This window comes from Rhipicephalus microplus, chromosome 9 (genome assembly GCF_043290135.1).
Source record: "Rhipicephalus microplus isolate Deutch F79 chromosome 9, USDA_Rmic, whole genome shotgun sequence".
Classification (NCBI taxonomy): domain Eukaryota; kingdom Metazoa; phylum Arthropoda; class Arachnida; order Ixodida; family Ixodidae; genus Rhipicephalus; species Rhipicephalus microplus.
Window position 1 is genome coordinate 71,002,097 of NC_134708.1, and position 55,389 is coordinate 71,057,485.

General features: G+C 47.9%; 1 protein-coding gene across 1 annotated transcript; it reads right to left on the bottom strand.

Annotated features, from left to right (window-relative positions):
- Positions 1–9,193: 9,193 nt before the first annotated feature.
- Positions 9,194–39,571, bottom strand: LOC119163268 (acyl-coenzyme A thioesterase 13). Its single transcript, XM_037415229.2, has 3 exons — positions 39,336–39,571; positions 35,821–36,011; positions 9,194–9,585 (listed from the first exon to the last, which is right to left on the bottom strand). Exons 1-3 carry the CDS (start codon positions 39,405–39,407, stop codon positions 9,408–9,410), a joined length of 441 nt encoding a protein of 146 aa, XP_037271126.1. The 5' UTR covers positions 39,408–39,571; the 3' UTR covers positions 9,194–9,407.
- Between the last annotated feature and the right edge of the window lie 15,818 nt (positions 39,572–55,389).

The window sequence follows — 55,389 nt, forward strand, 5'->3', positions numbered from 1 at the left end:
ATGGAATCTCCATTATCAAGGCTCTATGGCCTGCGCAATATCGCCATGCGCCACGAGAGAGGAATGCTCGAGCGGTGACTGAAAGTTCGGTTGTGGTGCGACCTCTCTTTCCGTTCGTTATTGCTTCTTTTCGGAACACATTCTGTTCCTAGATACCCTTTGCTAACAGATTCTGTGAAGTTTAAATGCGATTAGCCGGGGAAATAAACAGCAAGTAAAAACAGCGCAGATCGTGCACTTTTTTTTTTCAGACTTCCGTGCACTCAATTACTTTCCTCTTACATGTTCTGGTCCGTCAATTCACTTCCGTTTTTTTGCTTCCAGCCTTTTGAGTCTCTTCAGGTTTTCACTTCCGACATGTTATCTTTCAATTTCTACTACCTTGAAGAAGACAGGCAGATTGGGCGAGTACGTTGGCGGATTACTATTAACAAAATATAAAACAGTGCTTAAGACGCAGACCTAAGAGGTCAGTTCAGTAGAATCAGCAAGGAAGAAACCGGACAGGGTAATGGCTTGCGAATTTCGCAAAGCTAGAATCACCGGCTACATACAACATGTTTTGTCGAAGCATGAAACTTCATTACATCTCTCTCTGCGCAGCGGATTTTTTTTTATTCTGCACGAAGATTCTCCGTATTTCAATTCCCAGCAATAAGGTACGGGTATAGTTCAGTGTCTTCGTCTACCTTCATATAACCTTCTCGTTCGCAGCGCTGTTTGATCCCGTCTTAATCTATTTCCGTAATCATGAATCACAGAACTTCCCGGCACCTTGAAAAAAAAAAGTCAAAGTTTGGCTAGAAGGTGAAAGCAATAAATGTGATAGAAACGAATTCGAATGCAAGGTTGGCTGCTGACTGCACAAAATACACAAAGAAAATCAGCAGTCTGGAGACCGCAGCGGTTTTTGTGCATTTTGGCGCTTATAGACGCTCAAAAGCACCACACATACAAGGGTATGAGCTGTCGGCTAATCTCAGCTGAGATATTGCGTGCTGACCTCGGTGTTTTGATCAAAGTTCGAAGTTGCTGCCAGAGCGATGCACCCCATCCCCTGTAACACGCCGTCATGCTCTTCGATCCGGCTAAGCCGGCTGCCGCGTTTAATCACTGCTTGAGCCACGCCCGTCTGAAGCCTTCGCAAGCTTTCCCAAGTTCGCACGTTTTGTGTACAGCCTTCGCTCGTGCAGAGGACATATCAGACGTAGGGCGATGTTATCGATTATGACTTCACATGAAACATTACGGTGACGATGGCCAATGATCTTTCGCTCTAAACCACATGGGCGAAGTCGTAAGAATGACGGCCAGCTCCGAAACGCGGTTATACACCGTGCATATGTGAATCAAAACGGGAAATTTCTCCGACGTCACGTTCTTTAAGCCCGATATGCAACCATGTACGCCTCGGTGGAACAGTGACTACGATGCTCGCCTACTGATACGAAGGTTCGATCCCGGTCGGGGCGGTCGCATTTCGATGGAGGCGAAGTGGTGGAGCCTGGTGTACTGTACCATGTCAGTGCATGTTAAAAAACACCAGACGATCGAATTTCCGGAACCCTCCACTATGCGACGTCTGTCATGATGATATCGTGGTTTTGGAGAACAGATAATATCATTATTAGAATTACATCCATGTTTCTTTGAATCTGGTTCGAGAATTCCCGCAGTATGGGTAAGAACTTTCATTCTGTAGATCATGCAGAGCTGCCGACAATAAACATTGCCGCAGTGCGTTTGCGCCAAATTTTTTCGTAAACACTTCACTCCTGGAGGCACGCCCCTGTATTATTATTTTGATGACTCGTTGAATAATACAACGGAGACTCGCGCCTCGATTGCACAAGATCCTGTGTTGCTGTTGCGCACTTGTACGACATGCATCAAACACCCAGAACACCCTAATCAAGGTCACGCAGCGCGCCACCCGTGTGCTCAGATTTGGGTGAGTGGTAAAGAAACCAAGGTGGTCAAAATTTCCGGAGCTCTCCACTACGGCGTTTCTTTCCCATATTCATATGGTGGTTTTGGGAGGTTAAACCTCACCAATTATTCAATCAATCAATTAATCAATCAATCACACAGCGCGCTGCTAGCACGGCGTTTATCACCAAAGGGACGTCCTGCAAAGAATACGTTCGAGGATCGCTACAAAAACTCGATGAATGTTTCGGAGTTTCGCAGCAGTTATAACGAAACTAGGGAGAGTTGCAGGCGTGGCTGCCGTACCCAGAGCACCCTCCTCCTCCCTCCATATATCAAGGGCAGATACAGAGGGGGGGGGGGGGGGAGGCGCTAGTCACCACACTACTTCCTCTGAGCCTGTATCAGCACTCCCCCCTCTCTCTCTGAAATACTTGATGTCCAGATCTTATCACCAATTCCCTGCTTCCGCTTTCCCCTTACTTTGTGAATAGCGTTCGCACGTTATTGCCCCGTTTCAGGGGTCTATAGGGGCTAAAGTACTCGGCTGCTAACCCGCAGGTTGCGGGATCGAATCGCAGCTGCGCCGGCTGCATTTCCGATGGAGTCGGAAATGTTGTAGGCCCGTGTGCTCAGATTTGGGTGCACGTTGAAGAAGCCCAGGTGGTCAAAATTTCCGGAGCACTCCACCATGGCGTCTCTCATATCTATATGATGGTTTTGGGACGTTAAACCCACCGTATCGATCAATCGCGCATTATCATATCTTACTTACGCCCGCCCTCAATTGCCCTATGGTCACTACATCAAGGTCCACATGGTCACTACATCAAGATTACCTTGTCCGTATGTTGTATGCATGGCGCCACAAAGATGATCTATCAGATACTTCCATAAGCTGACTCTCCCCACCTCTCCACTCACCTACCGTTCTTTGCGAGAAATCATGTGCCTATAGGGAGCTTGCATCAAGGGCGGCGACGCTATGCACTCTGGGTAGGCAGCCATTTTTTGTCAGAGGCGGCCGGGGAGTGCAGCAGCGCGGTCGTGTTTCCAAGCGTTGGCGTAGCTTGCAAGCGTGATCGAGTGAGAGCGCGACGCAAATTTAACTCCAGGAAGTGTCGAGCACGATGTCAGCCTCGCCGGAAGACTACACCGCAGTGCTACGCCAGAAAGACCTTGAGTGGCACGAAGAAGACACGAGAATTCGCTCCAAGTGTATTCACGCTTCGTGCGGGCGACTGTGTAAGTGACGTGTAGTTGTGGCCACGCATCGACAGCTCCGATATTCATGAATTTCTCGTTCCGAGGAAGAGTTTCAAAACTCGGGGGCATATGAAATCCAGAAAGGCCCTCGAGGGTCGCAACGTTTTGAAGAGTGGCTGGTTGTGGGAGCCGTGGGTGAATGAATTCTTCACCGACACCATGATCGTCATCACTCAAGTAAGAGGTAAATGTTAAAAAAAAATTTGAGAACGCTCTTCTCGTGCACGTGTGTCGTACTCCACGTAGAATAACAACGCAGTGAAATGCGAGCAGGCTTCGCTGTTCCCGGCCATGCATGTGCAGTGCCGGGGGCCTTGTGAACACACTGAGAATTTAATCGGAACAGAAACAAACATTAGCATTTATGGCAAAATCAAGTAATTTAACACGTCTTCAAGAAGATCGCTGTACCAAAGATGTCTTTGCATAAAAACTTACTCTTATCTTTTCGTGCACGCTCAAAAAAAACAACAATGCTACGATAACTTGTGGCAATAAACCTGAACGCGTTTTGAAGGAAAGCTACAGCGAAAAAAAAAACAATTTTCACCGTGTTGTAAAGTACAATATCGAATCTCACTATTGCAAGCACCATTCTTACCGCGGTAAGACATGTGTTAGGCGAGAAAACAAGCGGAAAGAAAGTACAGCTGCTGATGCCTTTTAACGTTTCCGCACCAGCTCCCCATGACGTCACAGATTTTGACGGCGTTTGCTCGAGCCTCCAACGGTCTGGCGCGAAAAATAAATTGCGTGGTGGTCTAAGGGGTGCTAAAGCATTAACCATCAACTTATTACCATAGCAAGCTTCAAAAAATTTTATTCAAGCAATGCGCCCAAAGTACACAGATTTTTAAATATGCGACGTCACACTTACGTTGACGAGTCGAAGTTTGAGCGTGAAAGTCTGACAAGAAATTTGGACTTAACTTGTCTGTATGGTCGTTGTCTATCAGGCCTTCGCATGGCAACAAATATTTCACAAATTTTCAAATATTCGTTTAAGAGAATCCCTGTGTAATTTGGTAAGATGACTTCTAAAACATAACTGAGGTACATAATATTTATTTCAATACACCTTATCATTTTTTTCTTGCATCTTACGTGTCATCAACCGAATGGCTTAGAACCTTTGATTCGCGTGAATTTCGGAGGTTATCGGGTGATAGGTGCTGGGAAGAGTTTGCACCGGTATATATACGTATGAGCGACCATCCCCTTAGTTAGCTACAACCGAGCTTCTTCACTCCTCTCGGCGCAAGGAGTGAAGTCAGACCAATCACTTTTGCTGAGGTTCGAAAGGATACTCGCCATATACAGAAATAAATGAATAACACATGAAATACAATCCTTGCCAGCGCCGGCACAGTTGTACCGACGGTGCGAAGTAAATATAAAAATACAAGACTTTGTGTGCGAAACTACAGAGTTTTGTGACAGTACATTAAATACCCTCTGCATGGACACGACGCTGAGTAAGCACACATTATTGTATGCGTCAACGAAAACTTTCAGTTGAAATTTTTAATGGCAAACTCTGATTATGTTAACCCTGCTGACGCGGCTGTTAGAGGAGCTTACTAACGCGCACTGCTACGAATCCTACAAGAACGGTTGAGCACAACGCTAGTCCTTGTACCTACTGTGGTGGTGACGCTGTTTAGCGGAAGTACGGCACAAGCCTCATAGAGGCGCCTATCCCGCACTCCAGAAAATACGGCTCAATGTGTGGAATTGCCTAGATCAGCAGCTGGAAACATACGGGGTAGAGGCTTTCCTTCGATGATGGCACAAACGTTTCTTGAAAGTTATAGAGGGACAGCGGAAGTTTCCATGGTGGTTCCGCACTACCCATGCGCCCACTCTAGTACAAATGCATAAGTGTTATCTGTAGAATGTGATTAACTTGATTCATTTTAATTTTCCTTTGACTTGTAACATTTTGGGCACCCAGTGATCAATTAGATTTTGGTGCTAATTTGTAAGATGTATACACTGTATTTACTTGTTTTCGATGTTTCGTTTGTGTATGTACAAGTTAAGTGTAGAATAAACTTCCCTTACTTACTCGGTGACAACTTTTCTTGGCATTGGCAGTGAAGGCTACGGAGCCAAATCGCGTGCATACTACCGCCAGTGAATGTAGTTCCCCAATATCGCCTGGGTTTTCAACGTGAAACATAAAAGGCCCTCCTCTATTTTCTCCGTGAAGCTATTTGAGACAGGACGCTGCTCAGACCATTGAGATATTCGTATTTCCAGTATTCTATTCGTGGTGGCTTCGCGTTTTTGAACCCGCGACAAAGTCCCGCCTTCTTACGTGTACCTCAAACGCTAAGCGACGACTGCGTCTACACGAAACGCGGATGCTGCGCCCCCTACACTTTCCACAGCGTTACTATAGTGCCTAGAATATACCTACGTTCCAGGCACCATATAGCGTTACGAGACGCGCGCCAAATCGTACTACGTCGCGTTGTGCTACATGTGCAGAAGTTCTACCCCTGTAGCTTTTCGTTCAGTGCCAATAAATGTTGTCGCCGAGTATAGTCTGCAGTGTCCTGTATTTTTGTCGATGTGGTCTCGTCAAATGTTAGTCTCGCGGGACGGCTTTTCGCTCTCCCAGGTATACTCTAAATTGTTAGCATCTTTTTTTGAACACACTATGAAAGCATTATTGCAAGCCGGCAAAGCTCACGGCGTAATTTTTGTCAACAGGGCCTCATCAAGCGTGAAGCCCACGGGATGGCTTCCGTAGTAGACTACTTAGTACTATACTCTACCCCCTCTTTTGAACCAACATTTAGGGGACGGCTTTATGCTCTAGTACTCTAGTACTGCTCTAGTACTCTGCTAGTATGCTCTGGTACTCCAGTGCCTACTAATCTAAATCATGAACAATTTTTTGTGACCACATTATCCACAGACAGTGTATTGGTGCTTGACCACCGTGGCACTGGGACAATTTAATGCTCTCCCTCGGTAGTGTTCTGCATACTGTCATTCGTGGAATATATGTTCTTAGCACGGCCACGAAACGGTTCGAGTGGCCATACTTGACTAAGCCACAATGGCGACTGAAGCATACTTTTTACGCCGTTCGAGCCGTTTATGTCTCCTTGACATCCGGTTTCGTTCTGCTACGCAAGGATTCTCAAACACCTGGTCCGCCCATGACTGTCTCCCCCCAACATTTCTTTAAAATTTTCTAACGAAGTTAGTTCGTAAGCTACAGATGTCTGACTAGTTTAGGCGTTGTCTCCGTGAGCTTTCCCGTGTGTTACCTTGTCTTGAAAGATAACTACGGAAAAAGAACGATGTTTGACTATCGCCATCCTCTTTTGACTCGTTTTGCGGATGGCCTTCGACTTGTGTGAATCGTGGCACCGAATTTCTTTGGGTAATGGCTGGCAGGGCAACATTTTGCTTTTAAAATGCAGCATTTGCTTGCGTTTTCCGCCCCCCCCCCCCTTGCCTGCGCGCTCAAGCCTCTTTCCATGCCCCGGCCTTTGTGAGAATAAAATGCGTCACTGTGGCTCTCTGGCTGAGGGCAGCTTGAGACCCACGGTCTATGCCAACGCTTTCATGTTACGATTTACGAAGGTCGTCGATGACTGCGTAGCTCGAGCACACCAGTATAAAGGGCGCACGGTGTATCTAGAACGCGCTCAAATGCTTTGCAAGGATAACGCTGCCACGCGATCATGCCATTGGTTTCACCAAATCGTTCCCAACACCCGGAACTAACTTATATACGCTAAGAACTCAACTGGCAAGGTATGACTTCTTGTTGGTCATTTCTCGATTCCTAGACTAAGAGTTTTTTTTTCTTTTGGCGTGTGACTTCACTACGCCATTTTCTCATAATAATTAATATTGTCGCAGCTCGAGCAATGTTCCATATGTAGTGCCAACTACTTACTGCCCAGACCAGTGAATTCAGTTAACGCACATATGCAAGACAACTGTTTCCCGCTAATCAAGGCACCGCTGTTGCATCCCCTGAATAACCTCCACGGGTGCAGAGAATATTGAGGACTTTGTTAAGCAATATATCGTGGTTCTGGTACTTCAGTTATTATTATTATTATTATTAATATTATTATTATTATTATTATTATTATTATTGTTGTTGTTGTTGTTGTTGTTGTTGTTGTTGTTGTTGTTGTTGTTGTTGTTGTTGTTGTTGTTGTTCATATTGGAATCCAATTAAAGAAATAATTCTCATAATCCTTGACTTGTATGTCGAGTAGTGGCTAGTGGTGAAAAACTGTCGATAGCACTATAGGTACTATCCATAGTTGAGTCACTATTGAACTGTCTATGAGAGGAAAGAGCGACAAGAAGCACCCCTCATACTCTACAATTAATGATTTGTCGAGCTCAACTCTGTTTCAAAACAGGCCTTCGATGAGGCAGCCGTTCTCAGTTCGCCTGAAGTGTCTAGCTGAAGAAACTGAAGTGTCACTTGAACACAGTTTAATGGCTCCTGTAGCATACCCGCCACCATGGCAGTGGCAGACTATAGACTGCGATGTGTCTTTCCTAGAGGTTACAAAACATGCACCTATTGCCCATATCCAAACATACTTTCTGGAACTTCAACACAAATACACATAACCTGAGTTCTTCACAGATGCCTCCAAGACTAACTCCTCTGTGTCCTACGCTGCTGTCGGCCCATCCTTTTCGGATGCTGGCCCTCTACATCCACGCACAAGTATCTTCACAGCGGAAGCTTACGCGATACTGGTGGCAGCTAAACACATCAAACAATTACAAATACAAAAAGCAGTAATTTATACAGACTCCCTCAGTGTGGTAACTGCTCTGCACAGTCTTAAAAAACAAAAAAACCCAGTCCTTGTCTCACTTTACTCCATTTTGTGCACTCTATACTCGCACAAACAACATGTTGTAGTGTGCTGGGTGCCAGGGCACCGTGAGATCCAAGGCAACGTGAGGGCGGATCAGCTCGCTGCATCCGTCCATGAGAGCACCGCCATTACATCCATATCAATCCCGGCCCTTGATCTTAAGCCGTCTCTCAAACTAAACCTCAGGGACTACTGGCAGAGCAAGTGGGATACACACACACAAAACAAACTACACGTTATCAAGTCACACCTTGGCCATTGGCCACCAGTATCAAAATCACGTCTAACAGAGGTAACACTAACAAGACTCAGGATAGGGCACACATACACGACACACACACATCTTTTATCCGGTGGTGACCCACCATTGTGTGACAAATGTGGTGAGGCTTTAACAGTTCTTCACATTTTAATTGAGTGCAAACAATTGGACACTGCAAGAAAACAACACTTTCCATTACCCTACCGACAACATATACCTTTACACCCTGCAATGTTCGTCGGTAGGGAACCGCTTTTTAGTCACAAATCATTGTTAGCGTTTTTTAAACAAATTCATAGTTTTCACATCATACACCCGGGCATCCTGTAGCATGACCTCTCCAGAGAGGTTTTTGCTACGGTGGTTACACAAGAAAGCACTTGCCTCACGGCCCTTGGACGCAAGGGTATGAACGAGTGAGGCACTTGTGCTAATGCCATAAATATCCACCATCGTCTTTTATTATCACCAACTTTTGTCATCTATTCACACCGCACACACCTTTCACGACATGGTCATGATTTTATTACTTGTATGTTTTTACCCGCCTTACCGCGAGGAATTTTATGGCCCTTATACAGCCGCTTATCACAATCATTGTCCATGTTTTTAGTAAGATGAATTGGCGCTCTTTGGCCGTGAAATGGCCCTTGCGCCATAAAACATCAAACATCATCATCATCATCAGAGGAAAGAGCTATCGATAGTACTACCGATAGCAAATTTGTTAGTGCTATAGATGGTAAAAAATCAGAACGCGTCAACTAATTGCAGCTGAGACTAAGCTAATCGAGTGCGTCGTATGTGGTGGAGCCGGGAGCCAAGGATGGGTGATGAGAAAGTCGACATACTTGTGTTTCTTGCAATTTATTTATCAGAAAAAAAAGGGCCGCGTCCAAGAAAATTGCCGTTCGCGAGTGAATTTTTCTCAACGACAGGCCGAATGCAATAATCGTCTGTATAGCGTTATAACTGTATGACGTATTTTCTTACAGACTAGCTGCAGCCAGGGACATTTCACTGAAATTTTTGAGTGTCGACCGAGTTCTTACTCTACTCGGCAGATGTTACTCTTAACCTTCGCGATGTGTAGGTTTTGACAAAATATGAACTATGTGTGATCCTTGAACCAACAGGCGCTTCGTAGCTTTATCGAGAATGTCGAGCTCGGCGTAGACGACCCTTCGTCCCGCGTGGACGATGCGTGAGTCCAAGAGGATGACGTCACCAAGTTTTGCCGGAGAGAGAAACCTGGGAACGGAATTGAAAAAACGTTTATTACAGAGGGAAAAAAATGAAATAAGGTTTCGAAGCAGGTGGGTGGGGCCCCTAGTCCAGGGCTCCACTGACCTCAGCAGCCCGGGCGCCTGGTCTAGAAGCGCCACTGGAATCTCCTTTTTCTCGCTGGCGAGCAAGTTCTCCCAATGCTACATAGTGAATTTTTTTCGCCGGAATCTGAGGCGTATTAATTTTGGCTGGGCTTAACTCATATTCCCATAATGTGAGCCGGTGTTTGCTGTCCTTCACACCACGTGCAAGAACTGGCGTATGCGGTTGGGTGCATCACATGTTTCAAACGCAGGTTCGGATAAGTAGTTGTCTGCAGGGGGTGCCACTCATGTGCTTCTTTCACACTCAGCCGAAAATGGGGCGGGGAGTATCGCCGTTGTTGTCTACGCTGGTGTTATCTCGAGGAGTCTGGGGAGTGCCTGCCTGGAGTAGCAGACGGGTATCTGGACGAGGGACAAGACACGTATGGTCAGGTTTTCGTTTCCTCGCATTGTTTCATTGCATGGTTCCCGTCATCATCATCAACATCTGCCTGACCACGCCCACTGCAGGGCTTTCCCATGATCCGCCAGTCAACCCGGTCTTGTGCTTTTTGCTGCCACCTTATACCTACGAACTTTTTAATCTCATCGACCCACCTAACTTTCTGTCTCCCCCTCGTGCATTCGCCTTCCTTGGGAATCCACTGAATTACCCTTTATGAACAGTGGTTATCCTGCCTACACGCTACGTGCCCGCCCTATGTCCATTTCTTCTTCTTATTCTTGGTTTCAACTATGAAATCTTTAGCAGTAGTTTGTTCCCTGACCCATTCTGCTCTTTTCTTGTCTCTTAAGGTTACACTGATAAATTTCCTTTTCATAGCTTGATCGCTCATCGGCAATTTAAGCTGAGCCCTCTTGGTAAGCCTCCAGTTTTCCGCTCCGTAGTTAAGTACCGGCAACATGCAGATGTTATATACCTTCATGATGTGGGTTAGCGGCAGATTACCAGTCATGATTTGAGAATGCTTGAAGAATGGGATTTACCCCATCCTCATTATTTTAGTTACTTCACTCTCATGCTTCGGCTCTGCGGTTACTACCTGTCCTGAATAGACACATTCCTTACAACGTTCATTGTCTCTGCACCTATCACAAACTGCTGTTTTCTTGCCGAGAATGTTACGCCTGACTTTAGTTTCATGGATATTAATTTCTAGATCTACTGTTTAGCTTTCCGTGCACAGTTCAGTAATCATGCGCTGTAATTTGTATCATCAGTTATTAGTCAACGCAAAGTCATTAGTGAATCACTGGTTACTAAGATACTGTCCAGTAACTGCTATCCTTAACTCTTCCCAATTGAGGGCCCTGAAATCTTCCTGTAAACACACCATGAATAGCATTGGAGAGATGCGTCTGCATGCTTCACACCTTTTTTTTAGGGGGGGGGGAGCGGATTCTGTCACTTTCTTTATAAAGAACTATGGTGGCTGTGAATCCACTGTATATTTCTTCCAGTATGTTTACGTACGGTTCGTTGATGCCTTGATTCCGTAGTACCTGCATCATTGCTGATGTTTCCACTGAGTCAAATGACTTCTCGTAATTTATTAAGGCTATTTATAGGGTTGTTTGGAAATGAGAGCGCACTACTTAGACGGAGGGCGTTGCGAGCGCTCGATGGTGACGGACGCACTCCACATCGCCTCCGTAGATTTTGTGCTATTTCTGCGGACATCCACCTTGGTACCCCTGAAACATGGATTTATCGTCACCGCCAAATTCTCCGCTTCGCCTAGACAACACCTTCGTCCAGGTGGGTCCAGTTTTGACAACTTGAGGGACGTTTTTCACTCCCGGCTACAACGCCGCCTCGCTAAGGGCTCTCAGCCCGGTGATGGCGGCCGCTAACGTGGTTACGGGCTATGATCCTACCTCAAGCCAAATGCTGTCCATGGAGATTTCATCCTCCGTAAACACTATGCCATCAGAAGATGAATACCTCGACGACATGGTGAGACTGTGGCAACGCACGCAAGCGAAATCGAAGTCTGCGTCTCAACAACAACGAGACGCCACAGCGGGCCACCATTCCTCAGCCTTGCGAGGAACTCCGGCGCGCCATCCCTCCGGTGGTGTGCCTACCTCTGCTACGTCCTCGCAGCCAGCGAAGCAACGCAAGTGGCGTCCGCGTCAAACTCCTCGCCTCTCTCGCGACGACTACATCGTAGTAGTGAAACCTCGCGTTCCCTGCGAGCTACGCACATTTGTCCCGGCCGATCGTGCGGGTGACGCCATCCGCAGCTACCTCGGTGACCAGACTACCACGCAAATTCAAGTGTGGCCAATCTGGGAACAGAACATCTTGGTCTGTAGCACCACCATTTTGCCTATGGCACAGCGACTCCTCGGGGACTTCCAGCTGCAAGTGGGGGATCAGCAGCTGCCCGTTCGAGGCCACGCCAAGGCACCAGGGGATACATGCAAGGGCGTCATCAACGTAAACCCTGCTGAAAGCCCGGAGAAGATAAAGTCTGAACTGTATTGGCCTCGAGGTACTATCCTTGCGGTCCGCAAACTCGGAGATTCCGCGGCGGCGGTGGTGACTTTCGAGGGCACGAAGTTACCCCACTTCCTCTTCTACCACTGCGTGGCGACGTATATCCGCGCCTACGAGAAAACGGTCCCTGTATGCACCAAGTGCGGTACCATCGGTCATCGACCACCTCAGTGTCCTCACGCCGCTCCAACCCAGTGTGCCAAATGTGGAACCCCCGCACCTGCAGGTCTCAATGCCCACGACTGCCACCCCAAGTGCCTCCTCTGCCACGGCGCCCATGAGACTGGGACCAGTGGCTGCACGGCAAAATATCGAAAATATCGGAAACGCAAGCAGCCCTCAACATCTCCTCGAGGGACCACCTCATGTTCATCACAGCCAGACAGCAGCACCAACCTGCATCATTCGGCTCCACCACTCCACACCGACACTCAAGCATTCCTACCGCTCGAAGCACCAGCGGCGGTACCTCAGGTGAGCAGTTGGGCCGGGAAAGCTGCTTCTGGGCCTCTCTCACCCCCTTCTGTCGATCCTCCTTCTCCCGAACTTGCGGCCCTTCGCCAGCAAGTTGCGGCACTTCAAAAACAAAATTCTCTCTTAACTAAACAACTTGAACTCTTAAATAAGCGACTTCAACCCCAACAACAGTGTACTGCAAGGCCATCCGGTATTGCCTCCTCTGTCCAGGCGGCTACGCCAGCTACGTCCAAGCTTAGTCCTCGCGCTAAGTCCACTCCCATCAAACCGCCGGTTCAAGCAGCCATGTGTACTCCAGCACTCGGAACCGGTGCCACATCTACTCCAGAAGCTCTTGAGGCTCCTGGGGCACCTCAGGTTCTCTTGCCCGCTAACCAAACTCTCCCTAGCGAAGAGCGCACCCCGCGCGTAGAGGAACGCTTCACGCGCGTCGAAGCTTCAATTAATCACCACCTCACCAGCTTCTCGGTCCATCGCATAGTAGTAGAGGTTACCCAGGCTATTCAAGCCTGGGAAATCACCCAGTTTCAACCCAAGGCATCGCGTTCCCGCTCCTGCTCGGTGAGCAGTGAGGGTACAGCTCCACGGCGTCGTCGTAAGGTGGCTACCAGCACCCCGCCGTCGGACAATCCGGCCTCCGTGCCCCTCCCTGCCTCTGAGAATTCCGAGCGGGACATGGAGGACCAAATATAAAACCTAAGTCAGTCACGATGGCTACCAATCGTACGTCCCGTTCAAACATTGCGTCTAAATTCGAGATCATACAGTGGAACCATGGAGGCTTCGGGAACAGGCGAAAGCGTTCACATCTTTCCCTTTTCCTAAGCTCACTTGGCTCTCAGCCGGCCGTCTTGGCGCTCCAAGAATCTGGCCCTGCTCCATCCCTTTCTGGATACTGCTCCTATGTAGGCGGCACCACCACATGCCTCCTCGTGCATAAAGCTTACACGGTGATACAGATTGACCTCGATCTGGATCTTCCTTACGACTACTGCATGATATCAGTGCTGTCTCAGCGGAGGGGCCAACCATCAATACATATCTTAAACGTGTACTGTCCCCCTCGCCTTGCGAGGGCTTCGTTTGCGCATCTCTTCCATCGGGCGCTGCGTATAGCGGCTCGACAACCACTGGTGATTGTCGGGGACTTTAATGCCCCCAGCCCTCACTGGGGTTACCACTACGAGAAGGCCCAGGGCAGAGAGCTCAAGGAGCTCATTTCCTCGCTGAGCCTGACGCTTCTTACCGATCCGGCACAACCCACACGTTCCGGCAACTCGGTCACGTGAGACACATGCCCCGACCTCTCCCTCACCCGTCGCATCCGCGATGCTACATGGGAAAATTTAGGCGAAACCCTAGGCAGCGATCACTTTTTACTCCGCATTTCGTTCACACCGCGGCAGAAAATGCGCCAACACTGGGGCCAAGCCCGTCTCACCGATTGGACTCAGTTCAGAATGCAACCATTCCCCGCCGGCCTCTCCTCGACCGAATATGCAGCGTGGGCATCATACGCTCTTCCTGTGAAACAAGCAAACACTCGCACCCTTGCAACCTCTAATTTGGCTCCTGCAATCGATCTACACCTCCTACATCTTTGGCACGCTCGCCGCGGGCTTATAAGGCGCTGGAAACGCAACAAACTTAATCGGAAACTTCGCGCTCGCATTGAGGCGCTCACTGCAGAGGCGGCCGCATACTCCGCACAACTTTCCGATGCTAACTGGGCAGACACCTGTTCGAAGGCTGCAAACCGGATGAGCTCTAAGAGTGCGTGGCGACTCTTTAGAAGCCTTCTCGATCCCTCCACCACCAGGGGAGAAACGCAACGCCAGCTCCACCGTGCACATGTTCTGCATGTCTTTCAGGGCACTACGGATGAACTCGCGCGAGAACTTTGTGACCGCTACATCTGCCGCACAATTGATCCCGCAGGCCCAGCATATACGTATTCCGGCGCCCCTAACACCGACCTCGACGCCCCATACACGCTTTCTGATTTACGACTTGCAATCACGAAAATGCGACGGGGCACGGCCCCTGGACGCGACGGAATCACAGTATCGCTCCTGGCAAATCTTCCCGACCAAGCACACCTCTCGCTACTCCAGCTTATAAACTCGATATGGGACGGTTCTCCGCTTCCAACGGAATGGACCACATCGGTCGTGACATTCATTCCCAAATCGGCAAAGTCCGTTAGTATTGAGGCACTGAGACCCATCTCACTTACGTCTTGTGCAGGCAAACTCATGGAAACCATGGTTCGCGAACGCCTTTCCGCCTACTTGGAGGCCAGGAGGACCTTTGCCGACACGATGTTTGGCTTTCGCCCGCATCTGTCGGCACAGGACGTCCTGCTCCAGCTTAAACACGATATCATAGAGCCGACTACTATGCGCCATAACGATAAAGCCGTGCTCGCTCTTGATCTCCGCGGGGCGTTCGACAACGTCAAATACAGCACTATACTCACTAACCTGTCTACCACAAACTGCGGGAAGAAGACTTCCAACTACATTCGCGCCTTTCTATCACATCGCACCACCTTCATTCGCCTTAATTCTACCGAACACGGCCCGTACTTATTAGGCATGCGGGGTACATCTCAAGGGGCAGTCCTGTCTCCTCTGCTTTTTAACCTGGCGATGATGAACCTCCCCTCTCTTCTAAGCGAGGTCGAGGGAATACAACACGCACTATATGCGGACGATATCACAATCTGGACCAACACCGGCTCCTTAGCGCAAATCAAAGAACGCCTGCAAAAGGCTGCCCTTCTGGTGGACACCTACGCAGGTTCATGCGGCCTGGAGTGCTCTCCAGCTATATCGGCTCTTCTTTCAGTCTCTCCGCTACCGCCGCCTCAAATTTTTCTTCCGTCCGGGCCCGTCCCGTCAGTGCAAAATATTCGGGTTCTTGGCTTTCACCTTACATCGTCCTTGGATCCAAAGGGCACAATAGCAGGCCTCAGACGCACCAGCGAACAGGTGAGCCGCATGATACGGCGAGTTTCTACCAAGCGCGGTGGCCTCCGCGGGTCTCAGTCCCTCCGATTGGCCCACGCGTTTGTGACCAGTCGCGTCCTCTACGCCTTGCCTTACCTTCGCCTTCGTCGTTGACACGAGCACCAGCTGGACGTCCTTCTTCGTTCAGTATACAAACGCACTCTGGACCTACCTATTGCAACTTCCGACAGCCGATTCACGGCTCTGGGGGTGCACAACACCTTTGCAGAGATGCGCGAAGCTCATCGCGTTAACCAAATCAATCGACTGTCGCAGACGCCTTCAGGGCGCCGTCTTCTACACAGACTTGGCCTTAACCCGATATCTGACCAAGACCCTCTGCAGCCGGTACCAGAGCTCTGGCGTCAAAAGCTATGGGTGGAACCTCTACCCCGTTATATGAACCCCGACCTCCATCCTGGCCGTAGACTAGCACGCGCCGCGGCCCTTCATACGCGACACTCCGATCGTCCTGGTGTTTTCTACGTGGACGTCTCGGGTCCCTCCCCTTCGGGTCACTTCACGGCTGCCATGATTACAGAGGGCAAACACGTAGATGGCCTCTCCTTTCGAGCAGACACAGTAACGCACGCTGAAGAGGTTGCCATAGCTTTGGCCGCCTCTCACCCTGCCTCACGCACCATCCTGACGGACTCGCGCTCGGCCTGTTCTCAGTACCTTCAGGGTTCCATTGCCCCGCTGGCGGCTAGCCTACTACAGGCGGCCTCTTGGCGCTTTAACCCTCATCCCATTCGTATAGTCTGGACCCCAGGCCACTCAGGTCTGCCCGGCAACGAGGCGGCAAATGCCGCTGCCCGTGCTTCTCCTGTCCGGGCCGTTGCCCCTCCATGTCCCGAGACGGAATCTGGCAATACCAACCTGACGCGCTTTCGCGAAACTTTGGCTCATTACCGGGCTTCGCGCCGCCTCTACCCGGACCCCGCACGCGGTTTGGAGAAAGCGGACGAACGACTGCTACGCCGCCTGCAGACTAACACCTTTATCAGTCCGGCGGTCGCCAGGCCCTTTTTGCCGGAACTCAATGGCACTTGCTCGACCTGTCATGTCCTCGCTGACACATATCACGTCGTAGCATCGTGCCCAGTTAATCCCGTCCCTTTCTCATCCCCTTTTCCTATCCCAACTAGAGAGGCTTGGGAGGAGCACCTGCTCGGCTGCTCTACCTTGGCTGCACAACGCTCCTTGGTGGAGTGCGCACGGGCAGATTCCAGCTCCACTGGCGTCCCGGAATAGGGTCTTGCCACTCTAGCAGACCGGTGGGCCACGTCGGCACTCTCTAGAAGACTTTTTCTGAAATAAATGTTTTTTACCACCTACCACTACTTAGACGTGGACAGAAAGACAGGGGCATGCGCTTACGGATGCACGCTCGGACGGACGGACATACAGACAGACGAACGAAGCGACGGACGGAAGAAAGGACGGACGCATGGTATGAATGGACGCACCGACGGTCACACGGATGAACAGACAGACGGACGGACGCGTGGACGGACACATGAACGGATACAAGCAAGAAATGATGGACGGACGGAAGCGCGGATGGACTGACGAACGCTTCGCCCCCCAAATCATCATTCACTCCGTGGATATGTTGTGATTCTTTTTTACACCATGCAGCCAATCGCACCGTTCGCCGCTCGTGGCATTTTTCTGTCGCGAGAAACGCGGTGTGCCTTCCCAGCTCTAGTAGCTAGCGTGCACGGTGAAAACATACTTGAGGTGAACAAAACAAACAGCGTTCTCTGCTCGGCGTTGGCGTTTCACAGTGGCATCTCTAGCACACATTTCCAGTTGTTTTTGAGAGGCGCTTAGCCAGTGGAACTGTCGAAAGTGAAGTGCGAATGAACGAGAAAGTGGGGCCAGGGAGGAGAGATGGCGAACAGCAAGAGAAGGATCGGCGAAGCGCTGCACCTACCCTTTCCTACACTCTCTCGCACCCCATGCTCCGGTTGCTAGGGGCAAGGATAAGCGCGCGCGCCCGCAGCTATGGGTGAGAGAGTTAGAGCGGAGAGTGAGAGCGGCGCCACGGACGCCGTAGACAACGCCTGATGCCTGACATATACTGATTAAGAAACTTACTCGCATTCAACAGAAACTGAATTCTGCACATATGTTTGCACAGTACCTTCTAGAAAAGTGAAAGTATTGCTGTGGCCTTATCACGGAAAAGGTGTAATGAGAAGAGTGGTATAGATGTTGTAAATCGTTCAGTGCTTATACCCATGACACACGCGCAAAAGTAAAGTACTTTGAAGTAAACCCCTTTTGTCGCCTAAGGGGACCATTTGCAGAAAGGAGTGGCGCTGATGACACACGGAACCGGACTACTGATTTAGGCGGTGCCTCAGAAGAACGATGCAGAAAAAATGGCGGTGTTTGTGGAAGCAGCAAGATTGGAAATATTAAAAAAGAATCTGCGCATGTACATCACATTCAGCGACGCCGGAGCATAAACCGTTTTTTTATTGTCTGGTGGCTTATAATGCGCATACCTGTAATTTTATTTCGCTTTTTTACGTTTTAAGCAGCATCTTAAGTTCGTCTGGCAACTATGAATAGTCGGTGTTTGCTGTTTTTGTTTTTTGTAGTGCTTTTTACATGACTGCATCCAGCTGGGTCAGTGACGGCGTGCCGCGTTTCATCGTGGTCCTGCGATTTCTCAGCGCAGAGACAGAGATAAAGCAACAGTTGAGGTGGGCCTGACTCTTGTCACCCTCGGCTCCATCAAAGATGAGCTAAACGCTGTGAAGGCAAGAGTGATGAGCCTCAAACAAAGACTCGTCATGAACAGCTTCATTTTGACTGCTTCCGCACTGTCCACCCGAGCCATTAACCGCGAAAGTTGGACCTATGTGCGCAACGAACGCTGGTTCGAAGACACATTGCCGTTATTAGGCGACGGCCACTTTAAGCAGTGTTTTCGAGTGAGCCCGACACAGCAACTGCCGCTGCCAACCCTAACATGATCGCGCTAGTGACGTAATGCAGGCATTTGAGAGTATGGACAGACTATAGGCCTTCACTTTTGAACAAACCGCACTGCTGCTGAAAATGAAAACATTTTCTCAGCGCAAAAAAATACTGACAGGGCACCGCAGTGTTGCGACACGTTTTCTTCTATTGATAAATTATGCACACTGTATGCGAGAGTACTCCCTTCCTGCCAGAAAAGTAGATGCGGGATCTGCTTTTGCGAAAAGGATCTTTGCCGGAAAGGAGTTACTCCTCTGTCGTGTGTCACTGTGCCCGAACGCCTTTCCGAAAGATGTCCCCTTGTCTAAAGGACTTCAGGGTGCCCATGTGTCAGGGGCATTACATAAACAGCATTTATAAAATTTGATGTTATGGCATTGACGAAATTCATTCATTACACAGAGGCAATGCATTTCGCAATTAAGAAAACTTTATGGAACTACAGTGCCTGCCTGCAACGCGCTGCACTTCACAGCACCTACATATAGTGCATACGCATATAGTCTGAGCGTCTGGCAGAAAGCCAAGAGAACCTAACAAACTTGTGAGCTTTACAGGGGCAGCAGGATATGTTTTTGTCACAATTGTATAAAGATCGTCATCCTCTATCGCTGAACAAAAAGATTGCCACTCCAATCCACAAAAGTTGACTTCAGGTAGAAGCTAAGTAATTCTAGAAAACTGTATACAGAAGTTCCACACTTCAGGCTGAAAGACAATTCATCATTATCCTGCGCGATGCACCTTTGAACGCTTGCCATCAGCTCATCTTGAGGTATCGAATAGTACAAGTCCTCAATGTCTATACTGAAAGCGCTACATTCGCTAGAACTATCGGTGTTCAGAAACTGTACCACCTCTTCGGAATTACTAACACGATAAGGATCCGGGATAGCAAGAGTTTCTAAACAGCTTTGCAGGTACCTCGAAACAACATTTTGTCACGTGTCTCTTTCGGACACAATCGCTCTGAAAGGCATTTCTGGCTTGTGTGTTTTGACCGTAAAAAATATATCAAGTATTCAGATACTTGATATATATATATATATATATATATATATATATATATATATATATATATATATATATATATATATATATACCAAAAACAAAAGTGATGCTGGGTCCGGGAAATATTATTCGTATTGAAAAGAAGACGCACGTATGAAGTGATTTTATTGACGTTTCGGCCGTGGGTCCGGCCTTCATCAGAAACATGATGAAGGCCGATGATGAAGGCCGATGATGAAGGCCGGACTGATGGGCCGGACTGATGAGGCCGGTTCTGATGAAGGCTGGACCCACGGCCGAAACGTCCATAAAATCACTTCGTACGTGCGTCTTCTTTCCTATACGAATATATATATATATATATATATATATATATATATATATATATATATATATATATATATATATATATATATATATATATATATATATATATATATTGTCGCGGTACAACGCGAATAAAACACAGATACACCCTGGGACGACGAAAGGCAGCGTGTCCTGAACAGCTCAGTCACAAGATCGTCTTCTTCAGCCTCGAGAGAAGCTAGAGGCCCACTACCTCGTGCCCACTAAATGCCCCATCATCGTTATCGTCCACATGTAGACACGCGTCATTTGCCTCTCTCCCAAAGAGCATCGCCCCGATGCGCAGTCTGTTATGCAGTTTTTTTTTCTAAATTAAAGTATCATGCAATCACTCGCTGACGTAGGTTTTCATGCGGACTACGTGAACGAGTTCAGGATGGTGCTGGCGACGCCTTGTACTATACGAACAGTCGGGAACAACTTCGTAAGTGACATCGCTCAGTCGTCGCACAACTAGGTACGGTCCAAAGTATCTTCTTAAAAGTTTTTCGGAAAGTCCTCGTTTTTGTATGGGCGTCCAAACCCATACTTTGTCGCCAGTTTGGTAGACGACTGTTCTGCGGTGAGCATTGTAGCGGCCTGCATCGTAGTCTCGCTGCTGGCTGATCCGTAAACGTGCAAGTTGCCTAGCTTCTTCTGCGCGTTCCGTAAACGTGTCGGCGTCCGGGACGATGTCGTCGCCTTCGTGCGGTAACATTGCATCTAACATGGTTCGTACTTCCCGTCCATGAACGAGGCTGAAAGGTGTCATGCGGGTCGTTTCTTGCTTGACCGTGTTGTATGCAAACGTTATGTAAGGCAAGATTGTATCCCAGTTTTTGTGTTCGACGTCAACGTACATCGAAAGCATGTCTTCAATGGTTTTGTTTAGACGCTCTGTCAGCCCGTTTGTTTGTGGGTGGTATGCGGTGGTCTTACGATGCGTTGTTCCACTCAGCATCAAAACATGGTCCAAAAAGAGCTGCTGTAAATGCGGTTCCTCTGTCTGTGATTACGACGGTTGGTGCACCATGCCTCAGTACAATATTCTCGATAAAAATCTTGCCACCTCCGCTGCTGTACCTCTCTGGATAGCCTTTGTCTCGGCATAACGGGTCAAATAATCCGTCGCGACGATAACCCATCGGTTGCCTGCAGTAGAAGTAGGGAGTGGGTCCAAAATGTCCATGCCGATCTGGTGGAATGGAGTCATTGGGACCTGTACGGGTTGCAGGAGGCCAGCTGGTTTAGTTGGCGGTGACTTGCGTCGCTGGCAGTCGAGACAGGTACGGACGTGGTGCTTCACGGCTGTGGTTAGTCTTGGCCAGTAATACCTTTGCTGTACCCTGGCCAACGTTCTTGTGTAACCCAAGTGGCCAGAGGTAACCTCGTTGTGGCATGCTTTCAGTACTTCGGTGCGAAGGGCTGCTGGGATGACGAGCAGATAGGCAGATCCCGTCGACGAAAAATTTCTTTTATAGAGTACTCCACCACGTAAACAAAATGATGACAACGCTCTTGCGAAAACTCTTGGCGCCTTCCGAGATCTGCCATCCAAGTAGGTAATTAAGCCAAGCAACTCAGCGTCGTCTCGTTGTTGCTGCGCAATGGTGGTCGTGTCGAGGACACCGAGAAATGATGTTTCCTCCTCCTCGGGTAGGATTGCCGACTCAATAGGTGAACGGGACAAACAGTCGGCGTCCATATGTCGCTTCCCTGACTTATGTACGACTGTCATGTCGAATTCCTGCAGCCTGAGACTCCAACGCGCTAATCGGCCGGTAGGGTCTTTAAGATTAGTTAACCAACACAGTGAGTGGTGGTCGCTAATTACTTTGAAGGGGCGGCCATATAAATACAGACGAAATTTTGTAACCGCCCATACCACGGCGAGACACTCCTTCTCCGTCGTGGAGTAATTAGCCTCAGCACGTATTAACGTTCTGCTTGCGTAAGCGATTACCCTTTCTGCGCCATGTTGCTGCTGCACAAGCACAGCTCCTAGACCGACATTGCTAGCATCGGTGTGAAGCATCGCAGGGGCTCTCTCGTCGAAGTGGGCAAGGACTGGGGGTGTTTGTAGTCGCTGCCGAAGATCGTTAAAAGCAGCTTCCTCTTCGTTATTCCACTCAAAGGTGACGTCTTCTCTTGTTAGGCGAGTTAGTGGTGATGCTATGCGTGCGAAGTCCGCGATAAATCGTCGATAATACGCGCAGAGGCCGAGAAAGCGTCTGACAGCCTTTTTATCGGTCGGCATAGGGAACTGTTCTACGGCTGCGATTTTTTCAGGATCGGGACGAATACCAGCATGACTGACGACATGACCAAGAAATCGCAGCTCTTCGTAGCAAAAGTGGCACTTCTCAGACTTCAAAGTCAGGCCCGCGAACTGTATGGCTCGTAAGACCACCTCAAGTCTTTCAAGGTGCTCGTCAAACATCGCGGAAAACACTATGACGTCGTCCAGATATACTAAGCATGTTTTCCACTTCAACCCAGAAAGCACGGTATCCATGAGTCTTTGAAAGGTAGCAGGGGCTGAGCACAAACCGAATGGCAAGACTTTAAATTCATATAACCCATCTGGTGTCACAAAAGCGGTCTTCTCGCGGTCTCTCGGGTCCACCTCGATTTGCCAATATCCACTCCGCAAGTCCATTGAAGAGAAGTATCGAGCATGTCGAAGTCTGTCGAGAGAGTCGTCTATACGCGGTAGTGGATATACGTCTTTCTTGGTCACCTGATTTAGCTTCCGGTAATCCACACAGAAGCGCAGGCTGCCGTCCTTTTTCTTAACGAGGACTACAGGCGACGCCCAGGGGCTCTGTGAAGGCTGAATGACGTCATCTTCAAGCATTCTGTCTACCTGCTGTTGTATCGCTTCATGTTCTTTTGGAGCCACGCGATAAGGGTTCTGGTGAATAGGTCTCGCTGTTTCCTCGGTAATTATTCGATGCCTGGTTAGAGGCGTGCGGCCAACTCTTGATGTTGTCGAAAAGCAGTCTTGAAATTTGGCCAGTAACTCAAGGAGTCTGCGTCGGTCGTCTTTTGGCAAAGTAATGCTAACGTCCAGAACAGGTGCTGAATCAAGATTTAGCGACTCGTCGACTACCGCAGAGCAGCCTTCGGCATCTATGACATCGTCGAAGTAAGCTACAGCCGTGCCTTTAGGAAGATGCCGGCGCTCAGCACTAAAATTGGTCAGCAGCAAGTCCGTGCGTCCAGCAGCAACTCTGACGATACCTCGTGCGACAGAAATACCGTGGGTGAAGAGCAGCGAGCTTATTCGGTCCGCAACTCCTTCGGCGTCAAACTGAGCAGCGGCGGCCACAGAAACAAGCGTGCATGACCTCGGAGGGAGAACCACATCGTCATCAGTAAGACGCAGTTGGTTTGGTCGTGCCTCTGGGGAATCGGGTAAGCCCGAACTGTTGCAAAACGTAATCAAGCTCTCTGGTATGTTGATGACGGCACCATATTCCCGTAAAAAGTCCATGCCGAGAATTACGTCTCTGCAGCATGCGGCGATAACGACGAACGATGCCGTGAAAGGAGAACCTCCGATGTCAATTCTTGCGGTACATCTTCCCGAGGGCATCAATAACTGGCCTCCTGCTGTTCTTATATGAGGGCCCGTCCACAGCGTCTTCACTTTTCTGAGGCTGTCGGTGAGGTCCTGACTGATAATGGAGAAGTCGGCACCAGTGTCGACTAAAGCTGTAACGTTCTGGCCGTCGAGAAGAACACTAAGGTCAGCAGTCACAATTTCATCGCTTTCACGGCTTATCGGCTGTATGGCGTCGTGCTGTGGGGGCTTCTTGTCGTCATCTTTATGGCCTGCAACCTTGCCCCCGGAGGTCGCCGCTCTCAGTTTCCCCGGCGCGGGCTAGGTGACCTTCTTGTATTAAGGTTCGCATAGGTGCGGTGGTGCGACAAAGGCGAACGCGCGGGGGACGGAGAGCGGGACTGACGTCTCGGACCAGGAGGCTGAGCAGGCATTGCCTTCTCTGCAGTGGTAGAGCCGTCCTCAAAGTGATAACGGGCTCCATAGAAAGAGGTGTCGTCACGGCGCGGAGTGTATTCGTCGTTGGCACGTCGACCGTCAAACCAAGGTCGTTGAGGACGGAATGAATCACCTCGATGCCAGCAATGACGGGCAATATGTCCTGCACCTCCGCAGTGAAAGCATAGCGGACGCCTGTCCACGGTGCGCCATGCATCTGTTTTCCGGGTCGGTGGACGCGTCGATGCCCATGGGGTGGCTGTGGATGGCTGGTTGTGTGGCTGTAGCGTAGGTGTTTGATGCAGTGTCTGCTCTTGCGGCGGATACAAAGGGGCCATCGGCACCTGGTGGTACAGCGTCGGCATAGCGGGTGGTGGACGTCGGAGAGCGGCAGCGTAGCTCATAGGACGTTGCTGAGCATCAGGACTAGCCGTAGACAACGCTTAGTGGATTTCATCGCGTACGACTTCAGCGATCGATGCGATGGGATTTTCAGCAACAGGATTCCGCAACTTCTGCAGTTCCTCGCGAACTATCTCCCTAATCAAGTCTCGCAAGCAGCTCTGACTCTCAGACGTCATGGTGGTAGCATTGATTGGGACATTGCAGGACATGCGGTCATATTGCCTGCAGCGTTGATGAAGGGCCCGCTCGATAGCCGTAGCCTCCTTAATGAAGTCAACCATGGTAGTCGGAGGGTTGCGCAGTAGCCCGGCAAAAAGCTGCTCCTTGACACCGCGCATGAGGTAACTCAACTTTTTATCTTCCGTCATGTGCGGGTTAGCTCGTTGAAAGAGACGAGTCATGTCCTCGGCAAACATTGCAACGGTTTCGTTGGGTTTTTGAACCCGTAGCTCCAATAACTGCTGCGCGCGGTCCCTTCTATCGATATTGGCGAAGGTATCGACGAACTTCTCTCGAAAGTCGGGCCAAGCTGACAGATGGCCTTCTCTATTCTCATACCAAGTACGAGCACCGTCGTCAAGGTAGAAATAGGCGCGCCAAAGCTTTTCCTGTTCCGACCAATGATTTACCTTGGCAACACGCTCATAGTGGTCAAGCCAGTCGTGAACGTCTTCATGGGCCCCGCCACTAAAGCGATCGGGAACGAGGGGTTGAAAGAGGGTCACCTGAGATGGGTGCGTCGGAAAGCTGCCTTGGGGCACCTGTTGCGAGCTTGCGTTGGCCATTGGTTGAGCTGTGCGGTGCCTAGCAGGTTCCGGCGAGTGAGTCAGCTCTGGCGCGAGGCCTCGCAACCGTCGACTGGAGCGATGCACCGGTGTTTCTACAGGTGACAGTGCGTTTGGACTCGATGAGCGGCTCCCAGCGGGCGTGTGGAGCATCAGACAGGGTTGCGGCCCAGCGCCTCCACCAGTGTCGCGGTACAACGCGAATAAAACACAGATACACCTTGGGACGACGAAAGGCAGCGTGTCCTGAACAGCTCAGTCACAAGATCGTCTTCTTCAGCCTCGAGAGAAGCTAGAGGCCCACTACCTCGTGCCCACTAAATGCCCCATCATCGTTATCGTCCACATGTAGACACGCGTCAATATATATACATATATATATATATATATATATATATATATATATATATATATATATATATATATATATATATATATTCAGATACTTGATATATAAGTACACGTTAAAGAACGCCAGGGGTTCGCAATTTTCAGAGCTGTCTGATAAGGTGCGTATTCTGATGATGTCGTGGTTTTAGGATGTCACAACCCGGAGGCTAATAAACTGTTATCTCAGCCCATGCAATTTATTTCTTCTTCTCAAGTTCGTTTATATATATTCATCAGGCACTTCCTGTCACTTCCTCGTGTTGCGTGTGACAGCGCTTTTAGGATGTTTATTGTGCCGTCTCGCACTACACGGGGAAGTGACTGGAAGTGCCTGATGAACATTTATAAAAGCCTCATACGCACAGGCCTAGACTACGCAGCCATAGTCTACCAGTCTGCCAGACCGAAGGCATTCAAGAATTTGGATCGTGTTCGGAATCTTCGCATACGCTTTTCTAAGGGTCCATTTCGCACGAGCCCGGTGGAAAGCTTGCACGTTGAGTTTAACGAGTGGTCGCTACACCTGCGAAGATCTTACATGTCATTTTTATATTGTCGAAGTGCAACGCGAACAAAAGATGACAGCAGCTTACGGCAGCGAAAAGAGCGTATTCAGGATCAGCTGTACAGCAAGATGCCTGCTTCGTTGTCGTCCCAAAAAACCACCTGACCCACTAGCTTTAATCTACAAAACATTCCTATCATCGTTCTTTTTCATATAAACACGTGTCACTTGCCCCTCCTTATAAGAGCATCGCCCCGATGCTGATGCAGACGCACAGTATTTTTTTAACGTGCAGTCAGTCACTCACGTACGGCTTCATACGCACTACATGAACAAGTTCAGGCTGGTGCTGGCGACGCCTCGGGCATTGGGGACTGTCGGAGACAACCTCGTAGGTGACGTCACTTAGCTGGCGCGATACTCGGTATGGCCCGAAATATCGCCTTAGCAGCTTCTCGGACAGTCCACGTTTTCGTACGGGTGTCCAAACCCACACTCTGTCACTGATTTTGTACGTTACAGTTCTATGGCGAGCATTGTAGCGGCCTGCATCGTAGTCTTGTCGCTGGTGGATCCGTAAGCGGGCGAGCTGTCTAGCTTCTTTCGCGCGTTCAGTGAACACGTCAGCGCCTGTGTCGGTAGCGTCCCACTGATGTGGCAACATCGCATCCAGCATAGTCCGTACCTCCCGTCTGTGAACCAAGCTGAATGGAGTCATGCGAGTCGTCTCTTGTTTAGCCGTATTGTATGCGAACGTGATATAGGGTAAAATCTCGTTCCAATTCTTATGTTGGACGTCCACGTACATCGACAGCATGTCTTCAATCGTCTTGTTGAGGCGCTCCGTTAGTCCATTTGTTTGCGGGTGGTACGCAGTGGTCTTACGGTGAGTCGTTCCACTAAGCATCAGGACGTGGTCTAGAATAGCTGCCGTAAATGTTGTTCCGCGGTCCGTGATCACGATAGTCGGAGCCCCGTGGCGTAGCACAATATTTTCTATGAAAAATCTCGCCACTTCCACTGCGGTGCTCTTTTGAATAGCTTTTGTTTCGGCATACCTGGTTAGGTAGTCTGTTGCGACTATAACCCAGCGATTCCCTGCAGTAGAAGTAGGAAGGGGTCCCAAAATATCCATTACTATCTGTTCAAACGGTGTACGTGGAACCTGTACTGGTTGCAGCTGACCGGCGGGTCTCTTTGGAGATGACTTGCGGCGCTGGCAATCGATGCAAGTGTGAACGTGGTGCTTGACGGCTTAGTGAGTCGTGGCCAGTAGTATCCCTGCTGTACTCTTGCCAATGTGCGAGTGTAGCCTAAATGGCCAGACGTCGGCTCATTGTGACATGCTTAGAGCACTTCAGTTCGAAGAAGTGCAGGAATAACGAGCAAATAGGGAGCTCCGATGGACGAAAAGTTTCTCTTGTAGAGGACGCCATTGCGTAAGCAAAACGACGATAATGTCCTTGCAAAGACTCTAGGTGCCCTCGAAGAACGTCCGTCCACGTAATTAATCAAATCAAGCAATTCAGGGTCACTTCGTTGTTGTTGGACAATCGTGGACGCGTCGAGAACACCAAGGAAGGCCATATCGTCGTCGTCAGAAAGAGAAGCTGACTGTACTGGTGATCGAGACAGGCAGTCGGCGTCTGTATGGCGCTTCCCAGACTTGTGTATGACCGTCATATCAAACTCTTGTAACTTCAGACTCCAGCGTGCTAATCGGCCGGTTGGATCTCTTAAATTAGTCAATCAACAGAGGGAATGATGGTCACTTATAACTTTGAAAGGGCGGCCATACAAGTACGGGCGAAATTTCATAACTGCCCAGACCATGGCGAGGCATTCTTTCTCAGTTGTTGAATAATTGGCCTCAGCACGTGTTAGCGTCCTGCTTGCGTAGGCGATCACTCGTTCCGTGTCTTCTTGCCACTGCACATGCACAGCTCCGAGGCCTACATTGCTTGCGTCAGTGTGAAGCATTGTTGGCGCTTGTTCGTCGAAGTGAGCAAGCACTGGGGGTGTTTGAAGACGTTGGCGGAGGTCATTAAACGCTGCTTGCTGTTCGTGATTCCACTCAAAGGTGGCGTCGTCTCTAGTGAGGCGAGTTAACGGCGACGCAATCCGTGCAAAGTCGGCGATGAACCGGCGATAGTAGGTGCATAGGCCCAGAAAGCGCCTGACAGCTTTCTTATCGGACGGTACTGGGAACTGTGCCACAGCCGCAAGTTTTTCTGGATCAGGCCAAACGCCGGTACAGCTGACGACATGACCAAGAAACAGCAGTTCTTCAAAACAAAAGTGGAATTTCTCTGGTTTCAATGTGAGGCCTGCGGAGCGTATGGCTCGTAAAACAACTTATAGCCTCTTGAGATGCTCTTCAAAAGTTGGGGAAAACACTATGACGCCGTCTAGATAAACTTAACAGGTCTTCCATTGTAACCCTGAAAGTACAGTGTCCACGAGCCTTTGAAAAGTAGCGGGCGCTGAGCACAGACCGAAGGGTAGAACTTTAAATTCATATAAACCATCCGGCGTCACAAAAGCGGTTTTTTCCCGATCTCTTGGGTCTACCTCGATCTGCCAATATCCACTTCTGAGGTCCATTGAAGAAAAGTAGCGAGCGTTTCGAAGCCTATTGAGGGAGCCATCAATACGTGGAAGCGGATACACATCTTTCTTAGTCACTTGATTCAGCTTCCTGTAATTCACGCAAAAACGCAGGGTACCGTTCTTTTTCTTAACTAATACTACAGGCGATGCCCATGGGCTCTGTGATGGCTGAATCACATCATCTTCAAGCATTTAAGCGACTTGTTGCTGTATCGCTTCCCGTTCCTTTGGAGCCACACGATAAGGATTCTGGTGTATAGGCCTTGCTGCGTCGTGGGTAATTATTCGATGCTTTGTTAGCGGCGTTCGACCGACCCGTGATGTCGATGAAAAACAGTCCTGGAATTCAGCTAGCAGCTCAAGAAGTCTAGTTCGTTCGTCCCTTGACAACGTAGTACCAACGTCAAGATTAGGTAGTGATTCTTCTTGAGGTGCTTCGTCTAGGGCCGATAAACTGCCTTGGATTTCTGCAGTAGTGTCAAAGTAAGCGACGGCTGTACCCTTCGGGAGATGTCGGCGCTCAGTGCTGAAGTTAGTGAGCAGCAAGTTTGTGCGTCCAGCAGTGACAGTGACAAGACCTCGAGCAACTGAAATACCGTGGCTAAATATCAGTGAGCTTATTTGGTCAGCAATGCCGTCGCCGTCAAACGGCTCATCCCCTGCCACCGAAACAAGCGTACACGATCGTGGCGGGACGACCACATCGTCATCCGTCAGACGCAAAGGCCCTGAACAAGACGTATGTCTCTGCTCTGAACAATCGACTAAAGTAGGGCTGTTGTTGCGAAATGTAATGACACTGTCAGGGATGTTGATCACGGCGCCATGTTCTCTCAAGAAATCCATTCCGATAATCAGGTCTTTACAGCATGAAGCGAGAACGACGAACGTCGCCACGAAAGTAGAGCCACCGATGTCGAGCCTTGCTGTGCACATTCCGACAGGCATCAGTAATTGGCCGCCTGCCGTTCTTAAGTGAGGTCCCGTCCACGCTGTCTTTACTTTCTTGAGGCGTACGGCAAGGTCATCACTGATAATAGAGAAGTCAGCCCCGGTGTCGACTAAAGCTTTGACTTGCTGTCCATCCACAAGAACGATAAGGCCCGGGGTCACGGTTTCGTCGGTATTACGTCTTGTCGTCTTTACAGCGTCCTGAGGTGGGAGTAATGGGGGCTTTTTTTCTTCGTCTTGACGGCCTGCAACCTTACCCCCTGAGGTCGCCGCCTTCAGTTTCCCCGGTGTGGGCTGGGTGACCTCGCTCCTCTGGTGTCGGCAAAAGTGCGGCGCTGCAAGGAAGGGGACTGGGCAGGAGAAGGAGAGCGTGGTCGATGTCGGAAGACCGGCTCGTAATCAGTTGTAGCCTCGTCATCATTGTTACGGCGGCCGTCGAATGGGTGTCAAGGTACCGGAGAACCGGTACCTTGAGAACCGACATCTCCACGGCGGGATATGTACTCGTTGGCATGTCGAATGTCAAACCGTGGCCTGAGAGGGCGAGATGGATCGGCGCGGTGCCAGCAATAGCGGGCTATGTGGCCTACACCTCCGCAGTTGAAACAGAGTGGACGCCTGTCGGCAGTGCGCCAGGTGTCTGTTCGGCGAAGCTGTGGTTGCCGTGATGACTCCTCACGCGACGAAGGCCATGGCAAGCCAGAAGACGACTGGTCGTATGGGGGCTGGATGGATGGGCGCCACGATGTCTCCCCTTGTGGTGGTGACCAAGGAACAGTTGCAGATGGCGGGTAGTATGAAGGCGGAGCAGGTGGGGAGCTTCAAAGGGCGGTGGCGTACGTCATGGGACGTTGTTCGGGGCAGGATCAGCTGTCGAGAATGCTTGGCGGATTTCGTCACGGACGACTTGAGTGACGGATGCCATGGGTGTATCCACTACCGGAGTCTGCAGCCTTTGCAATTCTTCACGAACAATCTCTCTAATCATGTCACGTAAGGAGCTATGACTGTCAAACGTCACAGCGGCGGCCTGAGTTTGGGGGCTGCTGCACAAGCAGTCATATTGTCGGCAGCGTTGGTGAAGGGCCCGCTCGATAGCCGACGCTTCTTTGATGAAGTTCTCTACAGTGCTTGGCGGGTTGCACAGAAGTCCTGCGAACAGCTGCTCTTTCACGCCGCGCATGAGGTAGCGCAACTTCCTATCTTCAGTCATCTGCGGATCAGCCCTCCGAAATAAACGTGTCATGTCTTCGGTGAACATGGCGACTGTTTCATTGGGTTTTTGAACCCTTAGCTCTAGTAGTTGGTGGGCGCGGTCACGTCTGTCGACATTGGCAAAAGTTTAACCATCTTCTGGTGAAAGTCGGTCCATGTGGACAGGTTGCCTTCTCTGTTCTCGTACCAAGTACGAGCGCTGTCATCGAGATAGAAGTAGGCCCGGCCGAGCTTTTCCTGAGCAGACCAGTGGTTGATCTTCGCAACACGGTCATAGTGGTCTAACCAGTCTTCTACATCTTCGTGTGCGCCACCACCAAAGCGTTTAGGCTCCAGCGATTGAAAAAACGTTACCTGGGATGGAGCGGGAGCACTGGTGCCGAGAAGTACAGGCTGGGGGCTGGTGTTAGCCATTTCTAGATGTCTGGTAGAGGTTTTCTGCGAGGGGTTGCAGTCTGGAGGAATACCTCGTAGCCGACGACTGAATCGATGGACAGGGGTTGCAGTAGGCACGTCCGGGCTGAATGAACGGCTCCCACTAGGACTGTGAAGCATCGGGCAGCGTCACGGCCCAGCACCTCCACCAGTGTCGCAGTGCAACGCGAACAAAAGATGACAGCAGCTTACGGCAGCGAAAAGAGCGTATTCAGGATCAGCTGTACAGCTGTTGTTGTTGTTGTTGCCCCTTCGCACTGGCACATACCCACTATGGGGGATTGGCCATGAAATCTAGAAGTATCCTATATGAGATATATTAAAAGGTTTATCCTTAATGAAAAACTAATGATGTAATAGAAAATAATAATTAACTAAAAAGGAATATTAAACTAAACAAATAATTGAAGATTGAATCAAGAAGAGAAAAGGTGAGGTAATACTACAGTGGAAGACAGAAATTTTGAGTAGACCAGACAATCGAGCTTATCTCACCCGGTCACAGGCATCTTGCTGTACAGCAGGCATCTTGCTGTACAGCAAGATGCCTGCTTTGTTGTCGTCCCGAAAAACCACCTGACCCACTAGCTGGAATCTACAAAACATTCCTATCATCGTTCTTTTTCATATAAACACGTGTCAATATCATCTCAAAGTTACGCCGACAAGGAACGCCTCTCTCCTTCTTCTGTCAATTTTTATTTATTTAATACATACTGCAGACCACAGTTGCGGTCCTGGCAGGACGAGCACTTGAATAGCACAATAATACAGAAATAGCAAAAGGGACAAAAAAGTAAACGGCGGACATTGCATTGTCAATCCAATACACAATTAACAACACTAACGAAAAATGGGGCTATACAGTATCAAATAAGTATGGCTCAGCAATGGAATTCCATTCAGCCACGGTGCACGGGAAAAATGAAAATTTAAAAGTATCGGTATGCGCTTGGTATGGTGTTAGCGATCTAGGGTTATGGTGCCGCGTGTGTTTTGTGGTCAGGGCGAATATATACAGGGAGGTGTCGATAGCCAATTCATGTTTAGTAAGTGAGCAGAGGAAATCGAGACGAAATTTTTGTCTTCTTAACTGAAGCTTGGGAATGTTATTGGCAATCATTAATTCAGAGGGAGAATCCGTGCGACGAAATTTTGAAAAAATGAACCTGACTGCTTTCCTCTGAATCTTTTCCAATTTATCGATGTTATTTTTGGTATACGGGTCCCATACTACAGCAGCATACTCAAGTTTTGGTCTAACGTATGAATGGTAGCAAAGAAGTTTAACACTTGGAGGCGAATTACGAAGTTTGTGTCTCAAGAAACACAGTTTTCGAAAAGCGGAGGAGCAGATGTTTTCTATGTGCAAGTTCCAGGAAAGATTACTAGTGAACGTTACGCCTAAGTATTTGAAGCTGTTGACTTGGTTCACCGCGCATGATCCCAGTGTGTACTGAAATTGGAATGGAGATTTTTTGCGCGTTATGCGGAGGGAAACAGTTTTCTCTGCGTTGACAAGCATGCCCCAATCCCTGCACCAACTGTATATATTGTCCAGGTTTGTGTTAAGTTCTATTTGATTTTGCATGCTGGAGATTTCACGGAATAAAATACAGTCATCTGCAAACAGCCGGACATGAGTGGTGGGTGTAACTACAGTGACGATATCATTGATGTATACCAGAAAAAGCAACGGCCCCAGAACCCTACCTTGAGGCACTCCGGATGTGACAGGATGTGACAGGAAGACAGCTCGAGGCATGACCATCAATCAAGACATACTGCTCTCTATTCATCAGATACCTAGACACCCATGCTACCAAACTTTCGGGAAGATTTATATTTTTTAATTTTTGAAGTAATTTGTCATGAGGAACTTTATAAATGCTTTGCTAAGATCAAGAAAAATTGTGTCTACCTGAACATTATTATCAAGGGCTTTTGCAAACTCGTGTGTGACGGTGACCAGTTGAGTCACAGTCGAATAGCCTTTCCTAAAACCATGTTGGAAGCTTGTTAGAATCGAGTGTCTTTCAAGGAATTGAAGAATACGGTTGGCGGAGGTTCAATTAATTTGCAGCATGTTGAATTTAAAGATATAGGACGGTAGTTATCCGGAATTAATCGATCCCCTTTTTTAAAGATAGGGATGACTCTAGCGATCCTTCAGTCACGTGGTAGTGTTGCAGTTAACAGGGACGCTTGGAAGATTACAACAAGAAATTTGGCGACGCATTCAGCATAACGCCGAAGAAACACATTGGGAAGGTCATCAGGACCACAGCATTTTTTTGCTTTCAAGTTTAAAAGCATTGAAACCAAACCAGAATAAGAAATGAAATTCGCTTCACATGGTTCAAACAAAAACGTTTCTGGTACACATATTGCTGAATTGGCAAACACGCTCTGAAAATAACTGTTGAAGTGATTTGCGATGTCACTGCGATTTGTAACCGTGCGCCCTTTGACAGAAATTGACGTCACTGGCTTTTTGTTATCGGATAGATAACTCCAGAACTTTGTTGGGTCGCTTTTAATAAAGTTTGGAATTAACGTTTTAAAGTAATAGTCTTTGGATTGTTGCACTTCACTTGCCAGGCTTCTTTGTAGCTTTTGGATCACATCTCGCTGGGCATGCCTCTTTTTCAATTTTTTATTTTTCGCTTTAGATGGATGATACTGCGTGTCATCCAAGGTGTGCGTTTGTTAGTTTTTTTACCTTTGTTCGGTACAAAGTTGGTGATACAGTAGCGGCATATTTCCAAAAAGCGATCCCAAAGAGTGCATGCGTCATTGTCCTCATTGCTGCAGTCAACTAAGGCCGCTTCCATATGTTCAATCACGCAAGCGTCGTTTGCTATAGAATAATCTTTAAAAGTTTGACGTTGAAAGTTATAAAAGTTGAGTTTAAAAGTCAATGAGCTGTCCAGTGATGCGCAGTTCGAAAGCTGTCCTTCATTTCAACAGCCCTACTCACTTTCTTTGAGGAATCTAACCGAGGTGAGGCGTGCGCCACTTGGGCACCATTTAATGGCTCTCGCGGCATCCCTGGCGCCATGGCATTGGCGGGCCATAGATTGAAATACGTCTTTCTTCTAGTTAACGAAGCACACGCCCATTGCACATATCCACCCCCACTTCCTGGAACTGCAACACAAATACACATGTCCCGAGTTCTTTACAGACGCCTCAAAGTGTAACACATCTGTGTCCTACGCTGCGGTCGCTCCATTCTTTACGGATACCGGTGCTTTGCATTCCGAGATAAGCATCTTCACAGCCGAGGCTGATGCGATCATTACGCCCGTTAAACACAATGAACAAAAAAAGCTACAAAATGCTGTAATTTACACCGATTCCCTGAGCATGGTAGAAGCTCTGAAAACTGCCAGGGCACAGGGAGACTCGAGGCAATGAGATGGCGGACGAGCTAGCCGCATCCGCCCAGCAAAGTACTGTAAATACATGCAAATCTATCCATGTGCTTGACCTAAAACCATCTCCTAAACAAAAGCTTAGAGCTTATTGGCAGAGCACCTGGGATAAAGACATTCAAGATAAACTGCTCGTTATAAAGCCGTATAATGGCAATCGGGCGTTTTCATCAAAGTCACGCAGCACACAAGTAACACTAACAAAACATCGAATAAGACGCACACATACCACACATGCGTACCTTCTGTACGATAATGATCCAACCAGGTGTGAAAGATGTGGAGAACCACTTTCCGTTCTTCACATTGGATGATATCAGAAAGAAGCACTTTACATTGACTTTCTATAACAGTACTGACCACAATTTCCATTGAAACTTACCATGTTCTTCGGCAGGGACCCGCTTTTCAGATATCAGTCACTTTCTGCTTTTTTAAACGCCAGGAGATTGCTCTAAAGAAAGCGCCCACCTCGTGGCCCTTGTACTCAAGGGGATTGACGAGACACTCGTGCTGACTCAATGTGCCCATGACTTTGTTACCAAGAGCACAAGTCACTTATCTTCATAGCACACAAATCACGTCACTTCCAACATTCTTTACAACTTTTACGTTTTACCAGTATTTAGGACGAGGAATTTAAGGCCCCTATACAGCCACTGACTTTCACCACCATTGCTCACGACTTCACATCCCCTAAACGTCATTGTAAATAACAAATCATTGTATTGTTGCATCACATTTCATGGTGATCTTTGACCTAGCATGACCCCTGCACCTCTACAATCCACATCAAGTTGGAGTTTTGCGTGTCTTTTGCCATGAAGGTTCCAACTGTGTTCATTTTGTCGGAGTGGTGAGGCTTGTCAAGCTGCCGATATTGCAGCTTTTGGCCGGTTATCCCCACCATATGAGTGGTACTTTTTTTCTTCTCGCTCTTCAACCTCGTTACACTTGTATCGATTTAGATTAAATAGCCCAATTCTCAAATCTAAAAAAAAACCAACTAGACTCGTCTCGCATGCTATTAAAACATATGGTCATCGACATATTAAACGCATTCTGCTAATACCTGGCCTTTAGGTTAAGGCTGACGAACGGCGTGTCGTGGTCGTACAGCGTGGAAGCCGTCGTCCACGTGTACAAATCCAATAGGTCGAATGCCATGCCGGCGTGCAGATTGCCGTGCAAGTCGCAGTGTTCCTTCTCGAGTTGAAGCTCGTACATCACTTCTCCATCGCGTGTCAAAGATGTTGGCTTCACCTGCATATGACAGGATAGCAAGCTGTTGTCACATCACTAGCAATTTTTCATGGAGCATTCATGTGTCTTCGGCGTATCTGCGAGTAGGGACACTGGACGCTTGCTGTGAAGCAGTGTCCTGTCGTGCTACGACGCTCTTCAGAGCGTGTACAGGCGAGAGCATTCTTGGCTGCATTGTCTCAGTTAGGCCTGAAAAATTGGGTCAGCTTCACCTATTGTCTTCAAGGTTTCGCTATGTCTTCCCCGGGGGGCCTACCCTTTGTGTACTCCTCCCGGTTGGTCATCTGTGTACACAAAGATCCACGAAGGATCTGTACATTTCAGGCTCTATAATGGGTTAACCCCGCATCATGACGTTCGCTGAAGAAGAAGTGACAATAGAAATACACCATCCTTTCCCCCTGTTTCGGTTGGAACATGATTTCAATCCAACTATCTTAGGTCCTTGTGTCTGAAGAAACTGCCACCTAAAGCCAGGCTATTTTATGGCGCAGTCTGTGTGGAAGAACCACTCCCCGTTAGGACGAGCTGTAGCAATCTAAACATAGGTGTAAGTGTTCAACTTTGGGGAAGGGGCAAAGCTAAATCGCAGTGACCGTCCACCCCCCTTGCTGCCGTGGTGGTCAAGTAGCAATAACAAAATGTTTGGAAAGCAACGTTTTGTCGATCTTGAAGCAACAACTGGACAGGCTTGGTTAAGTAAATAAATTACGGCAGATCTTGCGTCCCCATATTATTTTTTTATGAGGAGGAGTGCGTCCTACCTCTTTCCTTTGCCCCACATGTGCATGTGGGCAATTCGCTTGCGAGGAATACCACAGTCTGCGTAATGGAGTTGAAACTGTCCTTTCCGCATCATGAAGCTTTAAAGGCGGTATTTCACGGACCATCAAGTAAACATGGGCGGCTTATCTTCAGCATAGGCACGTAAACCTTGTGGTAAAAGTAATTCTTAGCTACTCTTTTAAAATTGCAATTTCCAACGCTACGGCAGCATTCTAAAATGACCGCTCAAAGAAAACCATCACATAAACTTTTACCGTACGGTGTGAAATCACAGAAAGAGCATGACAGTTTTCGCTGCTTGGTTACGCTTTAATAATAGAAGTGAAAAAAAATGTAGTCAGTTTTATTCCGGGTATAGTTTCGAAGGTTCCTTCAAATCGTAACTGAGACCATGCAGGGTTGGCAGCTTTGGCTACTTTTCGCCAATTGCACTTTTTTTATGCCGGTAGCGGCTGAAAAAAAAAACACATATTGACCAATTGGCTAGTTTGTTGCTACTTTTTCTGTTCCCTCGATTTGAAACAAAATATGAATACCACGAGGAGTCGCTGCCGCTTGCGTTTGTGTGTGTGGTGTGAAAACATGGCAGCAAAGGCACGTTTTGAGCTACTAAAATTGAATTTACCTGTAGCATTATGTAAAAGAAAAGACTTGCGGACAAGTGGCTAGGACTAGGTGTAGGTTGGGGTGGGGGATATGTTTCATATATGACCTCATTTTAATTATCCGGCTGTTCCTGTGCGGGAATTGAAACTGAACAGGAAAAATCTAACGCTCTTTGTGCGCATGATGCTCAGCAGCCGTCGACGTTGGAAATCGGATATCCAACGAACTGTTCTGTGTTGTTATTTATAATAGTTAAGACAAACGCTGGTTAATATGACCCGTAACCATTCTTTGGGATGCGCACAAACTTCGTCATATGAACACATTGTTACGTGGAAATAACAGCAGTGAGTTCCTAACCAGAGCACAGCTGATGATGATGGCCTGAAAGCATGGCCCACACCCACTATAGGGATTGGCCAGGAAACGAGTAATTACATACAATAAATCGCATATTACTTGCAAATCTTATGAATTGTAAAATGTTCAGAAGAAATTAAATTTTACTATATGAGAGATTTGTAATTAAAACCGCCTTGATTTGATTAAGAATTTTTTCTCAGCAGAACAGATATCCCGGTGACAGTGACCTAATGAGGAGTCTCGCTAAGAAAATATGAAATAATAAAATCTAATTTAATTGGAATAAAAGCCGCTCTAAGAATGTTGTCCTTGATGACTTGAAGCGACTGCACGATAAAAATAATGAACGATGGTTTCATCCTTGTTACAGAGTGAGCAAAGAGGGGAAGGAGCCAGACCAGCTGCACGCATGTAGTAATTAACTTTTAGAATTCTACAGCGTAATACAGCTCACACGCACAAACCTCCCTGCTCACACACAATGTCAACCTCTTCACATTAGTTTGAGGTGCATTTCTGGGTATGTTGCACTAGGCCCTGTTACCATAATCTCGTAACGTAACCCCTGACATAAGAATATTGATAATATTTCAAATAATGCATCACAATATAAAAACAATTGGAAATATGGGGTACATATAGAAGAGATACAGTGACTATTGCGAAATGGCACAAGCATACCAGCCAGCCGCTATATTATCCATAGGCCGATTTGAAATAGATATATCGGACTTTATTACATTCAATTTTTTATTTACGAATGTATATGTAAAAAAGGAGTACATAGGAATGGCACGTATGTACCTGCTTGAATAAATTACACGCTGCATCAAAAGCATCACTAGGGCAACATCTTAGAATTTGAGTGCACTTTTGAAGTTTAACGCTATCATGGAAAGGGGAACAGCGAGAAGTAGGTCCCCGAGTGGAGAATATTGGGCACATAATAAAAATTAATGTTCGAAGGTTTCTGTTCCTGCGCAGCATTGACACAGGAGCGACGTCACCAGACCAGCGCTGCATGCGTATATGCAGGTTTGTTGGGACTAACTGCTCGGATTTCGTCACTGTGCGAGCAACAATTGCGAAAGTGACTACAGGTATATGACTCTATTTCGGCAGCAGCGATATTGAGCGCACCCACGCCGTACACATTGATGATTGAATGGCTGGTAGTTCTCGTCCTGTTTGAGAAAGTTCATGAAAGACGCGTGAAAAGGGATGCCACAAGAAATTTCGTCATCATGTTTAAACTCAATGCCAGAGTAAACAATGTATACTTCACTCACTGGCTCTTTCTCTAGCTACAAATTTCACTAAAGGGCTATTCTATTTAGAGCTTTAAATAGAAACCTGGCCACTATTTTCGCACACACGTGGTGACTTTTGCCTACATTTACTACCCTTGACTTAACCATGCAACTTTATGGCTAGTTCTTTCCAATTTCATGGCTATTTTTTCGAGATTCAATCCTGCGACCTTCTGGTTGGCAATCGAGCACTATAACCACTGGGGTGGCTATTATGACGGATAATAGCGCCATACTAAGGGCAAACGAACAACTTTACCTTGTCGGTGAATTCCTTTGCGTACTTTAACTTCCTGACCACTTCGCTGATGAAGCGGCCAACACGGTGCATATTGGAATCTTTGACAAAGATTTTACAAAGATTTTACAGTTGTCTGTCCCTTTCAGCCGTATGACGTTGTCCCCTTTCTGAAAGCAAGCTGTCCGGAATGAAATCGCGAGCATACGCAAGAACGCAGGTGCTGCTTTAAATATGTGATGTGCTGCCATACGAATGCCATCGCAGACAGTGGCAGGTGGGTTCGATTGTAGCCATGTCACATAGCCGTGCTCGCAGCTGACAAGAGCTGGCTTATACACACGCAAGCCGGCTACATGAATCGGCACTGCTTTTACGAGCTGCACCAATGTAATGGTGACCTCGTCGAGTACTTTCCTTTTAGTGTGGAGGGGCATGAACTGCAGCTGTGCGTCGGAGCGGATAGACAAAAGAATGAAGAGGCAAGGCAGCAATTCGTCGCAGGAGAAACACACGTGCAGTAGTTTTGAACATTTATTGCTTATTGGTGACGCGAGTAACTGTAGTGACCTCCTCGTTTCTCTTCCAAATACTCCAGTTCTAGCATTTCCGGTAATCCGAACATTCATAAAACGTGTTTCTTTTTTTTGCGCAGTAAACCTGAAAATAATATTAAGCGTACCTAGTCGGCTCAAAGCTAACATTGGTTTCAGCAACAGAATTCGAAGTTAAGAACAAAAAAAAAGACAGATGAGAACTTTATTATTCTTGTCTTTTTAACGCGAAAGCGTTAGAGAGCTCTTGCCACCGTAATTCCGCCATCGGCGTCGCCACTGTTGGTTGTGAGGGAAAAATTGTTCGTGAGCGAAACAAAAAGAAGCAAATAAAATAAAGAACAAACTTTTCGGTCTCGTTGACGACCGAACCTGGGACGAGCAGCCGATGTAATCGAGCAGCCGAGGTGAGAGATCAGGAGAAGACGGAAGTTTGCGCCAGAGCGCGTAGGGATTCCGCCGTGTAGTCGGCGAAGGTTTTGCCCGTGGAGACAAAGCAGGAGAAGAGGATGAATTCCACCTGAGGGGTGACGACTTGAGCTACAGGCAAGAGTGTGTGTTTACCGCTATCGAGCGCAGACGCGTGGCAACCGCTGCGTGTGTGAAGCCGACGTGTTTCCGGCGAAGAAATTTGAAGCTTGGAGAGTGGCCAATTGAAGACGCGAGGTTTCCTGGAAGAGAAACTTCGGCGAGGTTTCCTGGAAGAGAAACTTCGAGGGCAGCGGAACGACAACAACGCTGGACTTTGAGTGAGTGATTCTCGGAAAAGTGTCATCCAGACTTTTGTTTCTAAGAACTTTGGACTGAATAGGATTCCTATCTATTTAGTCTTTAAGTGTCTTGGTTGTTCAATGCATGCGACTGCGTTGTAGTGCGTATTGTTGTCTGTGTCCGTTGTTTCAAGTGTGGCTGATTGTACTGTGTAGTACGTTGTTTGTTAGGTGACATATTGCACTCATCTATTGTGGAGTGTGCATACTTGTGTGTTGTTTTGATCTGCGTTTATTGAGAATATAAATCTGTTTTGTTTATCAACCCTCGGCTCTGACTTGTTGTTTGGGCCACAGCCGGCGTCCGCTGGTGCGCCACAAAGGACCGCTTCTAAATTGTCCACGCTTTCGTGGTGCGGTTTGGGGGGCTGATATTTCGGCCCTTGGAATTAGCCCGGCGATCGCCTCTCTAATTAACGGGACCTGTGTGACAATTAATCTGGCGTCCGCGACTAAGACCTTTTGGTGCACAGTGTGTCCAAAGTAGTGAGAAAGAGCCTCGAGTTGTTGATAGTGCTATCGGAACGATTTTGTGTGTTGCTCTGTGTTCTCGTTAACGAGTGCAGGGGAGTGTTCCGATAGACTGATTTAGGCAGATACTTTTTACACGCGGCAAGACTTTATTTGCGAGACACCATGGATCTCAAAAAGTTAGTTGCTCTTGGTGAGAAGATGGGTCTTTCTGGCGCCGAACTACGGAAGTGGGTAAGCTAGAAGGAGAAAGAGGCGGTGGAGAGAGAGAGGTTGGCTGCGGAGAGAGCCAAGGAAGAAAAAGCAGCTGAGTTAGAACGAGAGAGGTTGGCAACTGAGAGGGCCCAGGAAGTAAAAAAGCTGAGTTGGAGAAAGAAATGCTGGCCGCTGAGATGGCGAAAGAAGAAAGAGAGGCAAAGGAGCGACAGCTGAAAGAAGAAAGAGAGCAGCAATTGAAGTTGGAGCTGGAGAGAGAAAAGCTGGCCGCTGAGAGGGCGAGAGAAGAAAGAGAGGCAAAGGAGCGACAGCTGAGAGAAGAAAGAGAGCATCAATTGGAGTTGGAGCTGGTGAGAGAAAGACTGGCAGCTGAGAGGGCGAAAGAAGAAAGAGAGGAAAGGGAACGGCAGCGGCAGCACGAGATGGAACTCGAGCGGCTCCATTTGCAACAGCGAAGTGACACTCCGGTCCAAGCTAGAGTGGAAAGCAGCGAACGGGAGGACCACGGCTTCCGCTTGAACCCAAGCAAGCTGCTCGTAGTGTTTGATGAAAGGAAGGAAGACCTTGACGCGTACCTTCACCGATTTGAGACGATTGCGAAGAGCCAGAATTGGCCGGAACATCAATGGGCAACAGCTTTGAGTACTTGCTTGAGTGGTGAAGCGCTCAGTGTGTACGGCAGGCTGACGCCGACCGATGCAGCCAACTATGCAAAGGTGAAAGCTGCTTTGCTGAAGCGATTTAGATGTACTGTGGAAGGATTCCGGGACAGATTTCGGACAGGAAAGCCGGCTGATGGTGAGACGGCTACGCAGTATGCCGCCCGACTTTGCCATTATTTCGACAGATGGATTGAACTTTCAGGGACAGCGCAGGAGTACGATGAACTTAGAAAGCTCCTAATTAGAGAACAATTTCTTACTAGTTGCCACCCAAGCCTGTCGCTGTACTTGAAAAAGAGGAAAGCTGAGTCACTTGAGGACATGCTTGAATTAGCTGATCAATTCTTGGAAGCGCAAGGTTGCACTAATTTGGCCAAGGTCAAGAAGGATTGTCCCGAAGATTCGAAGAAATCGGCTCCCGAAGAAAAGAAGCGTGCACCAGAGAGCATTCCGCATTGTTTTCTGTGTAACCGAGTGGGTCATTGCGCGAAAAACTGTAGAACGATCTTTACGAACCCTGCGGTAGTAAAATGTTTTAAGTGTGGTCAGAGTGGGGACAAAGCAGACGCATGTCGAAACGGAGCGAGTCAAACTCACCAGTTGTCCTGTGTGCTAGCAGCACCAAAATCCAATGATAATGCCGTCACCGACAGATTTGTAGAGTTGAAAAATGGGGAGAAAATCCCTATTGTGGGTTCTGTAATGACAAAACAGCCAACCGGTGCTTTGAAGGGAATGCCAACGCTGCCTGGAAAACTTGCGGACAAAAATACTACGGTGTTAAGAGATACCGGCAGCTCCACTGTTATTGTGCGGAGAAATTTGGTACGAGAAAGTGAGTTAACCGGCAAAACGAAACCGGTTTGCCTAATCGACAGTACGGTTCGGATGCTTCCCGAAGCAGAAATTGAGGTTGAAACCCCGTACTTCAGCGGGAAGGTTACTGCTTTATGCATGACGACCCCCCTGTACGACCTCGTCATCGGAAACATCGACGGGGCGCGAGTACCAGATGATCCGGAATGTTTGGGAGAAGACCCTAAGATAGAGCCCTCGCCAACCCAGCGACTGCGAGATATAGTGGAGGAGCAGCCCGTGACGGATCTCACGAGAGCCCAAGGCGAAGCCGCGGTGCAAGAGACAGTAAATGAGAAGATGATCGTGTTGAATGAGTTCACGGGCTGGGCTACAGGACTTACGTCGGCACGACCTCAACCGACCGACAGTGTGAAGGTGACGGAGTCGGCCAGCCGGGCCAAATGTAGAAACATGAACAAGCTGGTAAATAAACAGACAGGACCCGTCGAATGTTATGACCCGTTAACGGTGTCGAGTGTGACAACGATGGCTGAGACGCCGCCTCAGATACCGTCGTTGGAAAGGGCTCGCCGAAAAAGAACGAGGAAAAACAAGAAGAAGTCGAGCGAGCACCGCAAAAAAGGGCGCAAGCGCAGCTCGAAGTACTCAGGATAGGTGCTGAGGTCAAATTGGAATGCATTGTCTGTGTTGAGCCTCAGTGTGTTGTGTTTTGTTATCCTGTGTCACAACTGTATGTCGAGTGAGTCAAAATTTTTTGTTACGGTGATGTGATGTATAGCATTGTACAATGGTTGTAATGAAAGAACTTTGTACATTTGTATTGTCTGGAATATGTGATGGAGTATTGTATTCATGTACCTGTGGCTATACTCTATGTGTTGTGAGATTGAATTGCAATGTACAGTTGTATTGAGTGATATATTGTGAATGTGACGTGTCATGAGCGACGGACTATGTTACAGTCTTTCGGAGTGTGTGGTGACTGTTCGCGCTCGTTTGTGTGGTTTTGAATATTATGAGATAATATTCTTAAAGAGGGGGGCAGTGTCACAGAACGAGCGCTCAAAAAGAGCGCGCCGCCAACTCCTCGCGACGAAACGCCGGAGTGACGCCGCGAGGTCAACGATAAAAACAAGAGAAAAGAAAACAAACATTCAAAGACTCCCGGGCGCGCGTATCTCTCCCTGGGAAGCGTGGGCTTGCCGACGAACCTCCTCACCCCACATCGGTGGCCGAGCAAGCACTCGAAATTTCTAGGGGGAAGGAGGCGTGGTAATGCCGGGTTGAGTCATCCATCGCGGACGGCCTTCGAGCCGTCTCGTTCTCTCCCCAGCCTTCGCTGCGTATCGCGCCGACGAAATGACGAGAACTTTCTGGAATCTCGCGCGGAGGGTATTTAATCGAGCAGCCGAGGTGAGAGATCAGGAGAAGACGGAAGTTAGCGCCAGAGCGCGTAGGGATTCCGCCGTGTAGTCGGCGAAGGTTTTGCCCGTGGAGACAAAGCAGGAGAAGAGGATGATTTCCACCTGAGGGGTGATGACTCGAGCTACAGGCAAGAGTGTGTGTTTACCGCTATCGAGCGAAGACGCGTGGCAACAGCTGCGTGTGTGAAGCCGACGTGTTTCCGGCGAAGAAATTTGAAGCTTGGAGAGTGGCCAATTGAAAACGCGAGGTTTCCTGGAAGAGAAACTTCGGCGAGGTTTCCTGGAAGAGAAACTTCGAGGGCAGCGGAACGACAACAACACTGGACTTTGAGTGAGTGATTCTCGGAAGAGTATCATCCAGACTTTTGTTCCAAGAACTTTGAACTGAATATGTTTCCTATCTATTTAGTCTTTAAGTGTCTTGGTTGTTCAATGCATGCGACTGCATTGTAGTGCGTATTGTTGTCTGTGTCCGTTGTTTCAAGTGTGGCTGATTGTACTGTGTAGTACGTTGTTTGTTTGGTGACATATTGTACTCAACTATTGTGGAGTGTGCATACTTGTGTGTTCTTTTGATCTGCCTTTATTGAGAATATAATTCTGTTTTGTTTATCAACCCTCGGCTCTGACTTGTTCTTTGGGCCACAGCCGGCGTCCGCTGGTGCGCCAAAAAGGACCGCTTCTAAATTGTCCACGCTTTCGTGGTGCGGTTCGGGGGGCCGATATTTCGGCCCTTGGAATTAGCCCGGCGATCGCCTCCCTAATTAACGGGACCTGTGTGACAAAAGTACAGCTGGTGATGCCTTTTAACGTTGCCGCACAAGCTCACCATGGCGTCACAGATTTTGACGGCATCTGCTCGAGCCTCCAATAGTCCGGCGCGAAAAATAATTTCCGTGGCATTCTAAGGGGCGCTAAAGCATTAACCATCGACTTATTACCATAGCAAGCTTCACAAAATTTTATTCCAGAAATGCGTACAAAGTACATAGATTTTTAAATATGTGACATCACACTTGCGTTCACGAACTGAAGTTTGGGCGCGAAAGTCTGACATGAAATTCGGACATAGCTTGTTTGTATGTTCGCTGTCTATTAGACTTTCGCATGGCGCCAAAAATTTCGTGATTTTTAAAATATTCATTTAATGGAATCCCTTTGTAACGAGGTAAGACTTCTAAAACATAAGTGAGGTACATAACACTCGTTTCAACACAACCTATCAATTTTTTTTCTTGCATAATACGTGTCATCAACCGGGTGGCTTAGAACCTTTGATTCGCGTGAATTTTGGAGGTTATCGGGTGAGAGGTGCTGAGAAGAGTTTGCACATAGATATATACTTATGAGCGACCATCCCCTTAGTTACCTGCGACCGAGCTTCTTCACTGCTCACGGCGCCAGGAGTGAGGTCAGGTCGATAACGTTTTTTTGAGGTTCGAGATGATACTCGCCATATACAGAAATGAATGAATAACACATGAAATACATTCCTTGCCAGCGCCGGCACAGTTGTACGGAAGGTGTAAAGTAAATATAAAAGTACAAGACTTTGTGTGCGAAACTACAGAGTTTTGTTGCAGTACATTAAATGCCCTCTGCATGGACACGTTGTTGAGTCAGCACAGATTATTGTATGCGTCAATGAAAATTTTTGGTTCATTAATTTAATGCCGAACTCTCATTTTGTTAGCTCGGCTGACGCGGCTGTTAGACGAGCTGACAAATGGCTAAAAATGCGCACTGCTACGAATCCTACAAGAACGGTTGGGCACAACGCTATTCCTTGTACCTACTGTGGTGGTGACGCTGTTTAGCGGAAGTACGGCACAAGCCTCATAAAGGCGCCTATCCCGCACTCCAGAAAATACGGCTCAATGTGTGGAATTGCCTAGATCAGCAGCTGGAAACATACGGGGTAGAGGCTTTCCTTCGATGATGGCACAAACGTTTCTTGAAAGTTATAGAGGGACAGCGGAAGTTTCCATGGTGGTTCCGCACTACCCATGCGCCCACTCTAGTACAAATGCATAAGTGTTATCTGTAGAATGTGATTAACTTGATTCATTTTAATTTTCCTTTGACTTGTAACATTTTGGGCACCCAGTGATCAATTAGATTTTGGTGCTAATTTGTAAGATGTATACACTGTATTTACTTGTTTTCGATGTTTCGTTTGTGTATGTACAAGTTAAGTGTAGAATAAACTTCCCTTACTTACTCGGTGACAACTTTTCTTGGCATTGGCAGTGAAGGCTACGGAGCCAAATCGCGTGCATACTACCGCCAGTGAATGTAGTTCCCCAATATCGCCTGGGTTTTCAACGTGAAACATAAAAGGCCCTCCTCCATTTTCTCCGTGAAGCTATTTGAGACAGGACGCTGCTCAGACCATTGAGATATTCGTATTTCCAGTATTCTATTCGTCGTGGCTTCGCGTTTTTGAACCCGCGACAAAGTCCCGCCTTCTTACGTGTACCTCAAACGCTAAGCGACAATTGCGTCTACACAAAACGCGGTTGCTGCGCCCCCTACACTTTCCACAGCGTTACTATAGTGCCTATTTAGAATTTTAGAATTTAGAATTTAGAATTTAGAATTTATTCAGAATCGAAATACAAGTGATACAAGTACATGTGTTATGTACAAATACAAAAGGAGGTCTCAAAGTCGTGAGACTGTGAGTGAGACCTCCTATAAAATCATACATGAGTGATACAACGTAATAGTAAAGAGTGGTAAGGAAAGAAATCTGAAGGTATACAAAATGTACAGATAAGCACAAAATAGCGAACGTAAGTTATAAAAAATGTACAGCTAAGCATGCAAAAACTAACACGAAAATGCAGTAACATTCACTCTGTATAATATCAAGCATTATTACGGTAAGGATAGAAAATTTAAGATATACAAATTGTACAGATAAACACGAAATAGCGAACATAAGTTATACAAGGTGTACCGATGAGCACAAAAAACTAACAGAAAAATGCAATAACATTCAGTTCATATAGTATCATGCATTAAGAATTTAATAGGTGCAAACGCAAGCCTTTTTTAAACATTTCGAGGGATCTATTTTTGATCTCCAAAGGTAAAGAATTCCACAGGGAAATAGAAGAAAATTTTGTAGTAAACTTGCCATAATTAGTTCTAGGTTTGGGTAAAAGGAAGTTATTAGCCTTTGCAAAACGAGTCGATGACGACTGAGGAAACTGACTTGAGTGTAGTAAAGGAATCGGAAGTTTTCCATTCACATATTTGTAAATAAGAATGCCGAGAAAATATTTAGTCAGCTTCTGAACTGATAAAATTCCATGCGAACAGAGTAAGGCTGATGCATCGGACATGAAGCCACTGAACGTTATTATTCTCAATGCTTGGTTTGGAAGATGTTGGATGGCTGATAAATGAGTGGCATACGTATTTCCCCATGATGAAATGCAATAGATTATGTTGCTGTGAAAGAAAGCATAGTAAAGTGACAACAATATTTCAAAACGAAAGAACGGGCGAACTTTTAGAAATATTCTAATGGCATATGCGGCTTTCCGCGTAAGCTCTAAAACATGTGAATTGAACTTTAAATGTGCATCTAATTTGACCCCGAGAAACATTGTACTAGAGGTAGAATGAATTTGAGTATCGCTTACGAAGACAGAGGGGTTCCTAGGTATAATTCGATTAGGTGACGAAAATACAACGAAGTTTGACTTTTTAGCATTTATGCTTAATTTATTCTTATTGAACCATTTAACGATATTTATCAGGTCGGTATTTAGTTTAAACAACATCGAGTCAACGTCTTTATCCGTAGTTAATATAGTGGTATCATCCGCATAGAGTATACAGGACGAATGTGCTAGACATTGAGGAAGATCGTTTATATAAATTAAAAATAAAAGCGGGCCCAAAATTGAACCCTGTGGAACACCGATGTTTATGGTTTTAGGGTTGGAAAAGGTACCGGACACATATACCACCTGTTCTCGATCACGCAAATAGTTACGAATTAGTTCTAGTGGAACGCCAGATACACCAATTGATTGTAGTTTCTGAAATAAAATGTCGTGCGAAATAGAATCAAATGCTTTTGAAAGGTCAAGAAAAACGCCTCCAACAACACTACCGCAGTCAATAGCATTTTTAATTTCCTCTGTTAGCGATATCATGGCGAGTTCAGTTGAGTAACCGGGCCTGAAACCGAACTATTTGTTAGAAAGAATGTGAAACTTGTCTAGATAACACCGTAAACGTCCCGCAAAAAGCTTTTCTATGACCTTACTGAAGAATGAAATAATTGCTATAGGCCGGTAATTAGAGATTAAACGCTTGTCGCCTTTTTTAAAAACGGGAATAATTTTTGCTTTTTTCAGAGATGTAGGGAAGAACCCAGTTCCAAATACAAGATTTATAATATGACATAATGCATCACAGATTAAATGAGCTATCAGTTTCATGTCAGCAGCAAAGAACTTGCAACTTACGTTCTAGGTACCATATAGCGTTACGAGACGCGCGCGAAATCGTACTACGTCGCGTAGTGCTACATGTGCAGAAGCTCTACCCCTGTAGCTTTCCGATCAGTGCCAATAAATGTTGTCGCCGAGTATAGTCTGCAGTGTTCTGTATTTTTGTCGATATGGCTTCATCAAACGTTAGTCTCGCGGGACGGCTTTTCGCTCTCCCAGGTATACTCTAAATTGTTAGCATCTTTTTCTAAACACACTATGAAAGCATTATTGCAAGCCGGCAAAGCTCACGGCGAAATTTTTGTCTACAGGGCCTCATCAAACGTGAGGCCCACTGGATGGCTCCCGTAGTAGACTACTTAGTACTCTACTATACCCCCCCCCCCTTTTTTTTTTAAACCAACATTTAGGGGACGGCTTTATGCTCCAGTACTTTAGTACTGCTCTAGTACTCTGCTAGAATGCTTTAGTACTCTAGTGCCTAGTACTAGAGTACTAGGCACTACTCATGAACAACTTTTCATGAACAGCTTTTCTGAACACATTATGCATAGACAGTGTATTGGTGCTTGACCGCCGTGGCACTGGGACGATTTAATGCTATCCCTCGGTAGTGTTCTGCATACTCTCATTCGTAGAGTATTTGTTCTTAGCACGGCCGCGAAACGGTTCGAGTGGCCATACTTGACTATGCCACGATGGTGACTGAAGCCTTCTTTTTACGGGGTTTGAGCCGTTTATGTCTCCTTGACAACCAATTTTGTTCTGCTACGCAAGGATTCTCAAACACGTGGTCCGCCCATGACTGTCTGCACCCAACATTTTTTTTTCTGACAAAGTTAGTTCGTTAGCTACAGGTGTCTGACTAGTTTAGGCGCTCTCTCCGTGAGCCTTCCGATATGTTGTTACCTTGTCTTGAAAGATAACTGCGAAACAAGAACCATATTTGACTAACGGCGTCCTCTTTCGACTCGTTTTGCGGATGGCCATTGACTTGTGGGAATCGTGGCACCGAATTGCTTTCAGTAACGGCCGGCAGGGCAACATTTTGCTTTAAAATTCAGCATTTGCTTGCGTTTTCAACCCCCCCCCCCCTTGCCTGCCTGCTCAAACCTCTTTGCGTACCCCGGCCTTTATGGGACTAAATTGCGTCATTGCGGCTCTCTGGCTGGGGGCAGCTCGAGACCCACGGTCTATGCCGACGCTTTCATGTTACGATTTACGAAGGTCGTCGATGACTGCGCAGCTCGAGCGCACCAGTCTAAAGGGCCCAAGGTGAATCTAGAACGCGCTCAAATGCTTTGCAAGGATAAGGCTGACGCGATCATGTCATGGTTTCACCAAATCGTTCCCAACACCCCGAACAAACTTATGTACGCTAAAAACTCAACTGGCAAGGTATGACTTCTTATCCGTCATTTTTCGATTCCTGACGACGACGAAGTGATTCTCTCACAGAACGCTTGTGCCCGTGTCCCAGTGTTTTCAATTTGTTTTCCTGGAAATCCTGGGAGCTGCCGCTCCCTCCTTTGCGGTGATGCTTCAGGGCACACCTGAGAATGTTCCAGGCGTGCAACCGTCGCGCCGGGCTTCGTCGTTCAGGAAGCGTAGCAACGCGTCGAGCGACACCGACAGTGAGGCAACCGACTTGTATTCGGCGGCTTTGAGTCATCGGATGATGACTTCACGGTCGTCATGAATCGATCTACAAAACGAAGACTGCTGCAGACGGCATCGTCGGCAAGTGTTTCCACCGTTAAGACTGCACCACAGCGGTGGCCGCACACCATGCAGTTTATGCCCGAAGACCCTGCATCTAACTTGCGACTCCTCAACAGGCAAGTTCTTTCTGTGCTTGTCGAGGAAACCGCGCCGAACGAGGTCAAAGACGTGAGGATTAATGCACGAAAGAATGTCCTTGCTGTAGACGTTATGCACCGTAGCGCACTGCAAAGCCTTCGGCACATAACAGAAATCGGCAACGTGAAAGTTCGGCCAATGGTGGCTACAGGTTGTAATGGCACTGTAGGCGTCATTTATGATGTGGATATTTCCATCTCAGCTAATGACCTGCCAATACTAATAAAGCCAGCGACTGAAGGCACCCGCATCACGCACATTACCAGACTCGGCAACTCACGCTGCTTGAGGCTTGTGTTCGAGGGAGACAGCCTTTTCTCGTATGTCAAAGTTGGCCATGTTCGCCACTCAGTGCGTCCTTACATACCGAAGCCACTGCAATGCTACAAGTGCTTCAAGATGGGACACGTAAAAGGTGTCTGTGAGAATAAAGTTGTGTGTCCGCGGTGCGCTGAGTCTCACTCAAAAGACGCCTGCAGTGCCACCATACTACGATGTCCAATCTGCCACGGCGCTCATGAGGCCTCATCCAAAGATTGCCCGCGGGTGCGAAACGAGCACGCGGTACTCAGGCGTATGGTGCGGGACAATTCAACGCACAGGGAAGCTGCCGCTACACTACGCCGACGATGGCGTCGTGGGCGAAGACCATCACGGAAAAACGCCTCTACCGATGGAGAGATGTCATTCTCTATCAAAGAGGCTGACCCACAAACACCGAGCTGACTGAAGACGGATACTGCCAAACAGAAAAAAGGGACAGCAGTCGCGCCTTCCGAACAGTGGCCCTCTCTTCCACGACGTCCACCTACTTCGGAGCTGCATCGAATCCCGCTGCCCTCGACGACCCCTCAAACCAGTGATGCGATGAATGAAGATCAAGTGATAAGCTTGCTGCAATCGCTGATGAGTACCATGCGTGTCCTACTGAGTAATATGAAGATTTCTGCTGCGCAGACCGCACTGCATGTGATGGACACCCTGAGTCCGGTGCTTGCAGCTCTAAGGTAAAACCATGGCCAGCGAAGCACCGTCGTTTCGAGCGGAAGTCAAGAATGCATCTGTCTTTCAGTGGAACGCCAGAGGACTGAAGTCGCGCATGTCTGACTTTAGACAGTTTGTATTTGTGAACCGCTTCCCCATTATAGTAATTTGTGAACCCAACCTGTGTGCTTCAATCAAGCTGTCAGGATATGAGTGCTCTATGTCCTCCACTCACAGAGACTGCAGCAAAGTTATTGTATTCATGTGCCATGACCTCACTTACGTTCACCACAGAGTCTCGCCTGATGAAGGGAATCAGTATGTGTGCCTTATGTGAAGAAGGATAGGGTTGCTTTCACGATTATCGGAGCTTACTTATCTCCATCAAGCCGCCTTGACTGCAAGCGCTTACGCGGTATTCTGACATCGACTCCAAGGCCATGGGTGATCACTGGCGACTTCAATGCCCACCATTTCCTATGGGGAAGCTCCAGGGACAACTCTAGAGGAAGAAAGTTGGTGTCCTTAGCCTCGGAGTACAAACTCTGCGTTTGTAACGATGGAAGCCCTACATATTTACGCGGATCAGCCTATAGCAGCTGCCTGGACCTTACATTGGTTTCTCGCTCACTTACCAGGAAAGTGCACTGGTTTTCGGATCTGTAAACGCGGGGCAGCGACCATATACCAGCTTACCTGTGTATAGAAGGTTTCACCACCTCCAAGTCCTTAAGAGGCCTCAAGTACACCGATTGGCCGAAGTTCAAAATGTTAATGGAAGACTGCTGTACCGACGGCTCATCATATAACCTAGAGGACTCGATAAAGGATGTCCAGCATAATACCACGCATACACATTTGACTAGTCACAAGCGCACTGATTTCGACATCGAGCTTGAGAAACTTCGCGCAATAGGCCGTCGTGCAGAACGAAGGTACCGACGGACAAAGTGCATGGATGATTTGAGGCTGGCTAGACGCATTTAAAAGAAAATGCAGTGGCACATGGATAAACTGGCTAGGCGACGTTGGACATCCTTTTGTGAGTCGTTGGATCTACGAAAGCCCCTATCACTGATATGGCGAACTGTCCGGGGTCTTCGCACAACCTTTGGTCAGCGACACTCGTTTACATCTCTGGCACTTCACCTTCGATGCAGAGAGATTGACGTCGCAGAATCTTTCTGTAGAAGAATTGCCGGTGATTCCAATTTCACAGTATCAAGAACGGGAACATTTGACAACCCACCACCCTCACGTGATCCCCGTATGGAATTCCAGTTTTCTATGGATGAGCTAGAGGCGGAACTGGCACTGTGCAGACGTTCTTCAGCGCCCGGACCTGACGGCATTACCTATCGTGCCCTTTGTAATTTTGGAGACGAAGCTCGGAAGGCCCTCTTACGCCTATACAACGACTCCTGGCAGACTGGTACTGTTCCCCAGGCATGGAGGTCAAGTCGCCTCATTCCACTTCTAAAGGCTGGTAAATCTCCTTTGGATATTGCCTTATACCGTCCTATCGCACTTGCCAGTTGTGTGGGAAAAACGATGGAACGAATGATTCTAACACGAATGGAGTGGTATTTAGAGCACTACGAAATCTATCCAGTATTCATGACCGGATTCAGGCGCGGCCGTTCGTCAATCGACAACGTTGTTGATCTGGTGACATATGTTCAACATCAGAAAGCCTGTAAGAGACTGTGCGCCGCCCTGTTTCTAGACGTTAAGGGGGCTTACGACAATGTCACCCATGAAGCCATCCTTAGGGCTTTGGAAACAGTAGGTCTTGGTGGCAAGATATATATGTGGGTGTACAGCTACCTACAGCTGAGATCATTTTACGTGATGACAGCGAATGGCCCAACACCCGATTATTACAGCAGCCGAGGAGTTCCTCTGGGAGGAGTGCTAAGCCCTACTTTTTTCAACCTAACTCTCATTGGTCTAGTCGAGCAGCTACCTAGCACTGTAGAACTTTCTGTCTATGCTGATTACATCTGCATTTGGACATCAGGTGTGACAAGGCCTCAGCTTTGCGCCCGCCTTCAGAAGGCTGTTACAACGACGTCATGCTATCTTCGTAAACAAGGCCTCGAGGTGTCCTGCGGAAAATGTGCAGTGGTAGCGTTCACGCGGAAACCAATGTCTGTTTACAGTATATCGATTAATAAAGAATACATATCGTTCAGCAGAAGCCACAGGTTCTTGGGTGTCATAATAGATAGAAAACTGTCGTGGACTCCACACGTGAACTATGTGAAGAAGCGGCTGATCGCAACATGCCACATGTTCAAACTCCTTGCAGGAAAGAATTGGGGAGTGCCCATACCATCCATGCTACAACTGTACAGAGTGCTGTTTATCGGATTCTTACGGTACAGCTTACCTGCAGTGTCTAACACCGGCAAGACCAACCTGCGCGCAATTCAGAGCATTCAAGCCCAAGCACTTAAGATATGCCTTGGAGTACCCCGCAGTGCTTCAGCGGCTGAAACCATTGCCATCGCTCAAGATCACTCGATAAATACGCATATTATTACCGAAACAATGCGCATGCACCTCAGGCATTATGCCAGGACCCCTTCTCACCACCTGGCGAGCCTAGCTTCTGAAAGGCCCCGCACGACATACGGCACTATTGTCTCCAAGCATCGTTCATCGTTTGCTGAGACATACGCACCTGCATCAAAGCCACTGCTTCCTCCTTGGAGCTTGAGCTGGCCGCGAGTTCACTTAATGATTCCACGAATGAGGAGAAAATCGGACTTACCGCCACATGCCCTGAAACAACTGAGTCTATTCCTACTGGAAGAAAACTACAGTAACCACGTGCACATTTACACGGATGGCTCTACTACGCCATCTAGTTCAGGCGGAGCAGTGGTTATACCATCACAAGGAGTAACTCGGTGTTTTAAGACTTCACATGTGACAAGTTCAAAGACGGCAGAGCTCGAGGCTCTGCGCAATGCACTGGAACACATCAATTCAGAAGAAAGACCAGGTAAATGGGCTGTGTTTTCTGACTCAAAACCAGCGTTACAGTGCCTGATATCAGTTCTCCGACGCGGATGCCACGACCAGTTGACCTACCAAACCGTGAAACTTCACCACCTGTCAATACAAAAAGGCCATGACATCGTCTTTCAGTGGTTACCTGGGCATAGTGGTATAGGCGGCAATGATTCTGCAGATCATGCTGCTCGCACGTCACATAAAGAAGCGAACAGCGTTCCGATACCGCTTTCAAGAGCGGATGCGGCGAGGCAGATTCGTCAACTGGCCCGCAGTCTCACACTGACTGAGTGGAACACACCAAGCATACGACGTACATGACTGCACGAGCTCGACCCTTCACTACAACTCCGGCCTCCACCCGGCCTACATCGACGTGAAGCTTCGCTTCTCTATCGCCTTTGGCTGGGAGTTGCTTTCACGAAAGCTTATACCACGTAAATCAGAATTACTGACAGTGCGGCGTGCGTTGTTTGTGGCACCGACGAAAATATCGTACACCTGCTGTGTCATTCTCCTCGATTTGCCTCAGATAGACAAGTACTTGCCAACGCAATGCGGCGACTGGATGATCGGCCTCTTTCTGTGCAGGTGCTATTACAGCAACGTACACAAGCCTCGACAGCCCACAAGGCAGCGAAAGCCCTGCTGCGTTTCCCGAGAAAGACAGGCTTGTGTGAACGCCTCTGACATGCGGTAGAGTTCTACACGCTGCAGTGAAATTACTGTCAGTCTCTTCCCCCCCCCCAATTTTTTCCCTCTCTTCCCTCTTTCTTGTCTTTCTTGTCCCCTTCCCTAATCCCCCAGTGTAGGGTAGCGAAC

Excerpts from the sequence above, each read along its gene's own strand:
- LOC119163268 (XM_037415229.2), bottom strand. The coding sequence starts at position 39,407 with ATGCACCGTGTTGGCCGCTTCATCAGCGAAGTGGTCAGGAAGTTAAAG. Across the intron at positions 36,012-39,335 it reads CAAAGGAATTCACCGACAAG|GTGAAGCCAACATCTTTGAC; the intron begins GTAAAGTTGTTC and ends TGTCATATGCAG. Across the intron at positions 9,586-35,820 it reads AGCCTTAACCTAAAGGCCAG|GTTTCTCTCTCCGGCAAAAC; the intron begins GTATTAGCAGAA and ends TTCCGTTCCCAG.